The sequence below is a fragment of the Chelmon rostratus genome, chromosome 14, assembly GCF_017976325.1.
Source record: "Chelmon rostratus isolate fCheRos1 chromosome 14, fCheRos1.pri, whole genome shotgun sequence".
NCBI classification, from domain to species: domain Eukaryota; kingdom Metazoa; phylum Chordata; class Actinopteri; order Chaetodontiformes; family Chaetodontidae; genus Chelmon; species Chelmon rostratus.
Genome location: NC_055671.1, coordinates 6,947,194 through 7,019,282, shown reverse-complemented (window position 1 = coordinate 7,019,282; position 72,089 = coordinate 6,947,194). Strand labels below are relative to the sequence as shown.

Genomic DNA, 72,089 nt, shown 5'->3' with positions numbered 1-72,089 from the left:
CTTTTCCAATGCTCACAGCTTGTATAGGAGTGCCAAGAACACAAATCAGCACTTGCAGACACATAAAGTATAGTCCATTCCCATTGTAAGTATGAAAATGCATGTCAATATAAAAGGCAAAAATAAAGATACAAAGGAAAAAAATCCTTTTAAGTGTGAAAGAAAACAGTTATTCAACAAAGCAAATGCTTCTAGCTGACCCTGATCCCCACCAGCAACACCACCGCCTCCCCGTTCCCCCAGCCCCATATCCCTTCTGCTCCCACCCCAAGACCCCAGGTAGGTCATCACACATATGATCTGATCCTCACCAACAGAATTCAGTGTGTTTTTTTCAGCACCATGCATTTTTGCCACAGAACCTTCAAGCGACACCGTGTCCAATATTGAAAGCAGCCATTGGCTCGGATAATGTGCGCTGTGCTTTCCATCTGCAGGCTGTCATGTTTTCAGCTGCTGGAAGACCAGCGAGCCACAGTCGCTTCTGTGATGGGGATAAATCAAAATTGGTGCTAACATTTAATGTTTGTGCTGGATACAGCCTCACAGGTTCTGATAAACGCTGTGTTGTCACAACAGAGGTCTCCAGCTTAATGGAAATCCACCATTAATGCTGTAATATGTGACAGTTCTGTAAATTGTACCGTACATCTCTCTTCAATCCCTTCCTTCTCATGCCCACTTCTTCTCATTGTAAGCCAGTTTGGTTACCCCTCCTAATGGGCAAAGACTTTGTTCCAGCTGTAATCATAATCCACTGAGCACATGCAGAACTTGTCACAGTCTGAACTGAGATATTAATTTCCCCTCCATGTGGCCCTTGCTCTTGGCCCTAAAGCTTACAATGTATGGTAGCCCCAGAACCACAGCTAATAATGCTGTTGTTCCTTTTTCTGTTATTTAATGATGATGTTGAAACTGCATTAGCAGAGGATTACTTGAGCCCGATGCTGCTCTCCTCTCCTCATGATTTTTCTCCCATTCCCACACACGGTGTTTGCACTTGCAGCCCTCAGGTCCTCATAAACAAGAACTTATATTTCTTATTTTTATCGTTCATACTGTGTTGTGGCCTATTTACGTTGCTCTCATTATGTGAAATGCTATTTTCTGAAATGTAAACTAAATATAAACCAATATCAACTTTGTCACTGGCATGAATGTGAAGAGTCAACAGTCTGCTATCTGAATGGTGCAGGCATTAAGCTGCAAACAGTGTAACAAGGCCTGAGGTAATACATGAGCACAGGTGGTGAGTGCTAGAGAAGGTATTGCTCTTCACCAGGAATCCTTGATGAACCCTGACAGATTTCACCTACAAGGCAGACACCCTGTCCCTGGCCTAACAGCTGCTTTCCCCCTTTTTTTTTTGTTTGTTTTTTTAAATTATTATTGCAGATCTGCAGGAGTTTGATGTTCTGTGTCTCTAATTGCAAAAGTCACACTGATTTACATGATTATTCTATTTATCTGATCAGATCTCTTCCTCCCAGCAGTGTAATGAATCGCAGGGACAATTGCCTTATTACAGTACATTTATTATAATAATATGTGATTTCAGCATGGAAACATGTCCCAGGTATTTTCTCAGTTCCACTCCTCCAATTGGAATTAAATTAAGAAAACCTGATTGCGACCTCTAATGAAAAATATACTGTGAATAATGGTATGCGTGCTGTGAAATATGGTCTTTTTTAATCCGGAGGGTTATTGTGTCAACAGATTAGATTTGATAAATGGATATCCGATATTGTTGATGCAGCAGTATCTACTGAGAATTACCCAGCTGTGCTCTGTGTGTGCAAACATGCTCAACTAAGTAAGCATTATATATCTTACCTATTAGCAATCTGATAAGTGAGAACAGTTGATGGCTAAATCTGCTTTATTCAGACACAGAGGGGACTGTTGGATCCATCGAACGATCCAACCTCATGTTTACATGTGAAAATGGGGAAGGAGTAATGGGTTGAAACAGAAAATACAGGCCAGACAGCAGTCTTATATGAGGCAGTTCCCTTAGCAGGGGGCCAGCATGATTTTATGGAAGCCAAGGCAGCATGTCGGTGGGTTTGCACATCACACCACCTGCAAGCACTTACAGGAATTTGCACTCCTCTGCCGTTTCTGTTATTGTTTTTCCACTCGTCTCTGGTCGGCCGTTGCCGCCTTGACGAGAGCTTAAGCCCCTGAAAGCCTTGCCTTGTCAAGCATCAAGTCATATTCACTGTCACATGCGCTATATTGTCACCACCCAGACCTCGCTCTTGTGCTCGCAGTTTACATTTTATTTTCGCAAAAAGGTTTGAGCTCCTTCTGAACGTCAAATCACAAATGTTTAAGGGCTGTGACAGTGTTTTTACTTTTAACCACTTTGGCCTCATTTCGGGAAACCAGATTCCTGTTTTTCCCTCTCGACTGTCATGTAAATTTACTCACGCGGCATGAAAAGTCCAAATCTACGTGTAAAAATAACTCCATCTGGTATGTATTTTTTATTAATTTCTTTATGCTAATAAAGGACTCCTGTGTATTTTAATGTGTCGCTCAGTTTTCCACCTCTGTAAATGTGCAGTCAAAGGCAACTAAGCTTTTTTGAAGTAGATCCTGGCGAAACAAGCCAGTGAGAGACCTTATTCTTTCCAGATTCCTGCCAAGTTTAGCACTAATAGAAACATTTATCAAGTCACTTCACCTTAAATTCAGAGGAGATTAAATATATTTAGCTTTGATCAAACTGGACTATCCGAGCCGCTCGGGCTGTTTCATTCTGCAGTCTTACAGTTCCTTTCAGCACCTGTGAACAGTATACTTCCACTGAACATTAGTCAGCCGAAGCTTGGCACAGCAAGATGAAAACGACAGCACGGGATTTATCTTTCTTGAGCCCCAAAAAACAGCAGCGGAGCTTCATTGTCATGTGACGCTGTGTTCATAATGGGTCCACAGTATCTCATTACATGTCTGTGAGGAGCAAACCCAAATCTTGACAAATTATCGCTGGCGTAACATGATAGTGATGGGCCCCAGTGGAAACCGTTGTGCCTGGCAGCCCAATGCATTGATCATTTGGCAATGATGCGGCCTAATGAGCATGTTAACGCTCATGCCCACAGTCCCAAAACAAAGAAAAATTCTCCTCAGTCATTAGGTCCACCTGTGTTGTCTGTGCAAGACATCATCTACAACAGTGGTTCCCTGTCCGGTCAGATGAACTCCAGCCCCCCATCATCCACAACACAGTCCTTATTCAAAATGCGGTAACTGGAACTGATTTTAAACTGGACTTGATAAATAATGACACATCTACTTATTTCTTCTTCAACACGACACCAGTAAACCGGTTCTACTGAAGGCATGCTGGTGGCTGAGCTGCTGATGTCAATCTTTGAAAACAGTGGGTGAAATTCTTTTCACGTACGGGTTAAATTACACACCGCAAAGATCACTGGTAGATGCTCGGTGCATGGCCGTCACATCAAACCAAACGTGACAGGATTTAGGGCTATTTTTAGTTGAACAGCCACTCGGATTACATGGCTATAGAGCTGTGTCCTGAATTCAACAATTACTGCAGTCGACGGTGTTTATTGGCTGATGAGGTCCGGGTTTTTTTTTCGGACGTTAGCTGTTCCTCGACACCCTGTGCAGTAGCTGCAGCAGGGGGGGTTTATTTGCATAGAAAACACGCCATGAACTTTATAATGTTGCAGTTTGAATTTCAATGTCCTTTAGGTCATGGATGACAGCCAAACTATAAAAATAAATGAAAAACCAAATTGTCGCCAACTGATATCGTTCCAGGAGGAAACGAGGCCCTGCCGCCTCGTATCTGACCGCTTCTTATCTTCACCGTTCAACAGCTCGCTCCGTCCAGTCGCCCAGTCAGATTATTCACATTATTTACATCACAGGCATTTATAGCCTTTTAATTCCGTCAGATGTGATTACATTACTCATAGCATATGCTTTATTCCCTGGAAGAAAATAAACTGACAGTAGAATTGAAAACAAATGTTAGAAGACTGGGAAATGGAGAGCGCTTTAGCTCTACTGTCACCTTAGGCAAGCTATTTTTAATTTGCTAACAAAAGCACCATGTCTGTTTTCCCTCCCTTCATATTCTCTGTTTCAAGCACAATCTGAGCCCCAGGGACCGCTGAGCCCTTCATTTGCATGACAGGTATTGGTAAATCGGGTGGAGAACTGCAGACGGCGGCCGGCAGCCAGTCTTTTAATGCCTGTTCGTCTCATTCTTATAGGAAGGATTTGCTGACACTTGTAAGAGTGCTGTCTAGGAAGCTTTCTGGATGATTTTTCATTGCAGCTCTAATTGGTGTTGTGTTGAGGAGACATGAAGTGAACAAATAGAACAGAGATCCTATAGGAAACATTATAGATGACGGACTGACTTCTGGAATGACTAATGAGAATATTGATTGATGATAAATACTGACTAATGAGAATACCGTCTTTATCTTTACTGTTTTTGTTTACTGGGCACATTATTGGAGGCTCCTAATATCTGTGCTGTGTCTCTTTAATGAGAACTGAGCCTTCTTTTCAACTACTGCAAACTGTAATGAGTACAAGTGATGTACTCATCAGGTATGGCTGAACCTAAAGCCACAGAGGAATCAACTTATTTTCCAAAGATTTATTCACCCAGGACATTTAGAGCCTTAAAGATGACACATATGCAAAGATGATCCCCAACTGAGTGGAAGTGACTTGAATAGGTGGCAATATACGTCAGGAAATTAGCATTGCAATTTCCAGACAGACATTACAGGGCAAGGAAATCATACCTCTGGCTCCAGAGGGCATCCTGTCGTTTTTATGGGGAGCATAAAATCTTTACTGGATAACGATCCAGAATTAGTTTTAACATAAACTCCGCACAGAGAGAAAAGACGGGAAAAGAAAGAGGTCGAAAACGCCGACGTCTCACATTATGTGCGGCTGTCTGCAGTTTTCTGTTTACCAGCATTTGTTAAGCAACACAAGATCGATTTAATTTGACACAGTCTGGGAGCCGGTCTGCCCTGGAGCTTGACATTTGTTGAAAAGGAGATGAGGTCTGAAATTATGAAAAGTAACATTTCAACTCATTTGCAGTTTAATTGGCCACATTCACAGCGTTGTTTTTAAAGTGGCTACTCAACTGCCTCGGCGTTGGATGAATGCATGTGAAATAACCTGGATGCTCTCATGTGCAGGTTATAGTTAAGACTGCCTGGAAATTTACTCAATGGGGCCATCATGATTTCTGTCCATGTCACAGAAGCAACCCGCTGTAGTGTTTCTCAGCTGGAGGAGGACGGTTGATCGCGCAGAAAATGGATGGATGGAGGCTTTATTTATGGCAGGAGGAGCACTCAGTCACAGGTTCATAGCGATGACTGTAAATATCTTTACATCGATAACACCTCATGGCTCTTGTATGAATGTTAGTGTATATTGATTCTTGTCGCCCCCCCTTCAGTGCATTGATTGAAATTGTCAACATGTTTCATAGATGTTTTTTTTAAAAGCTAATAAAATAAATTATTGTTGAATTACATTTTCCGTAAGCTGGGGATGTGATGAACACATTTTATGAGCGTTTTTGTGACTGCATGCTGTCCCAGTAGCCATCTCCCCATTATGAGCAACAGAAACCGTTTTTCACTTCTTGATATCAGATTATTGTAAACGCAGTCGAGGCTCTCTGAGCTCTTATCAAACCATTGTTCACTGCGGTGTTACAGAGCATGCAGCAATCAGTAGTTTTATCTGGCCCACAACGAGAAAGCAAGACTTGTGTTGATCCTAAATGTCGCAAGCAGTGACATCAGAATTTTTACCACTGGCTCACCTCAAAATATCTCATGACACACTGTCAAGACACCAGCAGCTCACACACGGAAGACATTTTAAAATCATTGGCTGGTTTTTCACAGGCATCACTGCCAGTGTGAAGACTTATCAGACCCTGACTTAACTTGGTGCTCAGCTACAATCAATACAAAGAGGGCTCCTTTAAAGCGGCTTCACCTCGGAGCCATCGCAAGCTAGAAGGATGGCCACAGCTCTTAGCATTATTAGCGCAGCCTCCTCTTTCAGCGCTAACCTGAAGTGCATCTTTGCATCCATTCATTTGTTTTCTCCTCCTGTAATGATCACTGCTCTACGGTAACATGAAGAACACTGATTCCTCCCCTCAGGAAAGCGTTTGATCTTCTCTCTGTACGGTGGCAATAAGGGGGGGGGGGGGGGGCTGAATCTCACAAAAGCACAATGAAAGCCTTTTAAGTACGACGCAGCTGCCACACGAGTGTATGCTCGAGTGGCCGTGTAACTGCAGCACCTTGGCTTCCTTTCCCTCATCTTCCCGCTTATTTTTGGCATGTATTTTTAATGAGAGGTCAGTTAATCTTTCTGTAAACTGCCAGGCTGCAACCTCATTGTCATAATTACCTGTAATTATTGTTCCAGTAAAAGACAAAAACTGTGTACTGCTGTATTATTCCAATTATTCCAGGCTTTTATGTAATGTGTTATCCTGGTGGTGTTTAGTGTGCTATTCAAAGTCCAGGAGCTTGTAAACGACCTCATCTCTCATGATTAGGTGACAGACACCAGCGCTCACGATGAGTGTATGAATGAATGTAACAGTACTTACATGTACTCAGTTTAATTTGGTTCGGGGATATTTAGGTGGGTTATTCAATATTTCATGTATTCTGTTTGAAGTGGACTTAATTATTTAGGCCCACATCTGTGATGGTAATAGTCAGGTATAGATACATTAGGGACTGTGAAAAAATGATTGGTGTTAGGAAGGGGGGGTCTACCTTCTGCTTTACTTTTTAAAAAGGGCCAAGGCATGGCATAAAGAAAAAGTCCTATAAACAGATTGGGAGGTTGGATACCAATTCCAAAAAAGTTGTTCTGCTGTGTAAAACACAAAGGAAGATGTGATCATTTGATAATCCTTTTATACTCACAGTAAACCATTCCACAGGTAAATAGGTTGATTGGTAACAGGTGAAAGTATCATGATTGGTGTGAAAGGAGCATCCTGAAAAGGCTCAGTCGTTCACGAGCGAGGATGGAGCGAGGTTCACCACTTTGTGAACACATGATTGCATGAAGGATGTTACTACATGAGTCAAGGAACACTTTGTGAACCCGTTGCTGATAAACTCTGTTAATTTACAAATGATTGCATTCGACTGTTTTACGCAGCAACATTTGTGCAGTCAGGGATTTCACAAAATTCTTCATCAACATTCCAGATACAGATATCACCTCTGTTGCTGAGTGAGAACCAGTCACTGACACCAGCTCCCTGTCTGCTCACTTCAGCATCTTCATATTTTCACCCAATGCAGGACCCAAATGATGAAACTAAATATGAGAACCTGACAGTAACCAGGTGCGTTTTGGATCGGCAGCTACAGACTCAGAGGGCAACGTTTCCTCCAGACAGGCGATCCAAACAGCACAATATCATTACCCACCCTCATTACTGGTGGAAGAGCCCACTGCTCGCTGAGCTGCAGGAGAGAGGGAAACAGCCGTGTGCACCAACACTACACCACCTGTCGTTTGAGGCACAAGGTGATGGTTACATGTGAGAAGTGACACATAAACAAAGCTTTAAGTGTCGTGATTATGAAGTGAACTATGGAGGGACTGACGATGATGGTGTGTTCGTGGGCTGAAGACATCATGCAGTACACATCATATTAGTGACGCCCCACACTATACAGACACAGTCAACCTGTCCCTTCACTTGCTTTATAGTATAAACTACCTGCCCCCTCGCCCCCCTTTTCTGAGTCTCATAAAGTTTTTGATTTATGTCACTTTATAAAAAAGTCTCACTGTATGAGGTTGATTGTTTGTTAGGTATAAAAATGTCAGTGTATCAGTTTAAGACCAAAGTGAATCATCAATCAGCAGTCAGGGGCAGGAGGGTTGGGCAGGGCGGCGTGCTGCAACTGAGGCTTAAATGAATAATTACAAATCAATTTGTTGATCATTTGATGGCCATCACTTTTGCCTTTACCTAAGCTATAAACATGGCTTTCTCAAGTCACTCGTGAGCCACTGACATCATCTTCTCCCTCCTCTGCTGTTTCCACAGGAGTCGTCTGTTTAAACTGATATGGCTGCTGCACATTGGAAGCTTAAATCACTGGACTTGGGCTTGTGGACCTTCCTCCTGCTCCTCAACCTCCTTCCTGTCGCCAGGTACGACGACATGCCGGATCCCACCTCTCGCTCTACCTCTGTTTGAATGTACCGTCTTCCTTCCTCGCAACCCGTTTCCCTCCCTCCCGACTCTCCTGTCGACGTCTGGGTGATGTGTTTTGTATAATACTGTATTAATCAGGCTCACTGCCGCAGTAGACATTGTAATCCAACTGACTGCATTAGAAGCAGAAGTTCATCGAGATTATAAGCGGGGGAAAAGCAATGATTTGTTTTTTTGTTTTGTTTTGTTATTACACAGTGAGATGGCCTCAGCTGCGACTGTCAGTTTGGCAAATGAAATAACCAGACCTCTATCATGGCGCCGACACAGTAAACTGCAGGGCTGCCTTGGAAAACCTTTTACATTGAATCATCAAAGAAAGAATATTCTACGTTTTTTCCTACTGCACCGTCAGTACACACTTTGTGCAGTCAAGGACTTTCACTGTGACTTTCACATTTTTGGATGAGGATTAAAATAGACCCCACGCCACCTTGCCCTAAACTAGGCCGAAAAAAGAGTGATCAGAAAGTATCCCTCTCATCGTAGCTCGTGGTCTCCCTCTGCACCAGTGCAAATTCTACCGACTGCTGAACTAATTTGCATTGTGCAGCACACCACAACTATGATTGTCCATTCACAGCATTTTCACTCCTGCATCCTGAGCACATTTTTCAGTTTGTGTGTTAAGAGTCAGCAAAAAAAAAAAAGAGAGAGAGAGAGAGCTCCAGGATGTCTAGGAGTCATTCTAATCGCACTCCTTGTAATTTCAAACGAAAAGATTGCACAGGTTGCCATGTTAGCATTGTTGATAAGGTAGGATGCTATGGCAGGGAGACGCGGTGGAGTGTAAATCACTTTAAGATTTTGCACGCCTGGAAAGGCTCACCGAACCTGGAAGAAAGCAGGCTGGGGAAAGAAATCAGAACAGTGTGACAGGGATTAGCCCAGTTTGCTTTGTCATTGTGCCACTTGGCTCTCCTTGCTTATTAGGAGCACACAGTGCTTGTAATTACATATATTCAATAGAAATGTGTGGCCAGGCGAATGCGGTGGCCAAACCTGGCAAGGTATTTTTAAAAGAATAGGTGCTTTGACCTGACTGTACCTTTCATGCTCAAGTACACCGTGTATGTGCCTCAGCTAAACAGCGTGAGGACAAACCTGCTGTCCTGACATCCATGTATACATACAGTTAGGGTTGCAGCTGTGTATACCGCTGCATGCTTACTGTATGCATGAAAACTGAAGGTTATCACATCATGTACATTTGCATATCTACTGTTTTGTGTTGTTTGATTCTGAGACAGTTGCAACCCTACATTCAATAATCTTGTGTAACATTGGTACATCTGGGGCTGTTTTTCATAGTTTGTGCTATGCCCCTTATTTCCAATGTAGGTAAATGTCAATGCTACACTATACAGTGATGTTTTAGCCACATAGTTTGAGTCCAGCTTTGTAGCAACAGTTTGTGGAGGACCCTTCCCTGTTTCATCATGTCATTCATTGTCCCCATGCACCAAGTCCGTGAAGAATTGCTTTCCCTGCTTGTTGTGGAAGAAATTGACAGCCCTGACCTCAACCCGACACCTTTAGGATGACCCGAAACGCTGACGCCGAGTCAGGCCTTATCACCCCTCATCAGCGGCCGACCTCACTAACGCTCTCGGGGCTGAATGGGAGCGAGTCCCTGCAGTCGCCTCCCAACATTTTGTGGGAGGCTTTCTCAGAAGAGCGGAGGGAGAAACGTCGAGACGCAGTTTGCTTCAAAATTACTCCTCCCACCTGCACTCATAACTCAGTCATATCTAAACACACAGATATATATATATTCTTAGATTCAGTGTGACTTGTACTTTCTCAGGATATCATTATCTCCACTAAATCTGTTTAGAAATCCTAGAAAAAAGATGCTCCTTATAACTCCAGGAGATCATCACATTTTTAAGTTTTCTTCAGTATCAAAGTAACCCAGTGATAGCCGTCTGCACACCCATGGGTGCACTGCAGACGGGAGCTGCTAATAGGTAATTCATGCTTTTAATGGTGTCACATTGCCAAAATGCATGGGTGTGGTGCTGGCTGTCATAGGAGGTGAAAACTGTTCGTTCAAACGTTCTTTCTCTCATCACAGGTGACAAACTCTTGTCCGATCCCTCACTTTCACCTCGTTAACTTAAACAAAAATGAGTGAATACATAATTAATACACTCATAACTATAATATTGCAAAAGCAATGGAAGCCTGACCTTGGTTTGATTATGCAGGGCGAGGCCAGAAAAGAAGATCGAAGACAGAATTACTGGCATTACTATTCAGGATGTTAATAAATAAAAATCTGGAAAATCGTTAGCTGTGATGGGCGCGGTAGGTTAATAATGGAAATGTTCTGAAGGATGGACGCCGGAACAAAATTGTCATCACACCAAGCAGTCAGTGCAGTTCATTATGCACGGACACAGCGCATGACCAGGGTTTTCACAAATGTTAATCTTTCTGCAATTACTTGAGACATCATGTACCGCACATACGCACAGCCCCTGCACTCATTTTATTCAGTTTAGCTAAATGGGGCTTTACCTTAGTTCATTTGAGGGAAAATATTATTGTACGTTGCCTCTCGAGAAATCCAAACATGAGTGAAAAAAAGCAGCTTCTCTTAAAATATGTATCTGAGAGTGAAAATATATATTAATTGTCCATCAAAGTTCAAGTTGCCGGAGTTTAGAAATAATCCCCAGAACATCAGCGCGCACATGCTCCCAGAATATCTGCGTATCAGCAGAGCCGTTTCTCTCGGAGAACTGCCACCTCCCTGATGCCCACTGATGCTATCGGCAGGCTCCAAATCGGCTTTACTACAGTTGAGGCAGGAGACTTTCCTAATGGATTAAGGTGTAACAGACAAATCCTCTCTATAAGGGTCTGTCATTCTGCACATCGCCAAATTTCCTCATTTCCCGCACACTGAAAGACGGGGCTGATTAAGCCGTTATTCCCAGGAATCCATGTATTACATATGAATGAGACGGCTGTGTTTATTTCCATTCGGCGAAGGTCTTTCAATCCATCAGCTCGCATCACTTCCAACTCCCTCACCTTCCCCTTCCACGATCAACACTTAACAAGTGTGGACACTCAGGCCGTCTTGTTGTCTATTTTGTTTGTAATCTATTGCCAAGCTGCCAGCTAACGTGGCACATAATCAATAGCTATAAGGACGAGAGTGCTATATGTTCACTTTGCCTATGGATTGGCCCTGAAGTTGCCCAGCTTCTACTCGCTTTCTCACCTCGTCCCGTATGAATTATTCACAGGATGGCAGAGAGGGGCATCACTTTGAGATGCGACCTGGTCAACAGATAACATTCTGTTTCGGTAGTGTTGTCAAGGTTAATGTGTCACAGGTCTGGACAAGGGTAATGTATTCATGGCCAAACCACTTCGCTGATTGAATGACCAGACAAATAGCTTCTATTTGGAGTCGAAAGAAAATAAAGTCAAAGGTCCACGGGGTGTAAGAAATGTTAAATCAGAAATTCAGTGAATAGATGTATCCAGCTTTAGTTTACTGACAACAAAACAGCCATTTTTTGTCAAGAAAAATCCTTTTCCTTTTTCGTTTTGTGTTTTACGGCTTTTATTAGTCTGCCTTTCACATATTGTATAATTTTACTGAGGGTCACAATGGACTCGAATTGTCTTTTCAATAGAGTCAGTGGGCATAGAGCAGCGACACAAGCCAAGTATCTGTTATATTAATCAATCTCATTGGAGAAGTGCTTGCACACACAATTAGTGCAAGTACAGAGGTACCAGAAAGTAGCTTTGTGAGATCTAATTGATGCTTAAAATGGATGGTCAGCGTAAGAAATTCAACCTCCACCTTGGTTTTCACTTAACCCTACCCGAAAAGGGTAAAAGTGGATTTGTTTAAGCTATCTGATTTCTCATGTTTGCCATGGTCTCAGCTGTTAAGCTTTTCAGTAAACTTTTCTTTAAGTCCCTTTTTTCCAGTGTGTTTATTTGTTTGTCTGTAATTACCTTGACTTCCTGGCAATATTCAATACATATAGTGAATGATGAGTCAGCAACTGACTTGGAAAAGCTTGATTTCCTATAGAAACTGAAGACTGTGCTATACTAATGCTTGTAGCAACAGCACTGTTGTGTGGAACCACTGTCGTTCCAACAGCCCAAATTCTTCAAAAATGTTATTGATCCGTGCTCTAATTACTTTTGAGTTTCAGTCAATTTTCTATTGATATAGTGAGCATCTGGCCAGTGATCTTCAAAGTGACCAATTAGCGGACAACCCCAGCAGGCATGAATCAAACTTAGGCTGGAATGGATTTCCCAGAGGTGCGTGCACAGCTGCACACTGAACGCAGACCACTCAGTCCTGGAAAGACACAAACGCTGAGCAAATGTCTGAGGCCTCTCAGAATGGTCAAGATATTAGCTATCCATGACACTGTCAGATTAAATTGTGGTTTTGCTGTTCTGTCACAGCTGAAGCAGCGGACTATCTTTTGCATGTTGTTTTTATGTTGTTGATTTCGGGGGTGGGGGGGTTGTTTGTTTTTTCCTCAAGGAAATGGCTCTTACTCACTTTCCATGGAGCACTGTCGATGAAACACAATCATTCCAGCACATCCCATATTCCTCGCCATCGGCAGCATCCACCCCCGGCTCCCTCTGAAGTTGAATCTGTGTCTGAGGTAACGCCATGGATAAATGGCCCCTTCAATGCAGATTCAAATCTTTACACCTCGCCGTGGTGCCTTTGAAAATGTTGCACAGACTGACTGGTGAACAAAGCGTTTGTCATGACTTTATATGTAAAGTGTAGGTACAGTTAAACAAGGAAAAAAGTCTACATATATATATACAGTATATACTCACCGGCGACTTTATTACGTACACCTTGCTAGTACCAGGTTGGACCCCCTTTTGCCTTCAGAACTGCCTTAATCCTTCGTGGCATAGATTCAACAAGGTACTGGAAACATTCCTCAGGGAGTTTGGTCCATATTGACATGAGAGCATCACGCAATTGCTGCAGATTTGTCGGCTGCACATCCATGATGCGAATCTCCCGTTCCACCACATCCCAAAGGTGCTCTATTGGATTGAAATCTGGTGACTGTGGAGGCCGTTTGAGTACAGTGAACTCATTGTCATGTTCAAGAAACCAATCTGAGATGATTCAAGCTTTATGACATGGTGGGTTATCCTGCTGGAAGTGGCACACTGTGGTCATAAAGGGATGGACATGGTCAGCAACAATACTTAGGTAGGCTGTGGCATTGAAAAAATGCTCAGTTGGTACTAAGGGGCCCAAAGTGTGCCAAGAAAATATCCCCCACACCATTACACCACCAGCAGCAGCCTGAACCATTGATACAAGGCAGGATGGATCCATGCTTTCAAGTTGTTGACGCCAAATTCTGACCCGACCAACTGACTGTCGCAGCAGAAATCGAGACTCATCAGACCAGGCAACATTTTTCCAATCTTCTATTGTCCAATTTTGGTGAGCCTGTGCGAATTGTAGCCTCAGTTTCCTGTTCTTAGCTGACAGGAGTGGCACGCGGTGTGTTGTTTGAGTTATCTTTGCCTTTTTATCAGCTCCAACCAGTCTGGCCATTCTCCTCTGACCTCTGGCATCAACAAGGCATTTTCACCCACAGAACTGCCGCTCACTAGATATTTTCTCTTTTTCGGACCATTCTCTGTAAACCCTGGAGATGGTTGTGCGTGAAAATCCCAGTAGATCAGCAGTTTCTGAAATACTCAGACCAGCCCGTCTGGCACCAATAACCACGCCACGTTCAAAGTCACTTAAGTCACCTTTCTTCCCCATCCTGATGCTCTGTTTGAACTGCAGCAGATCGTCTTAACCATGTCTACATGCCTAAATGCATTGACTTGCTGCCATGTGATTGGCTGATTAGAAATTAGTGTTAATGAGCAGTTGGACAGGTGTACCTAATAAAGTGGCCGGTGAGATATACGCACATATATATACTGAAAATATGTGTATATGTATGTGTGTGTATATATATATGTGTATATAGTATATATACTTCTGTGTTTAAGTAATTGCATATTCCAAGGGCCTTTACTATTATTTTCACTGCTGGAAACTCTACACAGGTGAGCAGTTTCTTCTCACACTGCCTGCACGGACATTTTCTGCTGTTCAAGGCTACATGGCTTGTTTGGTTTTTTTTTTTTTTTTTTTTTTTGGTGTTTTCTTATGAAAAACCTGCTAGAAGATAGAGGTCAAACAGTTGCCAAAAGTTCAATCATAAAATGTAGAGACACAGAAGCTGTGCAGTAACAAAGAATACAGTATCACACAGAGCAACAACTCAGAAAGACGCATCAGACTTCTTTGGCAGTTTATCAAATAGCTTTTTGGGGAACAGAATAATCATTCCTGTAGGGTGGATGGTTATGATTCTCCAGCCTGTCCTTTTTCAATTTAAATGTTTGGCAGAGTCAAGATAGACTCTCCAGGAAACTAAATCACAGAATCAAGATAACCGCAATAGCTGTGCACTTCAATGAATTAGTACTAGTTAAGCTGATAATCATTTTATCTGCAAATGTTTATCAGCTGCTTTATCCTTTTAATATTGTGATTGTTTAATAGATCATAGCTGTGGATCTGCTAACGGATCAAGAACTTGCAGTGTTAATGATGTTAAACTGGTAGTAGGTGACTAATAATTACCCTTTGTTCAATCATTTGTGTCATTCTAAATACTGCACAGTTTGTCCCACTCACAAATGTTTGGTTTGGGGCTCTTGATCCAAAGTGTGAATGCAGCTGCACTTGCAGTCTGTTCTAACAGAGGATACTGAAGTAAAAGCAGAACAAAGTCTGGGACAAGATGAAAGCAAGGTGAGCAGCAGGCCAGAGCGGCTTCATGACGTGGCCTCTTAATAATGCCAAATTTTATCTCAGAGTGTGGGCTTTGGAATAAACAGGAAGAATTGGTTCAAACAGTCAGATGGCATCTGAGGCTTACATTATGCTAACCAATCTGTCTTTGGACGACTTGGTCTGTGTTTTTGGCAGATGGTTGGATTTAATATACACATGTATGCAATTTCTTACAGCTGTGATAACACATGCACAAACCTTGGTCAAGGAACCTGTATTTTGATTTCAACACATTAGTTTGTGGTCGGTGTGTTGAATGTTGGCCTACAATCCAGAAATATCAGTGAATTATCTAGTAGAAACTGTTCATTGCATTTGATTGTTCTGAGAAATAACTTGGCGCATTATTAACAATGTTGCTTCCTCTCTGGTGCACTTCAGTGTAAAAACAAAGCATTACTGAAAGGCAAAATATCACGTATCTGCCATTACTTCTCTTTTTTTAATCACTATTACATCCATTCCTCAGCACACCGGGAGAGTTTAAGAGGAAAAAGAAAAATCTCGAGGTATTTATTTGTTCTCCCCCTCAACAGAGAGGCCTGCACGAAAAAATACTCCTAAAAAAGAAGGTGTTTCAGCTGATCATATTATGTTTATCTTTATCCAAATACCATTTCATTTCAAACCTGAATGAATGTTCAATTTTCCAAACTTAAATGTTTTCGTGTCCGGTCTGATAAACCAGTAGCAGTAACATTTTTCCATGTCATAATTATAATGGCAGAAGACGCGCAGGAAAAGATTTATTACACTGTTGTTGGGACAGTTCGACTGTCAACCAAGGACAAAAAATGACGCAGCAGACATAAAATCTGGGAGCTTGTGTCAGTTCTGTTCTAGTGTTGGGTGAAGTCCAGTAATTAGCTACTTGTCTTTATGGATTACTTTTATGATTTACAACTATATGCATTGGCAAGATAAACAGATTTGTGTGCACTTTATAAGCTCGACATTTTTCATAATGTGTGTTTACATACATTTAACTGCTGAAGCTGTACAATAGGAAGCCGTCGTCAGGCCTAGACCTGCTGCTGACTGCTGGGGACCAGCAGAGCCACCGGGTTGTCATATAGATGTCTTTCCTAAAGTGGAAAAGCAGTGATTACAGTGTTCCCTGGAAGCTTTTCACAGTGTCCCAGGTGTGAGTTAATAGTCCAGTTTATCCTGGTTTACAGGCCACTTAATCTCTATAAACAGATGACTGTGTATGAATGCAGAACCTGTCGGCAAGGGACGAGATTTTGTTATGGGCAGTGTTCTGGTTTGCTTAATGTGTTGTATTGAGTCTCAGACTGAGTTTCTCAGTGTCCCTCCTGGGATCTTGGTTGTTTTTTAAAGTGCTTTACAAATAAAGTTGGATTGGATTGGATAGGATCTTGAAGACTTTTTAGTTGAGATAAGGACTCATTCACTTGCAGCTGACCTGTGGGTTTAGTATGGAGCATTGAGGTCTTTTCTGGTTCAGTATCTAGTTATCATTTTGGATTTTCCACGTTCTTTCATAAAAATAACACACTTTTTAAGAAAGTGAAATCATGAAACAATAATGGGATAATTGGGCCTAAATAATTTCGGCCGGCCCCCACAGAAAAATTCTGAACAGGCTAAAATATGTAGTGCAACGTTTTCTATTTTGAAATCAGTTTACTATTAATCAATGAATTGTTAGTGACGGTGAATATGCAGTGCAGCAGGAGATCATTCACAGTGATCCTGTCCCCAGGTGAATGTGGTTTTAATGTGGCTTATTTCCCTCCGTTGACATCGTTGTCATGGTGACACTAGCCTCTGGAGAGAGTGTTGTTGCTGCTGAGTTTATTAATGGTACGCCAGATAATTTTCTATCAGCTCCTAAATTGCAGATACAGAATGTGTCTTGTTTTCTCTAGGACACAATAACTAGTGTAAATGTAGCCGTAAGAATCTGTCTGAGTCAGAAATAAACATGGACCAACTGTCTGAGCCTCGTCTGCCTCGGTTTCATGCTGGCCCAATCACAAGAGATGTGACGTTAATTAACTGATTAGATATTATTTTCTTATCGCCAGTCGTTCCAGACCCCTGACCTTGGATAAAAAACATGATATGACCCTTGACAGATTTCCTCAAGTTGTGTCATTTGAGTCAATGTCAGCCCAAGAATACCAGTCAAAAGATCTAATAGATCATGTTGCAGCCCTATTCTCCAAACTGTCCATTCTACCACACGAGGCGGTCAGTCCAGCATCAAGTGCTAATCACTTTCCCCACCAAATATAACTGCTATCTCATTACACATTTTTAGCAAACCTTATAGACCACCACTCATTTACCAAAGACTCCATTCTGTCATTATGTTTAATCTATTCCCTAACTTGGTCTGAGTCCTGTAGTGGCGTGGCTGTGTGTCTGGAAGGTCATCTGAATGTCCTTAACGTCGCAGTGTGGTCGGCATGCTGAACGGCTGTGACTGACACCGGTTGAAGAGCGCAGGCTTTCACTGCAGAGGCTGGCAACACCTCGCAATGAATGAAGCAGAAATTGAATGTAAACTAGAAAATGTAACTATGAAAGGCTGCCTTTATACACTGAGAAACCCACTTTACTACACATTGATGTAAAGCTATATTCCAATTCACTGTATCTTACCTGCAAGTAATATGCACCTAGTTCAATAGAATGAGTAACTTTTTGATCAGTCATTTTCTGCTGGTGTCAGCAAAAAAATACATTAAAAAAAATGGAGGGAGAAAAATCAAGTTGAAAGGAGTATGGCGATCAGAGATGAGGAGAGAGAACATGTGTTAGTGAGATGGGAAACAATGAAAGGAGAACACTGCTGTCAAAGATGCGAGTAATGAGAAAGAGCTCCAATATTTTCAGCCTCTTGTTCCACGGAGGCGAACACTATGACATGGCGTGCCGGGCCAGATGGGGATGCATATGTTGGCTGTAAAACCTGCGAGACGCTGTTGTATGTGTCCTTTACCTGTGGCTTCAGGATCACTAAATCAAGGCAATTCAGGCAATATAAAAAGAAATATACGCACTGTCCCTCGTTGGGAATTACATGGAGTGTAGTATAGGCAGTGTAGCCAGGATTTATGTGTAGGACTGTTACAATAAACACGGCCCTATTTGATGTATTGGATTCTGTTTGCCCCCCCTCCTCTGGCTGTACTGACGCTGTGTTCCTTGGAAATTGTAATGAGATTTTGAATTAAAAAAGGGGAAATGTCAAACCCAAGATCATCAGCTCTTGAGTTGTTTTTTATCTAGCTTTCCTGGGCTTTTATAAGAAATTATTTACCGTATGAACTTGTCTGCTGGTCCTGCCCTCTTCCGTGAAAAATAACCACATCTTTTAAGGAGTCAGGTTTTACAGCACTGCTATGGAGCCATGCAGCATGCTTACAGTTATAAATGATCTCTTCATTGCTGCTGATGCAGGTGATTTGCGCTTTTCTAATCCCTGTAGATATCAGCGCTGCATGTGACACCGAGGGCCCCGGCTTTCTTCTATAAACCGCCTCGGAAAGTAGGTTGGTGTCACAAACGTTGATATCACACGTTTCAGATCATATCTATGGTTAGATAATTTCCTGCTGCTGTAGGGAAGGTCTTGTCCTATCCAGCATACTTCATTTGTGGCGCTGTATTTCTGTTTCCCCTCGCTAAATGTATGCCTGTCACCATGGTTACAAGATTTTTTAAGTAGATTTGTTATTTTAAATGAAATGTTAAATGAGTTAATTGCAGTAACACCTTGCTGTGGAGCTCCACGTTGAGCCTGGGCTGCACTGTTTCCAATGTTCGGATGGGAATACTGAAAGTAGAAAACCCAGCTCTCATTATTTTTAAAATAACGTTGCACCAGTTTCTCTTTCTGTATGTACCCTAAACCTTTCAGGCGATGGTTCAGCTTTCGTTCCGCGGCCGGAACAGACACCGGAAAGACATTTGCCTGCCCTCTCTCTGACCTTGGCTGTCATGGCAGTGAATTAAAGCTAGTTAAAGATCAAGCACAACAAGAGAGGCAAAAACTGTTAAAATCCGAGATCAAGTAAGGCAGAGGCTTTTACAGCGATGGACTGGGGAATTGAGGCTGTGTGTGGGAGGAGCGTGGATGTGTATTGAATGGAAAGAGGAGCACAGTGCTAGAAAGGATGGACCAGTGTTGTTTGACTAAAGGCAAGAATATGAACCAAATGATACTGTACATTTAAAAACAGCTTGAGCAGATCTGAGCTTACCTGAGTCATAATGGAATACTTGTAAATATGTGGGATTTCTCGGTGGGTGACAGAAATGTCATAAACATGCACACTGTAAGTTTACACACATTTCTGTAGCCTGACCAAACAAAGCATCTATGCAGAGCTGAGGCTGCAAAGTGCTACAAGAAAATACTGTGCCAACTTCCACAAACTGTCACAGCGAGCATCTTTTTTCTCAGCGAGTAGAGGGTAGAGAACAGCAGAGATGGACAATTTGTTGGTAGTACCAGCTGGAAATTAACATTTTCCAATTGATTTTGCTTTCCTCCTCTCGTTCCACCGTCTGAGCACACTGTTCTTGATAAACACAGTCTCCAACTTTTGGCTTCTAATGGTGATCAATGGGCCAAGAAGGCCCCAAATTGTCCTCCGCGTCTTGCTTAAACTGGAAGTGTTAAACAGATGCTGGGGAGGAAGCGCTGGCCATGGCCGTCACTATTGCTGAACAATTATTGAAAACCTTTTCCCAAGTTGAAATAGTTTGAGCAGTCCTGGGCTCTGAGCAAGAAAGCCGATGCAAATGTCCTGGCACCGTCTGAAATGTGTAGCAGTTTGTTCTCTCAAGTCAATACATTGGGTAAAAGTAGTCGTTGTTTAGAAGAAATGTCCCCAGTGGTCACAAAACCTAACTTGGCATCCACTCCAAACACACATTACCAAGTGTGTTCAGCGGAGCTTGTTTGGGCATTTGTTAAAAATGTCCCTCAGGTGCCTGCCTCAAGAAGTGTGCCAGCCACGGCCAACTGGGAAAAGGCCCGAGGGCCGACCCAGAACGTGCTGGAGGGACTCCAGCCCAGCCGACAGGGGAGCTGCTGGGGATCCCGCAGGAAGAGCGGGCGGATGTTGCTGGGGATGAATGGGTGGATGGATGGACGGACATTGTACAGCTATAGCCCTGTAATGCATCTATTGTGTAGAGTTCAACAAGGCTGAGTCTACAGCCTGTAACAGCTTTGTGAATCTACATTTATGTACAGCAGTGGTTTGAGCTTAATGCTATTATCCACATGCTAATGTGCGTACAGTGACAATGCTAACATGCTAATGACGAGCAAGCATGTTTACCATGTTCACCATCTTAGTGTAGCATGCTCACATTTGCTAATTAGTATAACTGAGGCCAATGGGAATGTCATTAATTTTAAAGATATTTTGTCATAAACCGACCGATTGGACAGATTAGTTTGTTTAAACTGATGATGGCGCTGCATGAAAAGGAATTATCAAAGTGATTCCAATTCAATCTGAGGGGAACATCTGTGAACACATTTCAGTCAACGCCCAAGTAAGGCAACCACATGGTGGCGCCAGAGGAAAAAAATAGGATCACCAAAATCACCATAAATCATCTTCTGGGCACCAGGAATTATATACGAAATTTCATGGTAATCCGTGCTGTAGCTGTTGAGATATTTCAGTCTGGACTGACCGACACTAGCTAAAAATGTTAAAACCACTCTATAAATGTGAAAATTTAAACAAACTTAACATTTCATTTCACAAGTTCCAGTTCCCACAAAATCTAGAACAAATTCTTAGTCCAGCTCTGCTCAAACATGAGAAATTTTGTCCTAGATGAACAACTATATATGTGTCAGTGGTCCCTGGAGCCAACCAAAGCTACTGTATGTTAGCAGCTATTATACATTCCCTCTTCACTTCCCTCCTGTGTGTATTATCTGCACAAAACAGGCAAGAGAAAGACAGAAGAAAGAAGCAGACAAAGAAAAATCAGTCGTATTGTAAAGGCTTTGAATGATACAAGGCATCCGTCGGTAAGAGACAATACGCTGCATAAAGCGCCGCTGCATAAAGCGCCGCTGCATAACATTATCAATACATTGTTAGTAGACATGGAGAGAACGTGAGTGGGAGGATCTGGTGAGGAAGATTAGTGATGGCGTAAAGGTTAACTCATGCATGAATTCAAGCTTGGAATTGACTATTTATTAATCAAGAATGTGCTAATTAGATATCCTTGCCCCTGACCCCCCATTTGGATGACAGGAAGATGGAATTAAATATTTGGTGCCATATACATGTATAATAAACATGTATAAATAAACTAGAGCCCCCATAACCACAGTCAAGAAAAGTCATCAGCTTCCTCTGTATCTTCTCCACAAAGCTCAGAGCAGTCTCACTAATCCCCTCCGCTCGATTTCGCTCGCCCCCGGCGCTCAGCGGCAGCACGGTTCAGTGAGTGCGTCGTCTGGGCACTTTGGTGGTGGGTGAATATCGAGAATCTTATCGTTCAGTCGAGGCCCACACTTCACTCCGGCGGAGGTGACGCACCTCAGAGACAGGTAGTTGGGTGAGGACGTCGGGGCATTTACTGAAGTGCCCACTTCGCATTCGAGATGCACAAGTAGCAGCCGCGGTCAGATGTCTGCTGGGATGGGAGCGAGTCAGAGAGACTGTTTGATTGTTGTTCGACAATGTTTACCTTTCCAAGCTACTTTACTCCACTGATTTAGCATTGCCCTCCTATAAACACTGTCGTCATATCAAAATTGATGCAGAACCAGAGATATCATCTTTTTTATTACACGCGTTTTTCTTCCTGGCGCCTGTATTTGACCCTTCTATTAAAGAAAACTGCCTAAGCCCCTTATCTTAGATTTAAGATTGATCCCTCACTGTCTAATGTCGCTCCACCATCCTTGCTTTAAATGGAAATTCATCACATTAAGGAAGTAATATAATTCCACAGGACCCTTAAATCTGTTGTAGCGGCAGTGTGCCGGCGACAGAGCACATTCACCAGCTTAAACACAGTTTGTCACTCAGGTCTTAATTGGTCGACTTTTCCACCGGCCCCTCTTGGTGCGCCCTCAGACGTTTTTTCCTTAGCTCATAATGAAATGTGTGCCCTGCCGTATGTACGGAGAGGATTTAATCACATTGTTTCAAACTGCCTCAAATATTCAACATCCAGGAGGATGTGGGATAACATGCCTGCCTCATGAAACTAGTCAGATCAGTCACTGAGCAGAACACATGGTCGCACACTTGAACTGCAACTTGCACAATTACTCCTCCTCAGTCAGTTCACATGAAGCACCTTCATCTCACACTGCCACCCAAACAGCTCTCATTACTGTTTACTTCCCTCCAGCTTCCCCACTCACTCCTCCCCCTCCTCCACCTCCTCCACCTCCTGGCTGGCAGCAGGCACCAGCGTGCCCTGAGAGACCAACCACTACATCTCTTCTCTGGCCAAGCCTGCAATCCTTCACCTGTCAGACTGGTTCATTGCACGAACCTTGGATCAGATCCAGTCCACTCACTCAGTAAATGCCCGTTCCACTAACTCAGACTGCTGGGCCCACACATGTTTGTTCCCACCAGCCTAAAACGTCTGTCTTTCATTGCCAGTCACCCACCCTGCAGGGCTCTACTGCCACTGAAACTGGTCACTTTATGATGTGCAACATTCATGAACATTAATAAAATCAATCGCGGTAAAAATGGGCAACAGTCACATGAAAGCATGAAAAGCAGAGGCAGTATTCATCAGAGGCTTGTGTGTGTACATGCAGTGCCCTGTAAACTTGCGTGCACTAATAAATTGTGCATATTTGCACGCAAGTTTAACATTTTCCAATCTTCAGAACATGTTCTGCCTCTCATCCCCCTCACTTCAGCTGAAGAACGTTCATCCGGTGCAGAAATGGGACTGAGCAATAATTAAAGAGATGACTTCGACAGAGGATGGCCAATTAAGAAACTTCATTTTTGCAGGGTAACGTTTCAGTCCAGAACGTCTCTACTTCTGAGGGAATACATTTCCAGTCAAGTTAAAAGTGTGTTTGCACACACAGTATCAAGTTGTTTAATTGCCCATATGCTCCAGGACGTGTAATATCCTTGACCTTGCTGTTGTGTTTTAACTGCATTCTGCTTTCTGCTGCTACTCAACATAACAGAGTTTTACTTAAGAGTTTAGGGTTTAAGACCTATGCCAACTAAAATCCATTTTTGTTTGTCTTCCAGTCAAACCTGCCCCAGGTTAACATTGTGCACTGCTCACTGCTCCATTAAGTCTGAGGTGTTGTTGGATGTGGCAGCGATTTTCTCGTCACAAATAGTGAAGCATGAGTTGTCAGCTTCGGTACTGTAAAATGTCAGACTTCAGTTTCTGAGACAGAGTGTACTTGCTGCAAATAAACCGAAAGATAAAACATGTGGAAAAGTCAAGTACAAGTTTGTTTCCTGCCTGTAGCAACCAGCCAATCAGCAGTCACTTTAGTACGGTTGTTTGGCAAAAAAAAGTATAAACTATTAAACAACTGCATGACACAGTGGCACAGAATATCTTGATATGTTTCTGGTGTCTGATGACATTATTTAGTCAGTGTGAGGACTGACTAGTTCACAAATGAGTCCAACTGACCCTGCTAGAGGCTGTGGCTTAGCAACAGATCACCCACAATGTCAAGGATACTGGCAATTAATTCCAAAAGTCAAATGAATATGGAAACTGAGCAGCTAATTATCTTTCCTTTCCAATCACTGCCTAATCAGGCAAACATGTTCAAATTGCTACTAGTAGCCAGCTTCTGCCTCCCCAGTCCCAACTCTAGTCGAAATTACAGTAACACGATGTCCCCATATTTTTGGTTTGGTGCTGTTTCTCAGGGATGGCTACATCATGTATACATGTAAACCCATCAGTGGAAAGTACATAGGATTATTCTTCATTAGCAACTTAAAGCGCCTGCACACCCACTCAAGTGTCTTTACTTAAACTCTCCAATTAAACCTTTGCTCGGGTTGAAGTTGGGTAGAGCCAAACTCCACACGCTAATAGACCTTTTTATGGCAGACGCTTGGACTGGCCATAGCAAGAAAAAAAAAGCATTATTGATTAACTTTCCATTGACAGTAAGTGTCTCAATAAGCCATTCAGTAGCAGCGAGCCAACAGGCTCATTAGCCAGTCCCTGGAACATCTGATTAACAGTTTTTTTTCATTATTTCTTTAACGAACCACAGAATAATATGCCTCCCAGCATAAATACGCACCATCAAATGGAGTGGACACAGATATTTTAAATGACGTAACTTAATCTGTGCAAGTCAATGAGGTACAAAACAGGCTGATATTTTTGTCTGCATGGATCAATTCACTAAACAAGAAACATGCGTCTCCCCACAGATTATGGTGCATTTAGGGAGCCCTTCAATAAGCTTAAGTATTTGCCACATTTTCTAATATTTACAACCCTGATTCCAAAAAAGTTGGATTTAAAATGTAATAAAAATATAATGCAATTATTTGTAAATGAACTGTGTTTACTGACAACGAGCGCAGCAATCGCATGTGTTCACAAAGTGCTGAACCTCGCTCCATCCTCGCTTGTGAAGGACTGAGCCTTTCCAGGAAGCTCCTTTCATACCCAATCATGATACTATCACCTGTTACCAATCAGCCTGTTTACCTGTGGAATGATCCAAACAGGTGTTTTTGGAGCGTTCCACAACTTTCCCAGTCTTTTGTTGCTCCTGTCACAACTTGTTTGAAACATGTTGCTGCATCAGACTCAGAATAAGCTGATATTTACAAAAACCAATGAAGCTGATGAGGTCAAACAATAAATATATTGTCTTCAACTGTATAATTGGGTTTATGTGAAAAACGATTAGAAAATTCTGACATACTGCTTTATATATGGTTCACATGGTTGGAATTGGGATTGTACATCCAATCCTCCTCACTGTTTATGGGACATCTTGGCACATCTGTATTATTAATGTTATTAGCTATTACCTATGCATAAACGTCTGATGTGAAAACAGTTGCTCCCCCCAACTGATGTGTTTCAGTTTTCCAGCCTCGCCTCATACAGCATTAATAAATATCACTCATTGCATGATCAAATACTCACAATTCACTTTTAACCACTAAACTTCAACTTCACAGCAGCCACACAGAAAAATGCAATCTGACAGCATGGCAGTTATTAAAAATAAATATCATTTCTATGCTAAAGCCATGACCAATATAAATATTTCATAAATGCAGGATATGTTCACACCTACGTACAGGACTTTTACCTTTTCAGCTCATGATGCAACTTGTTCTCCTCCAGGCAAAATTCAGAAAAACATTCAATCCAGCGTCTATTGTGACGCAGAGTTTGTTCTCTCCAAATGTTTTTTCTTCATGTGTGAATAGTTCAGGAACATAATGACTGTTCTGTCCTTTTTCTTTTCTTATTAGGTATTCATATGCGTGCGCTGAGACAGTGTGAATAATGAAGGGGACTGAGGAAGTCAAACAAGTGGCTGGCGTGATTATAAAACCTGTGTGTTTTAACAAAAACGATGTCAAACTCAGATGGACTGTCCCACTTCTTTGTCCTCATCAGGGAATTTAAACAGCTGGCTAATACTGGAAGACGCTAGCATGTGAGTGTGTCTGTGTGTGCGCATATGTGTGTCGGAGAGAGAGAGTGTGTGTGCTTCAGTAAAGCACACAGATGCGACACGCCGCACAAGTACTTTGTTTTTCTGTAGTGGATATTTTAGTGTGGAGCAGACATTGTTGGAACGGTTTCTCTGGGACTAAAGGTTTCTCATTAATTTTTGAGTTTCCACTGGTGCTGTCGGAGAGGCCACAGAGGCTTTTTGTTTGATATATGATTCATGTTAAGTGAGATATTACCTATTGCAGTTAAACTCGTCCCAGACATTTCTAAAGCTTTTTGTATTTGGTGTTTTCGGAGCGTCTGAGCTGCCTCAAACACGCATGCCTGTCATTTTTTGATAAGGTGCGTGAATGAAAAGCCAGAAATGTGCATTTCTTTCAAATATTTGAGTACACTGTGACACTGTCGTATTTTAACTTATTTTTTGGCGGAGCTTAATTATACAGTTAGGTACCCATTTGACAACTAGAATATATCAAACTGTGCCCCACTCAATGAGGTGCAAATCGTGAGCTTAGTGTTAAAAGGCTCAGTCTCACTGGAGTGCACTTTGAGGATACTAAGCCTCAAATATCTGACATCATCTGGCTAATCATTAGTACTTTCTTCTTAAAGTTGTAATTCTCAAGATTTCAGTCCTGGTTGATTTGGTGACACCCATGGTTACCATGGTGACAGCAAGTGTGGTTCAATAGCAAACACTCCTCCAGCAGCTGCTTTTGTCAGAAATACAACAGAAGAGCATCTGTTGTGTCCGCTCACAGTCAATTCAAAATGACTGCAAATCATGATGTGATTTCATGCTGCACACTGCACCGCTAGTCCTCCACACAGAGACCACAGTAAACCCGGTTACCTTGCTCAGAAGTCATCTGCAGCTCTTTGTAACTGTTCATTCAGCTGAGCTCGTTTATGCGACAGCAAAGCATGCACAGCTCAAAGCACCAATCAAAGGTAAGCTTGTTAGACTCACAGTTTTGGGAAGCTAGTTAGCTGCTGCTAACTTGTTTGTATAATGTCGTCAACTCACTACTACAACTGCTAGCAAGCCAGCGTCCATCCATTCAGCTGAAAGTCACAAGTGAACACGGTCACTCATTTAACTGAAACACTGGCAGCGCAGCAGAGCCCTCGCCTCATGAAAGTCACACAAAAAAATTTAAGTTAGGCCGACTGCTTACTACCTGCTTATTTCTCACCTCACACTTGTTCAGAAACAGATTTCAGTGGACTGCTACAGTGAAATAAAATAAGTGAAGATGCTAGCCTACTTCAAACAACTGAACGCAACTACAGCTCCAAAAAGACAGAAAGTCACTATAAATAAATATATATACATAAATATATAATATAAAGTCATCATAAAGTCATCTTATCAAACCTGCCACTTATTACATTCACAGTTATGATTGGCCCCCACAGACAGTTGAAGTGCCTTAAATTTTAGTCTTTATAATGGCCAGCAGGGGGCGACTTCACTGGTATTAAAAAACAAGTCAGATTGTATGTAAGCTTATGAGAAAATGACCCTACCTCTCACTTGGTTTATTACCTCAGTAAACACTTTCCCAATTAGTGTATTGTCTCAATCGCTTCTTTAAAGTCTTCTTTAATGCATCAGTTTTGTAGATTACGCTCTCATTTAGTGTAAAATAGACGATAAAGTCGGGAAGCTTTAGGATGTGGCTCCCTCCTGATTGACAAGTCTCTACCACGGCGTGTCCTCTGGTTCTCAATCGGATCCAATCATGACAGAGGCATAGCAATGCATATCCTCCCCAGCCCCAAAATCTTGGCTTCAAATAGCCAAGATGGTGACAGCGATGGTGCCAAACTCAAGGCTTGAAATCCTTTCTCCCCACAATAAAAACATACCCTTTCTCTTCTTTCTGGGGGCGTCATAAATTTTGACGTCCTGGATTATTACGCTGCCCACAGCTGGAACATGAGGGCCATGATGCTCAGTTGATATATATTCATTGCCCACAAATGCAGACCTAATAGCCACTTAGCTAGGAAGTAATTTGCCCAAATGCCTCAAAATGATGATGTGTTTGCTGTTAAGAGCATGCCGGAATGTCATTTTGAACTCCCAAACACCACAAACTGATAGTAATTATAATTGCATACATTTTAAGTAGTGACCTTCACCCAGTTAGTGTGTTTAATGGATGGGGCCGTAGCTCAGATGGACTCTTCTGTTGAGTTGTTATTATAAGACAGATTAAGCCACAGAAAGCCCCTCTAAGAGGCCGTGCACAGATAGATATGCTGTTGAGAGTGCCGGCTTCCCTTTAAGCAACACTGAGGGAAGGTTCTGGTAACTCTTCAAACATTAAAGTGAGCAGCACAATGCTGTGTCTGTGATAGTGCATCAGGACATGGTCTGGTTGTTGATGGGGATTACTTGGATATTATAGGTCAGCTCCTCGGGGGATTTAAGTTTAATTAAAGACGGTACTCATTAACTCATCAGTGTTCCACCTACAGTATAGTGGCCTTTTCATCTCACCACAATATTGTTCTGCAGGGGATTGTGGGCCATGTAAATTAATAACCAGTGGCTGATAGCATATGATGAATTCTCTAACAAAACGCTGCAGAGTATTTCCTTCTTGGCAAAGAATTCATTATCATAAATTCACTGTTTGTTTTGGTTTTGGTATTTTTTGTAAATGTGGACGTTCCATCCTGTAAAGATGACTAAAACAAAACAAACAGAACCAAACGTTATTATCCAAATATTGATTGAAGCCTGAGGCTGATTACCAACCTGAGATTGCGTGAGAGAAATATTAAACAGGCCTGTGAAATTAGACCTAATGTCTTCACAGAAACGGGTCACATGCTTGGGATTGAATTATACTGAATATGTGATGTATCAAAATGTGTTTAAATTTAAAAATAAAATTACCTTTTGAGATGTCAAATAATTAATTCTTATATGATTCATTTACATTTAAAGCTGGTATTTGTGATGCTTTTATTAATAAATCATCAATATATCATTTAATCACTTAAACCTGTACATGTATGTTTACTATAAGAATACAGACTGACCCGCCGGTCTCCAATGCTTCAGTGGAACAATACATCAGCGTTTTACTACATTTATGTGCTCTCTGGCTTTTGACTCCAGCTCTCTCTCTCTGTTTCTTCCTGCAGGGCAGTAGTTGGACACAGAGAGCCGTTGCCTGATGATAGTAAAGACAATATCACCATTTTCACCCGAATCCTAGACAGGCTGTTGGATGGATATGACAACAGGCTACGTCCTGGGCTGGGAGGTAAGCAACACTATTTGTTAGATAAATCACAGAAGAAGATTCCAGACTCTCTAACCATGGACCATGTCAGTGTTTTAGCTCTTCATGCATACTTATGTCTTTTTACACATGCTGCTGTAAACAGCATATACCTGAGCTTCCTGGACCACAACAGTTGAAGTGCTGTAACGATGTCCAGCAATCTTTGAGTCTACATTTGAGGGAATGGCAAACCCTACTGGTCCAGCATTATGTATTAAAACTGACACGGTTTATATAAATGCTGCTGTGAATAACATAAACATGTAGATCATTAACGTAGTAGTACATGTCTGAGGAGTGCAGGCTTTTATTGACCAAACTAATCACTTGCTATTTCCCCTGCTGATTGAATGGATAGAATTAATTATTCCTAATTAACATGGCTCAATTAATTGTTTTAGTAAATAAAAAAAAATGGTTATTAAAAGAAAGAACAACTGACTTGTATCTACAACCAATAGTTAATTCTCTAGATGGACTGGCAGATGTAAAAACGGGATTATTATATTCCACTGATATTAACCTTTTTTTTTTTTTGCTCATGCTGTGATAATTACTGTACTGGTTTTGTTTGAGGTAAATTGTTCATTTTAGAACTCATAAAGTCACTGTGAACCTACCTACTGCTTGAGGACAATAGGAGACATGGTTACTCATACAGATGGCACACTGACACCAGAATCACACTGAAGTAAGATCACTTTGCACGGAAAATCTGCTTTCCCTCGGGTGGAAGACTGTGTTCAATCATGCCCAAATGGCAAATAAGCACGTATGTCAGTGGAAGTCCCTCTAATTGATGCCATTTTGTCCAAATATTCGTCCCTCCCCCAAGGACAACAAGCTGCATTACAGCAAGCCCACATGCTCAAGCAGCTTTGCCATTTCTCAGCCAGCAGCCATCTCAAATGGTCATTTCTGCTCTGCTGATTGCTGCTGAAGCCACGAGCGTTGCTACCAGGCTGCAGACCCACCAGGCTGGATGACCTGGACTCCGTGGCAGCAACCAGAGAGAGGAAGCAGGCACAAGACGTTAATGTCATATTCTGTCTCTGTGTGGAGGCTCACATCTCCAAGGGCAAGGAGATGGTGAGGCCTGCACCACTCAGGCCTTACAGGCACGATGGCTTCCTTTTGTAGAGCAGTGACTGAATGTGCAGACCTGTGTGGTGCAGTGAAACGCAGCAGGCTTTTCCACCAGGCCCCAGAGGTTTATACAGGCAGACAGGCCAGTGGAAAAAACACACAAGCAACCGCATACAAAAACAGCATGGCCTGCACCTTGTGTTTTCTAGTATTTAGGAAATTTGCACTGAGCCACTAGCACTGGTGCAATTAGAACTAAAATCATTCTGACTGGTTGACAGGAGCTTGATTTAAAAACTGAATATATGGCTAGGCATGCACTTTGTAGTGTGTGTTACTCTGAATTTATGTAGTTACATGCACTATATGATAGATTTAACATTTTAATAAAAGCAATTTGATTTTTCAAATCTCTAAAAGTGCGTTTGTTATTTTCACAAAGATGGGCTCATTTTGAATTATGTATTTCTTCCTCCTGATGTTTCTATGCATCAAAAAATATGATAAATTGTCATATTTTGACTATATTTATATTTATAGAATAATAGTGTTGTCTAGTGTTTTCAAAATACTAAAGTATTGCAAAACGCAGATACTTTCCACATGATCTGCAATGTAGAGTTCAACAAACTGAGGGACTCTTGTCTCTTTACAATGCAAGCAAAGCTCAAAACACTATGGATCATTCTAGTGTAAATCTAATTGTTCCCTGGAATAGCAGGACAACTTGGAATAGCAGTCATTTTGTGTTGCAGGTCGATCTACATTCATTTTAATGATCAAAATATGTTGTGAAATTACAAAATTAATGGTTATTAATGTAAATTGTATTTTTCTGAGAGGATTGAAGGGCCCCTGCTAAGATTTAGATTTTGGACCTCAACAGTCCAACTATCTACCTGCAAAGAGATGGTTGGACGATTGGGGGCAGTGTTAATATCAACAAAAAAATTAGTGTTAGTCTTAGTCGCTTATTGAAAATTGTGGTTGGTTTCATGTCTTTTTTTTAGTTAGAATTTAGCCTTTTTGTTTTGTTTTGTTTTGTTTTAGTCCAGATTTAGCCAGTGGAACCTAGTTTTAGTTTAGTTTTATCTTTAATCAAAGCTTTTTCAGGCAGTTTCAGGACATTGTAATGGATTTTGCTTATTAATGTTTCTGCTGGCTGTGAAACTTCCAGTGACAAATTAACATCATCTAGGCTTACAATGTGTTACTGATATACTGTACTTTCACATTTAAAAAAAAAATCTCAAGTTTGAAGAAATAGTGCATAGACTGTATCTACAACACAACAATCCTTTATGGCCTCTGCATGTTTGGTAGCACAAAACAGTCTCATCCAACATAATTGATGTTACAGGACATGTTATAGTAATCAAATTATTGCCTGTGAAGGGCCCCTCTGTCACTGCGCTGTGTGATGAATTATAGTAAAGGTTTCAGCCTGCTTCAGTTTAATGTTAAATACCTGACAATACAGACTTTTTTATTTATTACTTTTTCATATACTATAGATATTTTCTCATACTACAATATAACTTATGCTGAATTTTGCATCGTGTTTAACTCAGTGGAACTCCAGTTTAATGAATCAAAGTTATAAAAAATGTGTTAAGGCAAACAAGCATTATGTGGGAAACATCACAATTAATCACTTCCATTGAGCTAAAATGAGTACTGAATTATGGTATTGTAAATGTTATGTAATTATGTTCACCAAATGCAATTCGTTACGATTTATCGTTACAGCAAGCTAATTGCCAACACACCCTGAATCTACATAAAACTTGGAGATATATATATACACACACACACACACACATACATATACATATACAGACCTGATACAGTATATACATATCTATACATACATATATTATCAATCCACATATATAATTGATACCTTGACAGATACTGCAGGATGGTGTGCCTTCAGGTGTCTTATCTTTGGCTGTGTTTTTTCCGCCCATAATACATTCATGATATGCACCGAGCAGGAAAAATAAATAAATAAATACAATGAGAAAGATGCATGCATGCAGTGAGAATTTGTACTTGCAGATTGGTTAAAAAGGAAAACAACCAGTGCTTTGAGATACTGTGATTCACTTGAACAGAGCTGGTGGCAAGTGATAGGTTTGGTTATTAGAAAATATCAGAGACAGTGATTGATATCAACAAAATTATTAATAGGAATTAGTTATTACGGGGCACTGCCTTGGGATTAGGGACTATAAACACTTAAAATATTAATACTTGAGGACTATTTTACATCAGAAGAACAGTGACAGTTTGAATTGGAGCACTGACTGTCACAACCAGCTGTTATCACATCACATATGCACGAATAATCTCAGACATCAACAATCAGTAATACTTCAGTCAATAAACTTCCACTGTCCAACTATATAACAAGCAGCTACAAGCACAACAAACTACAATAACAAGCATTAAACAGCACACAAGCGGGTGTGTGCGTGTGTGTGGGAAGGAGGAAGGAGGACAGGAAGAGAGAATTCTAGATGGCAGGCGGGACAACAAGACAACTAAGATCCAAGACAGGGGGCATGATAAAATGTGTCTCTGACAACAAGATGGTGGGGAGCCATGCTGAGTTATGCTACCACGCTACCTGTGCCTTTAAGGCTGGTGTGTGTGAACGCGTGTAACGGTGCATGGATGTGCACATGTGTGGGTTCATAAAAGAGAGAGAGGGAAAGGTACTCAAAGCAAAGCAGAGAAGGAAAATTAAACATGTTGAGAGCCTTTCTCAGGATCTGAACTTGTTCAGTGTACAAACACAGTCTGCTAGTGAGTTGGGACTGTTGCCTAGGCTACTTAAACTATAAGCAGTTAATTAGGAAGGATACTTCTCCTATAGCAACTTCACATTGCAGTGGAAAGGCGTGTTGATTCTTATAACCCCGGTGACGTCATGGCCATGAGTTCCCGGGGGTCTCGTCCAATGGGGACCAGGATTTGGATTCAAACCGAATCTTGCATCCAGGTGTGATTCGCAAGGCCTGACAGGGTTTTGGCACAGTTACATTGCTCAGGCTCTCTTTGTTCACCCTCACCGGGGTTGTCAAAAAACATATTGCCAAAATGAAAAATGGTTGGAGGCCCTCCTCAGAGAAGTCAAGGGCTTCCACATGTACATGAGCAATACTTCTAATCTTCCTCCTGTTGGCCACCCCCATGCCCCACCACCCACAATTCTGCTGAGAAACAGTCAAGTGGGACCATCTCCGACAAATGTGATAGAAACCAGAGGACGCCATTTCATTTCATTTTCAGCGACATCTATTAGCTCTGCCCCATGCTCTGGTGCACTGTTGTAAACAGAAACGGGGCGACTCATTCTGTTCCCCTGCCTATGCCCGCCATGCAAACTGCTGACTCGGTGTTGTGATAATCACGTATTTGTGAGAGCTATTTGTGTCACAGGAATGATTAATGTGGAGCGTGGATCTCCTCTCTCAAGGGGGCCCTTTGCCAAAGGATTGGAGACTTCACCTGTGGGTGGTCACTTAGATCTGGGACACAGTTAGAGCCAAGGATCCATTCACTTTTGGAGAAAAGGCTCATCACTCTCTAGTTGTTACACCACTGGGAGCAGCTATTTGTCTCACCAATGGCCCAAAAGCCTGCTTTACACATTTTGCCCAGAGGAGCTGATTCATCCCACATTGTAGAGGGCAAATTTTGATCTGTCATGACTTTCACATCATGCCCCACTTATACTTATACTGTACTCAAATAATTTGTGAAGCTTTTTTTTTTCAACAATCGTTCCACAGCTTGTAATTAAAATAACAATTAAAAGTGCTGACTAACTTATTATATAATGATCAATCAGATCATTGCTACAGTATCAAGAGTAATTCATAAATCTTTGTGACAGAACAAAAGCAATAATAGAGCTTGTAATGTAACGTAATGTGTAATGATACATGTCATTATAATTAAAGAACTACAGTGGCCCAGGAATATACGGAGCAGAAAGGCCTTGCAACAGTAATGCCAGATTCATACAACAATAAACTACATCACGTCTAATGTGATTATAATGTGTGCACAGAATTGTGTAATGGCAGGGAAGTGTGCCCATTATTTGAATAAGAAATACACAGACCTGCATCCTTAATGCTGAGCTGCTGCATTTTATTCCTGAGCCAGTAGTCCCTTAGGAGCTGTTAAATGTTTTTGGGGCAGGCTAACTAAAATTATTTTGGGTCAAAAGGGATGTCTTCTCTCCAAAGATACAGACTTGGGCCTGGCCCAAAGCAGATTTTATGCTGTAGTGGACAAAACTAGCTTGAGCCAAACAAATGGTAGTTTTACTGAACTAAAGACTTTCAAAAGCGTCTGTGAAGTTGCTCACAGCAACATTTTTGCCCCTAAATTGAGGTTGGAAAAAAAAAAAAAAACCCTCCTGGGCCAAATATTATGAGTGCTATAAACACTGCTGTCCAGCAATGCTTGAGACTACATTTTAGGAAATGGTCCAGCATTATGGTCTTACACCTGGAATGATGCAGTTATAATGCACATATTAAGCCGTCCACAGGGACACAAATTCTCCACGGAGCGTGAATAAATCTACAGTTTTTCCTCAGTTTGAAGTGTTTCTCTAACCCTTGATTAGAATTTGTGTGTGAAGCGGCTTAGTTAAATGCCAACAGGCAGACTTCACCGTCATGTACCCAAACAATCGGCTTAACAAAGACAGAGCTGCAGCAAAGCTTTCTGTATTTCAGGCTACGCCGTAATGCTTTCTGGTCCTTGTTGCCTCTTCCCTCAGAGAGTGTGACAGAAGTGAGGACGAACATCTACGTGACAAGTTTTGGGCCGGTGTCAGATACAGACATGGTGAGTATTTTTCTCTTCTCCTTCCTCCTCACTTCAATCACCACATCCAGGCAGGTCATCAGGCTGTATTCACTTTGCTCATAAGTGTTTTACTTTGACAAAAGTGCTTGGAGAAGATTTGAAAGTTTGGATTTTGCAATGAGTAACAGAATTTTTTTTCAGCTACGATTCCACACACTCTTTAAGTTAACTATGATTACAGTGTCTAATAGCGGCGTTTCTCCACCTCATTTGGAGTCTGATGAGTTTCTAGAGATGTTATAGCTTGTCCAGTCCAGCAAAATCTCTTTCACAGTATTTTCAACTGATATGTTTGGTATTTTAACATCCTATCACTCAAGACTTCTCATTTTTCAGCTGGATTTACTGAGGGATATCAATAAGAATATGAACTTATTGTACGGCAACATCTTTTGTCAGGCATAGATAACTAGTTCGAGCTGATTATGAAAACAAACAAAAATTCAACAATATCCCAGATGCAAAAGATCAAGTTGTGTGCATCATAAAGCGCTTTGATTCAGCCGGAAAATGAGTAAAGGGTGTGGCTGGCAACCAACTGACCAAAGCGAACACTTGGTTGATTTTCCTCTCATGTTTTTACTGTGTGTGTGTTTTACTGTGGCCACAGTCTGACACACTGCAGCTATTTTAAACCAATATTCCTGTTATACTCAATGGAAGATGCTTTCTGCGTGAGGTGTTCCACCAGTCCACTTGATGTTGCTCCTACAAACGTCCTTCATGACGATTTTGACATTGTACATCCAAGTAATTTATGTTCTACACATAGTTCTCTACTGCCATATTTTCCTCCACTGTCATGCATGCAACACTTCAACAATTTGTTCAGTTCATCAGTTTGACAATTAGTGTTTATCATTACTAATGTGATTTGCAGCAGATTGTCATGCAGGTATTAGCCATTGGGTTGTACATTGTCAATTTCACTACTCAGCTACAAGAGTCAAATAACTTTAGGAAGAAAAAATCAACTGTAGTGCAGTCTTTACTGGCAGGAAGAGATGACATTTATTTCAAGACATTCTGTTACACAACCAAAATCTCCAAAAGCATTTTGGACAAACTTCTCAGTCAAAGTGCTCCTTTTAAACAGTAATATTCTGGAGAAATTCCATTGCGAGCCCTGGATGACCTCCTTTAAACAGCAGATGCTGGAGATGGTTCACGCTTTGTCTTGGGACCTCATGCAGCATTTGACATATTTGATCATGCAGCTCTAATTGACCGCCTTGAGCACTGGGCTGTTTCTTCGGCTCAGCACTGAGCTGGCTCAACAGCCTGTATGACGTAGCATGATTAGTGGGTTTTGGAGAACTTGAGTTTTTTGGTCTCACAAGGCTGCTTCATTTTGCAATAAGTCTCTACACATACAGTTCTCTGCCGTAGTTTATGTTCAGGCTGTCAGACTCAAACATTACATGAGTCGATTAGGACTTTGTGGTCTTATGTTAAGATAATTACTGTGGGTGGGAAAAGGTTATACTGCACCATTAGCTCTATTTCCATCCATCATCTCCAACTGTCAAGCTAATTTAAAGCAAACTTTTGAAATGCAGCAAGAAAGAAAATGTGAATGGGGAACATTTCCATCAACTGGAAGAGATCACGAACTGGAAAAAAAACAGTTGTTTGCCAACCACCAATAAGCTTCACAAAAGAAGAAGAAACAAAACCTGCCGCTTTGGATATCTATGAGAGAAAAATGGAGAGAACTCTTGCCAACAGAAACAGATTCACAAGAACTGTTTTTCAAAAAAGCCAAATTAATTTTATATTATTCAAGTGCATTACCACCAGCTATAGAACCACGCAGATGTGACGGTCTCCCTAAAGAGAATAGGCTTGGTTTGTAATGTGATTGATGATTCCAAGTCCATTTCATGTTTTTCTGCTCAGTATATGATGACTTCTGGGTGAAATATCTTATGTGACAACAAAGGTCGGTGTTTGCATTGTGTAAGAAGTTATGTAATTGTCTGACAAATGTGTCACACCCGGTGGTGTGTTCTGTCCATGTGGGCCCTTGTATATTTCACAATAATTAACATAATTAGCTGATTATGTGCAAATCAAAAGGCCACAATGACTGCACCAAACTTCAAGAGCCTTGTGTCAAGTAGCACCACTTGTCAGTGTCAGGTCATAGCTGTTGCAGAGACCATAATAAGCATTTTGTCAATGCAAACTTATTTCTATACTTTTGTGATCAATGAGCTTATACCATTTCCCACCAATTCCCACACTCACAGGGTAGACAGCTTACATTATTTAGCAACAGTAATCAATAAATTATGACATTTACCTTTGCATATTAACTGCACTGAAATTCTTGAGAGTGATTAACTGTGAAGCCTACAAACATTTTTCAGTCAGCACAGCTCTGGGTGACATGTGGCTAACTGTGGGTGGAAAATATTTTCTCAGACTCAAGGTGCAAGAACTGATGGGTGCTCATACTGCTGATTTACTGTAGCCTGCATGTAGCTCATCTGTACTGTACATCACTACCAGGGACACATTCAACCAAAGAGCTCAATGAGAGCTCAGTTAACACTGTTTTGACCTCTTTTCCCCTCAGAGGCATAACTTGTAAATATGCTATTTCTTGTTTTAGAATCTTTTATATCTAGCCATTAATACAGTTGGTTTATCTTCAGAGAAATACTTGAATATGTCTGTCTGTGCTGCACGTGCTTCACTGTTTCTTACAAACACCGCCTATTAATATTCACCTAGCCCTACCAGATTCAAAAGGAGATAGGTAGCTGGCTTAGTGTCATGGATGGATTACTGAGCAGGCCCTTGTATGAAGTGACTGCAAACATTTGTTGGTGGAATATAAATAAATAAAAAAAACTACAACCAGATTCAAAACAAGTTGCAAATGGAAATGCAAAAGAAGATGTAAAACGAGTAAAGAGAGATGCAAAACGACTACAAGTGATGGTGTGGGAGTCTTGCACCTACTGTATGTAGAAGGGGTGGGGGGCCTGCCCATGACTGTGGGCTATTTGGAGTTACAAATAGCAGCTATGTATTGATATTATTTCATATATTTCATATTATTCAATATCTTACACTGAATAAATAATGTATATATAAATAATGTACAGTTTATTATTACCAAGAACCAGAACTTGAGTCTCAGTTTTACTCTTTTTACAAATGTTCCCACCTTCTTTAATCCTGTGCCCCAGTCCTTGTTAAATAAAGGGCCCCCCATTTAAAAGTTTCTAAACCCATTCCTGCCTTTTGAGTTTGAAGACACCGTATGTCAACCACAGTTTGTTAGAATTATGCGTAGTGAGAGAGTGAGTGAGAGGTCTCTCTCCTTATTAGAATAGACGGTGCTTTATCTTTTTCAGCAGATATCACCTCAGGGTCTCTCCGGGCTCAATTCTAGCCCCGATCTTTTATTCCTTTCACACGCTCAGCTTGGCGACATCATGAATCAGTGGTACTGTCAGTGGCGCACATGATGGCCACACGGGACATGGCAACTCACTCGTGGTAATGTTTTGATCAGAGCAAGTTAGAGTTTTCTGTCTGCTGTCGAAGGCAAAAGAGCCGTTGTCCATACGCACTCACACCTTCATTTTGTAATCATTGTAAGCACAGCACCTACCGAGGTTTTGAGTGTTCTCAGATGTGGAGGCATAGCATCAGTGTATCGATTTTTTTTTCTGCATTGCTGAGTTAGATTTTGATGATTTCGAGGATTTCACTGATCGTTACCGAGGCATGGCTCATGTTGGCCACGCTGCATTTTCTATCTAGATGACCATGAACACTGCATACAGGCTTCAAGCGTTTCCTTTCAAGATTCTCCACAGTCTGGCCTCAAAGGATGATCAGACATTAGCCCTCAGGAAGCATCACACTTTGGAACAGACAACTCAGTATCATCTTGCAAAGCACATTGCAAGTCAACATGTAGATTACATACTTGTCTTTATCTTTTCATCTGTGACGTATGCGGTGTATAAGGCAAAACCTGCTTTTTTCACCTTTACATCTTGTTTTTGCCTGCATCCCTTTATAGGTTGTTGGTTTCCAATGTTGTGGCAGTGGCACAGTGAAAACATCAACCCAAAAACGTTTTTTTCTGCAAATAAGCCTACATTTTGTGCATTTTGGTCCATTGCATAAGTAGGAAAATGTATTTGTGCACTTTCCAGAACAAACCCTCCAATAACTTCCTCCCACTGCAGTTATCATCAACTGGCAGCCTGTGGGACACATCTGACCCTCCAAAGCTTCCCATCCGGCCCACAGAATATTAATGAATTCACAAAATGTGTGCATCTAACGTTACTCACAAGTGAAAGGGTTCGTCCTGAGAGTGATCATTGATTAGCTTGCCAACGCCTGGCAACAAGCCAAAAAGTCCATTTCATTCATAATTCATAGTTCACCCGTCCTACAGATTCAGATTATTCTCAGACTCCATCCTCTCTACTGCGTGGACCCTCCACAAAACCGCTGAGCTCCCAGGCTGAACATTCACTGAAGTCGACAGCAGCACACTGACCGCACCACACGAAGCAACTCCAGAGTGGTCAGAGAATCACTAAGCTTGTCTATTCAGTGTTGTGCAATTTACTTTCAAAATGTAATCTATTAAGTATTACTAGAAACTTCCATTTGAAAGTTGTAAACTAATTAAGAGTATTACTGTCTTTGTGGTGCAATGTGTTACAGATTACACAACTTTTGCATTGCTTTCACCAAAATAGCCACAGAAGTGCAGCTAGCGTTATATTTGTTTATATATTACGGTTATACTATGGTTTGTAATAATATCAGTATTGCTATAACAGCCTCTCTATGGCAATGTTAGCCCACCTTATGATTGGTTTTGACAGGAATTTTGCTGACAAGCTCTATCAGATGCATTTTTCCTATGCGCGTGTCTCACCCAACAGAAACACTCTCATTTTAATCTATGCAGCTCTATCAGCACTGGCTCTGTGCAGGCTCACACCTCAGCTGTGCGACCTGAAGCGTTTATTTACACTTCAGGTCTATTTTCTTGACAATACACACATAAACATGAGGTTTCAGCCAAATAAGAAAGCACTGAATAGATATATTTATCTACATTTTGCAACTGAGGCAGAGTTCTCTGGACAGAGACAGCCACACACACACAGACACACACATGCACACACATATACACTCGTGTTTTGAACCAAGTTTGCTAAAATCTGAAGCTAAAATGACAGCCCACATTTCCCATCATGCAGTGCTGGACTTCACTAACAGCTCCTGAACACTTCATTTCAGATAGTAACACATTACTTGATGTAGTGATCGGAATAATATTACTGAACCCCTGTTTGTAATACATTATATTACTTTGTTACTGTTGCTGTAATGTTACCCTTAACACTCTGTCTATTGGCTGCAAGAGGTGTCACATGGGGTTCATTTTTATTGTCCAACTGTTGTATTGAGAGTCTCAAGTTGAGTATTTTTGTTTGCTTCCAGGGATGTCGAAGGGGAGTTTTTTTTTTCTCATAGGAAGAATTTGTTGCAGAGCTGTTCTGTGGGATTCTATGATGCAGAGCTGTAGTATAGGACTGTATGATGCAGAGCTGTAGTATAGGACTGTATGATGCAGTGCTGTAGTATAGGACTGTATGATGCAGAGTTGTTGTATGGGACTGTATAATGCAGAGCTGTTGTATGGGACTGTATGATGCAGAGCTGTTGTATGGGACTGTATGATGCAGAGCTGTTGTATGGGACTGTATGATGCAGAGCTGTAGTATAGGACTGTATGATGTAGAGCTGTTGTATGGGACTGTATGATGCAGAGCTGTAGTATAGGTCTGTATGATGCAGAGCTGCTGTATGGGACTGTATGATGCAGAGCTGCTGTATGATGCAGAGCTGTTGTATGGGACTGTATGATGCAGAGCTGCTGTATGGGACTGTATGATGCAGAGCTGCTGTATGATGCAGAGCTGTAGTATAGGTCTGTATGATGCAGAGCTGCTGTATGGGACTGTATGATGCAGAGCTGCTGTATGATGCAGAGCTGTTGTATGGGACTGTATGATGCAGAGCTGTAGTATAGGATTGTATGATGCAGAGCTGCTGTATGGGACTGTATGATGCAGAGCTGCTGTATGATGCAGAGCTGCTGTATGGGACTGTATGATGCAGAGCTGTTGTATGGGACTGTATGATGCAGAGCTGTAGTATAGGACTGTATCATGCAGAGCTGCTGTATGTGACTCATGATGCAGAGCTGTTGTATGGGACTGTATGATGCAGAGCTGTTGTATGGGACTGTATGATGCAGAGCTGCTGTATAGGACTGTATGATGCAGAGCTGTTGTATGGGACTGTATGATGCAGAGCTGCTGTATGGGATTGCATGTCACAGATCAGCACTGGAGGAATCAGAGGACAAGGACGACGTTTATACAGTACAGTGGGCGAATGTGGATAGTAGGCTGCACTAAATAAATAGGTCTTGACTCTGGACTTTAATAATGAGCAGTCTGAATTGCTGAAATGTGTGCCTGTTTCCAAAAGGGAGGGCACCCTCTGGGAGTGAGTGGGTGGGTGAGATGGTGGCTTGGATTTTCTTTTCAGGTTAGAGAATAACAAGGACTGTTGAGTTCAGCAAGTGGAGAGCTGCATCAGGTTTACAGATCAGCTAATTTGTAATATACTGAGGAGCAAGTCATTGTCATGATTTTTAGTAAGTATATTTGGGCTTTACAACAGTCTTGAGTTGTGGTACTCTTTCTACTCTCAAAATCAACAGTAGGTCAGGGTCATGCGATTGTGTTTTTTTGGTCCACGAGTTTCCAGGCTACTGAGTTCAGAATGAGTCGGATGTGTTGTGTGAGTGTGGAGGGGGACAGCCTCAGAGTACTGAGCATCGCTGTAAACAGATCTGGGAAACAAAAGGAAGGACCAGTTTTCTAGGTCAGTTAAAGGAGAGGAAATGACTAATCCTGGAGGTATTTCAGAGGTGGAGAGAAGCTTTTAAAAATATTTCCTTGATGTGTTCACCAAAGGAAAGGAACATATCCGAGACCATTCACCAGAGTTTAACAGATTAATTTAGGGCAGCTACTGTATCTGGTCATGAAAATAAAGTGAGGAAATGCTGTATGTGAAGCTGTAGGATCTTTTAACTTGTTTAACATGTTGGTACAGTGTCATTGTTTTGTCAAAGCTAGTCCATTTCCTTTCAGATTCCTTATTGAGTCATTTAATAAACCTTGTTAACTCTTTAATAAGCTTTAAATTTAAAGTGATTCCTCTCAATAAACTGATATACCACCCTATAAATGCTACCATTGCTTTTGATACGATTGAACCCAGATTCACCCCTGCTGGTTGAGTATCTGTGAGCATATACACTCAAATTAAAAACATCAGCTTTAATGTTTTTTGGTATTAATTAGTTACCCTGAAGCTGTAAAAAGAACATGAAGAAATGTATTTAAGGCTTGTGTTTTAGATGGAATGGGACAGCATTGAAGGATTAGAGGATGGAGATAAGCATACTGCTTTGTGGGAGGGTGTGGTGGGGGAAGGGGCACACTAAGATAGCACTGGATTGTGCTTGGCATTTAATACACCCAAGTCCCAGAGTGCTTCTGCACATTCTGCAAAGGCTCTTGTTACATACTAGTCTTTGAAAATGTGTCATTTTCTAAATTGCCTGGAACACATTCACCACATTAAATGCAGGTGACCCTGATAAAGCATTTAAGTTACCAATGAGACAAGGAGTCTAAAATTTCATATGAAGTATGAAGGAAACAAGACTAAGAGTCTACAGTCACCGCAGCGGTTCTTTGAGGCTGTACTGAGGCTGAGCTCTGCTTTGAGCTAAATGCTAATGTCAGCATGGTAGCATGTTCACAGTGGCAATGCTGACATGCTGATGTTCAGCAGGTATAATGTTTAACCCCTTGAATTTATTTAGAATTATATAAAAAAAATTAATTCTTTGTGTTTTTGCTTTCAAATTGATCCTAAATTAAGAAGATTTTGTTAATTTTTCTGTAGCACATACAATAGATATAAATTTAGGTATGATGCATCATGAAAGCCATTCAAGTTTCGTTTATTTCATCAAAACAGCCACAAAATTGGCTTACAACCATTACAATGTAACAAAAACACAACGGATGTAGTTTTCACTTTGATCGGTCCGACGAGAAACCAGTGCTTGCAAAGGTTCCTAGGTGTGTGTTGAATATGCACAAACCGGCATTAGAGGAATGCATGCACAATTCAGCTGCAATGTGGATTAAAGCAGTATGATGCGAATTCGCGACAATCGGCGTGAAGGGGTTAATACGGTCACCGTTTTAGTTTAGTGTGTTAGCATGCTAATATCTGCAATCAGCAATATACACAAAGTCCAGTTGAGGATGGTGGGAATGCCATTATTTGTGTCTGATTTTTAATCTATGCCTTGGTCAAGTCAGCGTTTCAATCAGTCCAACATGGCAGCAATCAACGATCATTCATCTTGTGGGGAATCAGAATGTGTATACCAACTTCCATGGCAATCCATCCAATTGGTTTTGAGATATTTCACACAAAACTGCAAATGTCAACCTGCTGGTGGCGCTACAGGAGAGTCAAGGGGACACAACAGTCCATAGGCTACATCGTCTGGGAACCATGAATAAGTCACCAACCCATCTTGTAGATGTACTGATATTTGACTGGATAAGTGAAAACCCTGACCTGCTTGTGTTGCAACATGAGAAGTCAGAGGATCACCAAAGTGAGGAGGATTTGTTCTCTGGGTTTCATGGCAATCCTTTCATCCTTCGTTAAAATATTTCAGTCTGGACCGGCGGACCGACTCACTGCAATTACCAACCCTGGGGCCACGCCGCTATCACGGCTAGAAGTATGCAGCATAAATGCTTGAGGAAACTGTGAAAACTGAGTTGTCCTCAGACAAAGCACACTCTATACCCTAGGCAACTCATACTTAATGTTGTGTACATCCAGTGGTCCAATTACCCACCTCTGTAACATCAAGTGTCCCAGAAATGTCTGCTTCTCCCTCACCCTGAGGGCTACTCGTTCGGCCTTCACTTGGACCCCAATACGCTACATCTGCCTTTGGTGTCCCACTATCGCCAGGCAAGGGAAGCTGACAACATAATCGGAGTGAAACTCGAATATTAGGCCAATAACAAGGCCCGTTGTTCAGAGTCGCATCTGACCACGGCAGATTTCTGCTGTGTGTCACACCACGGCCCAGAATGTGGGTTTACGATGTTGATGCTGATCTCTGGTAAGTAGGTGGGTGCGTTTCTCTACCTCAAGCCTCTCGTTTCTCATTTCCTTTTTCTGATTTTTCCTTTTTTTTTCTGCCTATGGAGTCACATCTCATTCACATGTATGCACATGTCACAGCACATTTACCTGTTTCATGGTTGGGTTTGACAGGTCTGCTCTGATGAAATGGAAAGCGATTGAGGCTGTCACAGGTACTGCGCTGATGCTCGCTCTGACAAAGATGTCAGTGATGGCCTGATCTCACCAGGGTTTCGCAATCTCTGGGAGTCAACATTTCAGGAATATCTGAGGCTTTTCAACACACAGACGCGCGCTTAAAATTCATGAAACTCAAACTCCAAAATGCCTGAGCAGCTCAAGGTCTTTTGAACAGAACAGATGGAGGTTTGGAGGTTTGTGTTACTAAAATTTGAGGCTGAACTCCTCCATTCTGCATCAATCATGTTGACCTTGTTCAAAGACTTGCAAGCTCGATTCAGACCTTTATCATGAGATTTTGAAAATTTGCCATAGATTCTCAGCACCTTTAAGAAAAAATAGCCATACTCTGACAATAGGGCTTAATAATTCTTCACTTGCCACACAGGTCATCATGTTCTCTGGCGTCACTCTGAGCAGACACAGTCTTTTCACACCCCAACACCTCAGTACCCTGCAATCAAGTGGTGGGAAGAGACTTCTTGCAATTACAAGCAAACCTATTGTACTGACCCTAGTTTCAACATGTTCACTTTCTGAGCACCGACAAGATTACCCAGCTGGACCGGAGCATATGGAGGCTGTAGGATGGGACTTCCGTCACTGTTGCGACCTGATGAATTGTGTGTTGTTTGGCTGGTAGGACACGTGTAAATCATAAAGAAACATCATAAAAATCTTCATATAAATCTGTTTTATGTAGTGAAAAACAGGTCTCCATCTGTCAGACATTATCGTCATCTGTTTTAATTATCTCACTGTTACTGCTCAGCCATTTCTATTATTTCTTTTTATCTGATTTCATCAATGTTTTAACTGTGATATGTTCCAACACATAAATACCATACTATTCAGTGTATTCATATACTGAATACTCCTCTACAGTGGTACAGTCTCTGTATGAAAGCTACCTTGTAAATAAATAGCAATCAAAGTATTTCTTTTTTGTTCATGTACAGACCTGATCAAAATCTTGAAAAATAGCAGTTGAAAAATAGCTAGAATTTACCTTTTGCACATTTGGATTTTAATGAGGCTTTAAGTAGAGCTACAATATGCAAAAGCAAGAAGGGGGAGTGTGACAAAAAGCACAAAAATAATTTATTGAAAACAACAAGTAAACTGAAATAGGCTGTTTATCAGCTGATCAAAAGTTTAAGACCTCAGGCTATAAAAGCCAAAATCTGCTCAAAATTCTCATTTTCTGTCAGGCATACATTTTAACATTTTACTAAAACCACAGTCTTTCCCTTACCAAACATCCCTTTCAGCCTAGAATGGTAAAAATACACCTCAGGTTGCGTTTACTTGTGTATAGCTGGGGAGAAGCCATTATGTGGCCCACGTGGACAGCTGGTTTGATTCAAATGGTGATACAGGTAACTGAAAAATGTGCCTGAAACAACTCCTACGTAGACACATCACAAGCTTAACCACACAGAGAGGACAGCACCCAGACCCTGGTCTCTGGTATCAAAGTCTAGTGTCTTTGTACGGCCATTATCCACCCCGATCACCTACCTACAACTACTAAAACCACGACTAAAGCAGATGAGGCAAAACCATTTAGTAGCATATAAACACATTTTATAGACATTATTTCTATACTATTTATAGATTTCTCATGATGGACATCATTCTTCTATACTTTGACCAAAATGTATCTTCATTCTCATCTCCTTCTTGAATGTGAGCCACTTACGCAGATTTCCCATTAAATCATTTAATAATGTGTTGTGGATTTAAAAAATGCATTATATTATTATTATTATTATTACTGGCATGAACATGTTCACTGCGACGTCTCCTTCATGTGTTTACCTCTTTCTGATTCTACGCTGATGATATTTGTAGAACTAACTGTTGGTGTTTGACGTTGGTGAGCGCTGGAGATAATTGGGAGCTGATGTGGGATTCACAGCTCATTGCAAGTCTTACACCGGTTTCACTCCCAGCAGGGAAAGGTGAACAGCACACAAAAAGCGAAGCGAGAGAGGATAATTGACAACCCGAGAGCAAGATGGACCAGTAATTAAGACATTAATCAAATCTTTGACTAATCATTACAATGCCCACAGTGTGAAGTTCAGAAGAACCAGGTTGAATGCCTCCAGGAAATAGCCTGTATCACCACACCAGCTTATCAAAAATTTATATCTGGTCTGCTCTGTACTGTCAAAAATACGACATCATAACATATATCAGACGTAACATTGCTGCGCATTGATTAGGGAAACAGCTCTCTAGCACAATATCATATCTAGTCAGGGGCTCTAAATCAAACCTGTCAAGCCAGTGAGCTAATGTAAATAAATAAAATGTGTACATCACACTGTAGCCAAGTAAGAACAGAAATGTGCAGAAATAATCAGAAATTTCAATTTCCAGGACTCAGCAGCTTGTTCAGGTTGCAGGTATGTGCTTTTATAGTACCATATATTTGGAAAAGAAAAAAAAAAACTTTAAATGGCAGCTACATCATTTGATTAAGCAGATAATTCACTGCAGTACAAAGAAAAAGCCTGAAATACACCGCAGACTAAAATGTCCAGATCTGGTGAGTAAAACCAAATTAAAACTAAAAATGTGATGACATTATTAAAATGTGATCTAATAACTAAATGTTTAGAATTTAATGAACTCATTAATTTCAGATAAAAGGCTGCATTAATATTCTATCAGATATTAGACACAACCTTCCTGCCATTATCAGAGAACCAGACACTGTCGTTTCTTAACGTCTAGACTCATTTAGCCCAGTCTGCTGTACATCCTACCTTAACTGCCACCTTATCAGCCATTCCTATCATTTCCCTCATTTTCCTTCAGCCCTGCTATTGGCTGCTTCGCTCCACCGCTCTTCTTCCTCTGAGACGCACACTCACACATGAGCAAAGGAGACATTTTGTGTGTGTGTGTGTGTGTGTGACATGCCCGTTCTTTCTCGTTTTTTAATCACTATTTGCATTCGTTTGTGTGTTCTTGTCCTGCGATGCACTGCTTTGACAGCCCTACAGTATTTACAGTGTTCGTTAATTAAGTTCGGCTTGGAAACATTAGAGACCCATTTAGTTATGGCATATAGGACGATGACAGTGATTTCTAAATCATTAAACACAGACTGTTTGACCTAATTCACTTCAGTTTATTACGCTCTGCGCTGCATGTGGCAGAAAAGACCATGTATATAAGAATCACATTATTCTCCATTAAATGTTACCTGATTTGCCTTCCCTCCATTAAGACTTCAGTGATACAGCAGTTGCAGACAAAGCCAGAAGCCTAACTTCTGACTTGTGTCTTGCATGTCATCACTGTCCGATAAAATTAAAGCAAGGCACTGTAATTGTTTTTAGTTAGTTAGTTAGTCTGAGAGTGTTGACGTGAAATATTTGAGGGTTAATTCATGGTTAAATTTGAAAGTGAGCCCAGTTGTGAGGGACATTTATTGTAAAGTGACACCAATGAAATTAAATCAAATCAACAGACGATTGTTTTTGTGTGTTTTTTGGCCACCTGGGGGCAGTGCAATGTTATTACATAATACATTTTGGAAGAGTTTTTTAGACAGACGCAGAGCAACATTAGCATTCAGTTGGAGCCGTACTTTTATTCACCTGATAAAGTCCAACATTCACTCTTCTTTAAGAAAAGGAATAACATTTATCTTTCATTGCTAAATTCTCCACTATGTTCACCAGCTAGTAGCTAACTTTGTCTGGCTGCCATGTGGTGCCATGCAGGAAGTGTACAGTGGGTTTATCTGAGCTTTGCAGCTGAAAAACGGAAATGATGCTGATGAGAGCGGCGACGCTGACCCAAAACAGTGAAGCTTCGAGCCAGAACACAAAAACAATGAGCTGAAAGACGCTGAAATGAACAGAGAGTAACTGCAGAGTCCGGTGATGATCCTCTGTGGTTTTAACATGAAGAGGGTCCCCTTTGATAATACGAACAGTTGTTTGATCCATTGCATCTTTAAGTCATTTATCACGGAAGTAACTGACTGTGCTGTTGTTCGGACAAACAAAACATTTGAAGACGTCACCTTGTGTTCTGTGACGGGCATTTTTTATTATTAATAGATTAATTCATAATGGAAATAATCCTTAACGCAGCCCTAGACAACTAGACTGAATTGCTATTAGTATAATTTTTATCCAGTTTCATTGTGTTCATGTCATTTGTCAATTGAATCAATATGAATACAAATAATACATTTTGGATAAATATAATTGTTTTAACAGTTGTAGAAAGTAGGGCGTGCTGCATGTAAGGGTGTGTTGGTGCTAACAGAGATATACAACTTATCTCCAGTTCCTCCAGAGACGTTGCCATTCTCTCTCTCCCCACATATGCTGAGTCTCTACTGTGCTTTCTAATAAAGGCAGGATGCCAAAAATATGTGTACGGGCATAAAAAAGGGATCCGTATAGTATTCGTGAAGAGCGATTCTGTATTCATGAATCCGTTTGTAACACTGTCATTCAGGTGCCATGAATGTGTTTTAAAGTGTCATTTAAATTACAGTTGTTTGCTACGGTAAATCCATTCATGATCCTCGCTGCAGTAAAAAAAGACATTTGAAAAGCACTGTGCAGTAGAAGCTCCGCTCTGTCTCCTCTGTCAAGGAGAAATCAATCACTCAGTCCCTGGAGGAACACCAGCTGGCATTTGAACTGATTGTGCCATTTGGCCGTGTGTGGAGATTGACTATGCTTTTCCTCATTCCACTGTTTCAATCTTCAAATTATTCCCCGTGTTTACAGGAGATTTCTGTCCAAAGGAAACAAACAAATGATGGCTTTGCCCAGCTGGGCCAAGCACACTTTTGTACTTTTGTCTCTTTATTCGTCACTAGATGTTTTACATTGACTGGGATGAGATTTGGCAATGTCGCCGGAGCTCATAAAGAAAAGGCCTAAAAGTCCATAACGTAGTGTTTAACTGTGGTAATGGAGATTTAAATGATCCAGGGTCTTTCTGTGCCAGGATAGACCAAACTTTCTTGTAGTGTTGCTGGAAAGTTTTGGTTGAGGATACACAAGACACTGAACAATAAATCACCATATAGTGTGTGTCCTAGTGTCAGCGTGTGTTCATCAGTCTTTCTTGTGACCTGCAGAGTCCTTTGTTGCCTGCACTGGGCAACTAATTCAGGACCACACTTCAAGGGGGGGTCATTAGCATAAGAAAGTAGACACATTAGGTTTTTAGCTCTGATTTTCATTAGATGCAAGGCAGCAATTAAATGAGGAACATAGCTCAATAGGTGGACAAAAGAAGACAGTGGTTGAGGGAAGCATGGGTCTGTCACACTGTCACAGCTTTTATCCGTCTCCGACGCTCTCTGCAGGCGTCGTTAACAGCACTGTTGTGAGCACAGATGCAGCGTAATGTTTTGTCATGCTACTGTAGGTATGAAAGCCGCCAGGAGGTCAATCACATCAATTAACAAAAGTCCATCCAGCGTCGTTTAGACGTGTTGAGTGGAAGCTGTACACCTGTCCTGCTGAGCGTGATGGCCTCCTGCCGTTAAAAGCCACTGAGAAATAACTTCATGAGTTTTTCGCTCAGGGAGAAGCCAGTTACAGCTCACTGGTGAGCGGTGCGGCACGCAAGCCCTTTCGCCGCACGAGCAAAAGAACAAAGAGGATTGAAGGGAAACACATGCGGCGTGCTTTTATTGATTACCAATAATGTGCACTGTTGCATGAGATGCAGACAGCTTACTTCCATCTCACTCTGTTAAAGACGGCGGCATCCAGTCTGCACGGCCGCTGTACGCGGCCGATGAGGGGAGTCTGTTGCTAGGACACCAAGTCCTATTGAATGAATAATGTGCAATAAATTCCTTTTGACTGGCTACTTCCTGCGTTCACTTTATTTACTTTTTGTGTGTTGGTGACAACACAGAAAGACTTTGTTGCATATTAATAAAACATGAAACAGATGTATTACAAGGTTCCTCGCTGAGGCTCATTTGTGTCTCAGTCCATGCTTAGGCTTTGAAAATGAACACTGCATCGTTAACAAAGTAGTAAATATATGATGCAGGAATACATCATTTTAAAAAATTGCAGCTGAATTGTAAAGAACTGGGGTGACATTTAAATTTGTCTCCTGTTGGACAGAGGACACGTGTGCTGGCCGATTTGTGTTTTTCTGTAAAGGCTGTTGGCTGTTGACAGATGGTGAAGCATGGCACACACCCCTGGATCTGTTAAAACAATGAGTGGCTGAAGCAGTTTCACTTACATTTGCCGCAAGTGATGACTCCATTTGTTGTTTGTTATCAATCATTTATTATTTAATGATTTGTGGCTGAGTTTCTCTTTTTCCTTTTATCCCTTCAGACATGGGGTCTTTTTTGAAACCAACTACAATGAACAAAAAGATGTCAGTCTGTCGATACACATGTTGCGTAGTCATATTCAGGTACCTGTCCACAGTGCTAGCAGCCTGTAAAAGCTTTACGTAACATCAGTATTGAGTGGGCAGAATAGACCCCTTCCACAGCAGACATTTTGACTAGTAGCAGGAAAAGCACAGGTGTAAATCATAGCATTAACATTGACCGCTATTTACCACTATGTAACCAGCGCCATGGCCCAACTCCATGCAAACTGCTACCTTGCCAACCAATCTTTTGCCCTCTCTGCCCTCAGGAGTACACCATCGATGTCTTCTTCCGTCAGAGTTGGAGGGACGAGAGGCTGAAGTTTGACGGGCCCATGCAAGTTTTACCCCTCAACAACCTCCTGGCCAGTAAGATCTGGACTCCTGATACCTTCTTCCACAACGGAAAGAAATCTGTGGCCCACAACATGACGACTCCTAACAAGCTGCTACGACTAGTCGACAACGGCACGCTTCTCTACACGATGAGGTGAGCCACTTATGCTCAATATTTGGACTTTAACAAGGCTAAGAGTCTACAGCCGTGCTAGCGGCTCTGTGAGGCTGCACTTAAGCACAGTGGTTTTGAGCTCACAGTGATAATGCTAACCTTCTGATGTTCAGCAGGTACAATGTTAGCCATCGTGTGCACCATCTTAGTTTAGTGTGCTAGCATGCTAACATTTGCCAGTGAGGACTAAACACAAAGTACGGCTGAGGCTGGAAGGCATGAGTGTTCAGGACATGTACAAATGAATCTTTAACACAGACTCTTCAAACTGATCTGACTGTACTGACCGGCCGAATCAGTGGCTTTGAGCAGTGGAGCTCTTCACTGGTGACTGAGAGCACTGCTGTCAGCTCAGCTGTGATTCACAGTACGTTTCTGCCTGGTTAAAATCTCAGTGAAAGACTGCGAAGCACACAGAAACAGTCATGATGTCATAGTTCCTTTGCAAATAGTTGGCCAGCGAGCCATTAACCTTGCAAAACATGCTTGCATAAGCTGAGGTTTGTACTGAAATGAATATACTACTGAACTGAAGAGAGTCAAAAGTAGAGCAAAACGTTACTGTGTAATACTCAGTGATGTGTTGAACAGTGATGTGATCAGTTAGCTCACAAACAAAGTAAACTATACAGTATGTGATGAATCTCTCAACTGAAATAAATGAAATTCACCAAATTCAGAATGCTACTTTAATGTTTAGTTGTGGTCGCAGTGTTATTTGGTCACAACCAAAATCTGGGATTCAAATTAAAAATTTGCTGAATGAAAAGTCGGGGGATCACCAAAGTGAGACATGATGCAGCCAGTGTGTGTATGTCGCACCTAAATACACCATAAATATCAGTCAGTTTTTCTACAGGATGGAGCAAAACTAATTCACTGGTTTTCAATCCATCTAATCATTGAATCTGTCACTCATTCAGTCCCCCCTGCACCTTTGCATCAGAGCCTTGAAAAGAAGCATCTTTATGATGCTCCTCCTCAAGGTCAGCATTGATTTTCAAGGGCGAAAGTGAAACAGTGAAATAATTTTATCATGTAGTCCCACATGGCTAGATCTGATGCGGCTGCAGTTCTGCCAAGGCCATGAAAGACATCTGTGCTCCAAAGCAGGATTACAAGGACTGTTGTGTTTACATTATCGAGTAAATGTGCGGTGAAGATGATGAAGATGCATGGTGAAGCAAAGTGTGATAATCCTCAGACAAAGCAAAAAGCCTTTTTGGAAGCAGCATGTTGATCATCACATGTGTTGAGAAGCGACTGCAAGTATTTTGAGGGCTACCTTACTTTCATAATGGAGTGCTGGCTGATTAGTTGAAGGAGGTCTAAATGAAAATTTGGCTGTATTGTTAGAAGCACTGGATAACGCTCCAAACGGAGAGACCGATAACACCTTTGCCTGAGCACACTTGACAGGTATTAGGCTTTAGAATATAAACCAATCTATTTTTATATGAGAAGTTTAGTCTGAAGTATTTCACCGTTGTACCTTGTGTTGATTTACACTTCTCACAAACCCCAAGCCTAAATCCCTTTAATGAGCACCTCTACAGCATCTGAACTCTGCAGGACTGCGTCATTATTTTTGAATCGAGGGAGCTGTATTGTCTGCCGGCGCTGCTGCAGTCTCGGTTTTTGTGTAAGAGCATTTTTCATTCACTCTCAGTTCACCTCAATTTAACTCAACCTCGATGTGGTTACTAAAGCAACTCTGTTTGATAGAGAATATTAATTTGCGGAAAGTTTCAAAAGCACTCATCAAAGGCGGTGCTGTATGTTTTTGATTAAAACTTTTTGCCAGAATTTATTTATTCTTAAATCCCCAAATTGGACTTCGCAGCTTATGAGCTACCAGAAACACATACAACCGTGCAGCCATTTTTGGGGATATCCAGTTCAGCGTGATGAAAGTATTTTAAATAAAACCAGGATCCACTGGACCAGTGATGCAGGACTAAACACTCACTCACTGCTGTGCAACTGTAGTTGGTGCAATGCTGCCTTAAAGCACAGACTTAATAGATATTTTTGGATATTGGATTTGGATTTTGAACATGTTCTATTCAGTATGCAGAAAACAAAATATATTCCCTAAGTAATCTACATTGTTTTTGCCAATATCAGTCGCTTCACCACCTTGGTCCACGCTCAAGTATATCAGCACCTACTGGATGGATTGTCATGGTAATTTGGGACCATCAAGTTGACACTTTTGGTTTTCAGTGAAATGTTTTGAAAGCTGTACATCACATTTTGTGCCAATAAGCAAATGCTAACATGCTAACATGCTAAACAAAGACAAGAAACAATGTAAACATTATACCTGCTAAACATTAGTATGCTAGCATTGCCATTGTGAGCATGTTAGCATGCTGCTTTAAGCATTTAACTTATAGCGCTGATTTACCCGAGTACAGCCTCACGAGCTGTTAGCATGGTTGTAGACTCTCAGTCTTGCTTCCTTTATACTTAATATGAGGTTTTGCTATTGCACAAAGACAACATGCTTTGTTGTCTTTGATCAAAGTATGTCTAAGTCTGTTATCAGTAATCTTTTATTTCATTATTTATTTATATTTTTGCTTTTGCTTCTGTCAGAATGTCAGTACAGCTTAGGAGTGAGATGAATTTTGTCTATTAGTTGGTGGTTTAAGTGCTGTGTGATATGCAGCGGTGCGTTGCTCGCATTTGATTTATGTTGTATTGCATTAATTTGCGTAGTTACTGAGCCACTTATCAGTAATGAGGCAGCACCAGAGAGCATCCAAGAGGGTGTAATAAAAGGATGACAGGGTTGTTGCAAGTGCAACACAAGGATCTAATTAGAAACAATAAGTTTGTCTGAAGAAGCGTCCCATAATAGTAGTTTTAATACTGTGGCTGCAGCAAACTTCCTAAGTGGAGCATTCTGCAACATGAAAGCATGTTTACAATGGGGAGACCAATTGAATCTACTCATGAAATAGCTTTTTTCATTATACTCTTTACAGAGTATTCAGCTCTGTGTTCCATGTAAAAATTTACACACACTACCAAGACATACATTCAACAGCTAAAACAAGCTTAAAACTATAGAAGTGTTCAAGCTATATTCATTATAGCTGACATCTTACAAATGAGAATTATACATAAATCACTTGCTCAGATATTCTGTTCCTGTCCTGGTTGCTCAAATAACCCAGTTTTGCATGGACTATAAATGTTGTAAGTGATCGCTCAGATAACCCAGTTTGTGGTCCATTTTATGAGTAAGTCAGTCCACCGTAGGATGGTTTTATGGGTTCTGTTGTGTTTGAACTCAGCAAATGTAATCCCCATGTTGATTAAACATGTATGCGTGAGATAATATGCTACATTGCTCTATTTACTTACAGAGTGCGTTTTGTGGCTCAGCCATCTGACCAAATGAAATAAACTCTGCTGCTCTCGGGAGATTTTTTCTTGTTGTCAGTCAGTCGAGCGCTCATTGCCACTGGTGGCTACAGGAGGAAAGAGCTGTGGCTTTTTTTACTGGCGTACTCTGATATTCAATCCGGTACTGTGCCATGTAAAAAACAACAGAAACATTGAAGATGCACTGTGTTTGTGTCTGGTGACAGACTGTATGTCATGAAGTGTTTGTAACGGCCGCCTCAACCATACTGCAGCCTGACCGGTGGAGTCTTGTCGCTCCCCGTCCCTCCCTCTGCCCTCCTCAGGTTGACCATTCACGCTGAGTGCCCCATGCACCTGGAGGATTTCCCGATGGATGCACACGCCTGTCCTCTGAAATTTGGAAGTTGTAAGTCACTCCAGACGGTCACAACAAAACAGAGTTCAGTGTGAAATTGCACTGCAGAAACAGTAGTGATTGTTCTCAGCAGGTGTTAGGTGCCTTTCCTGTCCTGGAAAAACTTCAGAGGACTCAAACTGCACTCACCACTATAAATATGATACGATGGGATAACTGTTATAAGAAGTGTTTCTTTTCAAAGCCAAACGCCGGCTTGAAGTGAGAGTGAGACAGTCCCATGATAAATTCTCACCCAAGAGTCTGCAGCCACGCTAGCGGCTCTGTGAGGCTCTACTTAGCTACTGTGGTGCTTTGAGCTAAATGCTAACAACATGAAAACACACAACTCAAACACACACAAAGTCACAAAGACAGTAGTGTAATATACATGTAATGTTTACCATGCTGAATATTCTAATGCTACATGTAAGCATACTAACATTTGCTAATTAGTCGTAGTCAACACAGAGTACAACTGACGCTGATGGGAATGTAATTAGCTTTGCAGCTGGTAGCTGTTCATAAACCAAAGTATTGGATGAATTTTGACCTGATGATGGCACTAAAGGAAAAGTCAGGATCACCAAAGTCATAATGGTACATCATCTGAAACCATGAATGTTTGTTCTGCAGCATGGACAGATGAGAGAATTAAAAAAAAAGATGTTGATTTTCATGTTTTCTACCGTTTGTTGCCCAGATGCCTACACCAACAACGAGGTGATCTACCTGTGGACCCAGGGAGATGAGAGGTCTGTTGCTGTGGCAGAGGATGGCTCCAGGCTGAACCAGTATGACTTACTTGGACACGTTATTGGCAAAGAAACCATCAGCTCCAGCACAGGTACAGCCCAGGCCAGACGGCAGTATACAGTATACTCTAAATTCAATAAAATTTAATGTGTCTGAACAGGTAGAGGGTAAGGTCCTAAGACAAACAAGACACCACATCCAGCTAGTACGCCTGCAGTGTGCACAGGCCGGTCAGCCAAGCATAATTTCACAGCAGTTTGACAGCTTTTGCAGACACACCAAATTCTATTCAGATGGAGGATACTGCAAGCAGTGAAACAAATTTAGCACCTTTGAAACATAAACTCTTATTAGTTTTTCTGCATAAGCTCTGTAGTCAATTAAATTGCCTTCCTTCTTTTATGTCGATACACAGTATACTGACACTCTTTTGTGTGTTTTCTTAAAGGAAAACATGAATAAAAACAGTGTGCACTTTTCTCCACTTTCTGTCAGTTTGGATTCAACTTGGATTATTTGGGTCCATGAGAAAATGAGTTGTCAGCTTTTGGGAAGTTATTTAGCATATTTACAAAGATAATATGAAGAGGTGGGCCAGAGGTGAAAGTCTTATTTCCATTCTGTTTTGGGCTATAGCCCAGAAAATCTTGAATAAGCACAACATTAAAAGAAAGCCTAGCAGCCCAAAGTGTTGATTACATATTCATTTGATCTTAAATTTTTATCGTCAAAACTGTCGCAGAAGCCTTTTATCTGTCACACACAATCAACTCACTTTGTCTCTCTTTTCCCTCTGGGAGACTTATGGTCACACTTTAACACAGAGGGGTGAAATACCAAGGCCTGGGGACTGATGTACACAAGTAACCAGAAGACAATTCACAGTTATCTGGGAATATATATTAGAGTTCGACCAGCTCAGACAAAGCGCTGCTATAATATTTATATTTATTAGCTACTAGAAAAAAAAAGGTGCCGGTCCACGTGTCCTGGAAGATTCAGTTTCCCAGACAAATGGCAGAAATTCCGGTTAAATATTCAAATGTTTTTGTGTCCAAGTGACAAACAGGGACAACAGTTTTTGAAACTGGTCCACTATTAGTGTTGGGCAATAGTTTCTATTTTTTTATCATCCAAGTCGTTTTTACTCAAGATTGCCAAGCGGTGATCCAATCACCAGGGGGGTCGCAGGAGTACGAGGGGATGGGGGTCACAGCACACCATGAAATGTCAGCATTTGTTGTCCGACTTGCACCGCCATGTTTCTACAATAGCCCAGACAGAATATTCTCCATCTACACGCTGGCAATTTGGCTGCTTGGCAATTTGGCTGCTTGGCAATTTTTCAAGTTGCCAAGCAGTGTTGATAGAGATCTGTCAGGCAAAAAGGATCATACAACATTTTCAACCTAAATCAATCAGGTAACAGTGTAAGAAGACTGGATAAAGTGCTGAAGTGCTGATTACTGCAAAGCTACAGATAAAAGGTTACTTCAGCGGGGCAGTTGGTAATTACTGAAAGAGCAAATAGCTTAAAACTGAGGCACACTGGCTCTCCATTTTGAGAGATTTAATCTGCGGTGATGCTGTTTGCTCGTGCAGTTCTCAGGAGGTGAGCTACCGAGTCACAGAGATCTGTCAGAGTTTGGAGACGAAAACCATCATGGAGCCTCTTTGTTGGATGGCACTCAGCCAGTTTTCCTAGGAAGCATAAGAGTGTTCAAATAATATCACTCGTATGACTCTAGAGAGGACACTTCCGCTGAGCCCGTCTTTATTGTTGTGCTTTTCAGTGGTTTAACCTAAAGTCAAGCGAATTGCCGAGGTATTTTGCAGAAGCAAGACCAACTAAAGTCTGGCTAGAAATACCAAAACGCTTTCATAAACTGGTTTCGGCTTGTGGACGTGAAAAAATCTAATTTCTTTAAAGTTTAAACTGAATGGACTACAGTGAGCTGAGGGATGGGAGGATTTGAGCCAGTTCAGCTCTGTTTAGAATCTGCTCAGGGAGAGAGAAACACCTCAGGGAATGAGAGGCTGCTTTTCTCATATCTTTTCAACACAGATTAAGACATGGCAATGGGAGCTGGTGCTCAGGGGGACTGTGAAGTTGTCCATTTGCTGCCCTCAGTGACAAAATCTGAGCTGAAGGAAAATGTTCAATATCGAGGGTTGAAATGACGCAGGAAGATGTTTTGCACATCTCCAGCAAAGAGAATAGGAAAATTTTACTATTTATTTAAAAGAAAACTCTGGTGCCAGTCTTTATTTGGAGAATCAGAGTCTTGCCATGCTGTATACTGCTCCTTTATAAAGGACGAGGCGACAAACGTCTCAGAGCCAGCTTTCCAGCCTTGAGTTTTGGTGTATACCTTTAAGGCCAGCATAATAATCAGTGGATTGAAGTGAGGAGGGAAGTTTGCTCCACTTAAATGAAAATGTATTCCGACCAACACATTTTTCAACGCACTTGTTGATTTTATGTAACCTTATTTTCCAGACCTCCGGTGCCTTTTTCTATTAACATTTGTACCTCAACTCAAGGCTTCCTCTGACACATATTTGACCTCACTTTTCTAGTAGCAGTTGACAAAGAGTGCAGGTGCTGCTTTTCCATGACCCTCTAACTCCTTTCACAGAGAGGACAATTGTATCATCAAATCTGCACCAAAACAGTCCCCACTCTCCTTTCTTTGCTTTTCTAAACACTGAAGCGAAACTGAGGTCAGCTATGCGACTTTTGCCACTTTGGAATATTTCTAAGCACATGACCTCTTTTAACCAACATTTTCCATGTTCATATGGTTTAATGGCTCATCTAAGGGACTGAAGACAATCCTACGAGGTACTCTGATGATGCAACTGTACATGTTAACTTTAATAAATCTTACTTTGAATATTTCAGCTTATGTTGCTCCCCACTGGGCATGGCTGTATTAATAATCATGTCCCTGTGTATCTCTCTCCATCTCTTTCTATGTTTCTCTCCTTTCTCTCAGGAGAATATGTAGTGATGACAACATATTTCCATTTGAAAAGGAAAATTGGCTATTTTGTGATTCAAACCTACCTCCCGTGCATCATGACTGTCATTCTTTCTCAAGTCTCCTTCTGGCTAAACAGAGAATCAGTTCCTGCTCGCACTGTATTTGGTGAGTGCCATCTTGTGTTTTTAATCCATCAAAAGAAAAAAAAAATGGAGTAAATGATTAATTGAACAGATTAGATAATTTGGTGGATCTTTTTGAGGTATGAGGTAAGAGCAAAACAAATGTGCAGAGCTGCATTTGTTCACATCGTCAGATGATTCAGCAAACTGCAGAACCAGTGGAGGGTTTAAAGAAAGGTTCCCCTTGAAAAGTTCTAATCAACATAACGATGTACAAAACATAGCTGGGTGCATTTAAGTGCATGTGGGCATGAATGAGTAATTTATTTTTTCCAAAGCTGTTATCACAGTATTGACTTTGCCCCAATTCTGTGAATGCAAACACTAATTAATCAAAGATAAGTCGAAGCAAAGTTGGAAAGTATAAAATTGGAAGTGTGGCAGGTGATGGACGAGCTGTTGCAGCTCTTGAAGAGGATGTTCGGCCGCTTTGTCAACTTTATAAACAGCCGGCCCGGTTTGAAGTGTGATTACTCACTGAGCTCCAGGTAATTTAGAAACAAACACTCACATCAGTTTTGAAAACAGAGATAATCCCACCAAAGCCATGGACTTTTAATAAGGGTCGGATCACACCTTTGTAGTTGTGGAAGAAAATAAATCAGAAGATCAAATCCTCACTGTTTAGTGTCAGAAAACAGTCACTGTTAATAAAAAGGACATTTAACCAACCCAGGCTTTTACAAGAGTCTCTTATATTATACAAACAACATTATTTAAAAAGATGTGACCTGAATACAATTGGCGGTGTTATCCTCCCTTTGTACTGTGAATAACAATAGATTCAATTTGTCCTTCTTGCACTATCCACGTTAAGAACATTTTGTCTGCTTAAATCACCCCATACTCCATCAAAACTGAGAGGTAATTTTCCCTTCCCCTTATTCTTTCAATTGTTGTTGTGCTGCATAATCTCTGAATGTGCCCCTTAACCTGTGTTTGTTGAATAAAAAGCATTTTGATTTGGAGATGAAGCACACATGAAGTAGCACACATTGTACAATAGATGCTGAATAGCATGCTAAGCAAGGGGCCGTTTTCATCATGTGTTACAGCTACCCATTCCCATGCATCCCTCCGAATAATCACAGCTCCTTCAGTTCTCCGCATGCACACCGACAAGGGCATTTTACCTTGGGCGGACATCTGAAAATCATTTCAGTCACACATGAAATTCAATTTTTCTAGAGAACAATTTCCTTCACGTGAGTAGAAGAGCTATAATCAGTGTCATTTTCCAGATTGAGACATCTGCAGTGAAAGACACAGTTCCCAGCAGTGCTCACATCTTTGTATTTTTTGTTCACACAGTCACATCGATCATTGGAAATAAGGATATTTCTGTAATGTGCTGTAACTGCCATGAGCAACTAAACTGACTTATCATTTCTGTTGCCTGGTAGGCTCTCAAGACGTATTTTGTAGGCATGATTTAATACTATGTGGTGGGTTATCAGGATTTTCAGTGTCATATCAAGATTTGCCGACCAGCCTCTCACTGAAGGACGTCCTCATTGATATTATAAGCACCTTCATGTCCCCAAATTCTCCAACAGCAATTTATCAGCTACCTTCTTTTGAACACTAATAAAGACTACTTCCCCAAGTAAAGAGTAATAAACTAATTAAACAGAAACACAGCACACAGTTTAAATGTTGGAAAATAGTCAAGTTGTGCAAAATGAAAGTACCAGAAAGCAAACCAATTTCCCTTTTTAAAGAAAGTGAATAGTTACCTATCAATCTCTTTGTCATAAATTCTAATTTCTCAGCCATGCCTCTCTGAAATGAGTTGACCCCCCCGTTCTGCGACACAATGCTTATTTTTAGAGCCCACTGTGTATCTATTTTTCATCAGATCAGATAGGTTGGAACAGATGAGGCGATTGCTTTTATGTGGTTGGATGGGCAGCTATTGTCCGGCCCACATTTCATTCCCAGCAGCGCTGAAAAAGTTTCAAAGTTTTTATGACAAAGGATTCACTTCCAGATGAAATAACTGTTGTAGATGGAGGTCTGTTTTCACTTTCAAGTCTCATTGTAGCTGACCTTTGCACATAATCGTGCACTTGCTTGTGCTAAATATACACAGGACAATGGCATGTCTGTATTGACGTGGCTTTTTTATTTTGGAACTTGCAACCCCACTAAACACAGCTTTACAAAGGCATCTACTGATGCCAGGAAACACATGGATCAGACTGGTTTGAACTAAAATACAGCGTGATTATGTAATGATTCATTGCATTGAGAAAGTGGTTCTGTGTAGTTTGAACCTGCAGGACTGACCCAGTGTACTTACAATACATTTTGTTAATGTATGTGTCTCTACTTTCTGATTTCACACAGTTTAAGTAAAGTTGAAGCTCTGCAGTGCTGTGGGACCATCAGTTTTTAAGCTTATGTCTTTTAACTTTAATTTTACTTTTTAAGCCCCAAAAGTCATTTAGATAATTGACCTAAATTGGACAAATTAAACCTGTCTGAAGCTTCTCATTACGTGGCCCTGGTAGACACTGTTTGAAAGCTGCACACGGCCTCCAAGTTTCCAACGAAAGAAGTAAAATGTTTTCAGAAGTGATCAAAAAAACCTGTGCACGGTTTGACGCAGGTTGTAAAAGTGTTTGCTCAAAAAAAGAATCTATTTACTGACATGTTCGTTTCATCCCCAGGAGTCACCACTGTCCTAACCATGACCACCTTGAGCATCAGTGCTAGAAACTCCCTTCCTAAGGTGGCCTATGCCACTGCCATGGACTGGTTCATGGCTGTGTGCTATGCCTTTGTCTTCTCTGCCTTGATTGAGTTTGCCACAGTCAACTACTTCACCAAGCGCAGCTGGGCATGGGATGGGAAAAAAGAGGGCATGGAAATAAGGGTGAGTGACTCTTATTTACATATATAATTTTTTTTAATAAATGGATGTGACACACGTGCACCAACATTAACAATTACAAACACGTCATCCAAATAAACAGAATGCAACACAGTTGTTCAGAAAGGAGTCCCCCTTTTGACTTTTTTCTTCTTATTAAACTCCAGATTCATTGTTCCCCATCTTTTGATTTGATAACCTTGTTAAAAAAAAAATGCTCCAAGTTGCCCCCAAGTCCTCATTTTACACTGGAGGAGCCGATGAGGGCAAATTGCACTTTGGAAACACTGATAGAAAGTTCCCTCCTTAAAGCAGCCTGGAGTGCTCTGTAAAGACTATAAAGAGAGATTTTATTTATTCATTAACAGCCAAATGGAACAGGGACAGCGGGGCGGAACAGTGAGAGCAGAAGCTGAGGTAAACTCCCAGAGACACTGGCCCTGATTTATGATGGCAGCATATGTTCAAGTCTCATCCTAAAGTCAGTGTAGGCTCATTCCCCCCACAAAAGATGCCATCCTTACATCTAGTCTGCGCGTTATGGACACTGATTAAAAGGAGAGTGTGCATTATTTAAAATTAATCACCTGAGGCTGACTTTTTTATTTTAAGCATGAAACGTAATAAATCACATCTTACAGATTTTTAACTTGTCAATGGTCTGGGCTGTTTATGAGGATACTACAGGACGGTGGGGATTTGTATCAAGGTAGTAAAGTAGAACTACAGATTACTGAATGGCTTTGGCATAAAGTCGTTTTTTGTGCCTGACTCAATTTAAGGCCTGTGGTTTTATTTGGAGGATGAGGGGCCTTAACAAGATGCTTGCCTCTGAAGCTACGATGAAGTCGCATAAATAAAACCTCACAAGTTCCTCATGATAACCTCAGCGCTTAAATTTACCAGGATTTCTATGATGTTTTATAACTGATCACATCAAATGAAATGGATATCAGAGCAGGAAAAGAGAAGCAATGGGGAGAATTAAAGCGCTTGCTCCACTTGTGCTGCTCATGTTTCTCTTGTATTAATGTAGCCTATAGCCTCAAAGAGGCTCATTTGTTCCAGGAATGACAGGAGCATTACTCTCCTATTTCTCATATGGATCACATGATTGAGAGAATCAGGTGTCGATAGCCTGCTGTGGTTTGATTGACAGTGCTGAGAAGGACACTATGAAATATGTTGTCCTCCTGTCAGAAAACATGCTTATATTCACATCAGTTAATTAATAATGTATGGTTTTCTCAGAGATCGGTTAACTCAGCAGACCTTCACATGAGAAGATGTCAAAGAACAGCATAAAATCTGATTCTGTGCACAATTTGCTGAACCACATGCAGGGCTTACAAAGTCACACTGATTACTGACAGCAAGAGAGCTGGCAGACACCACCGTACAGTGTATTTGCATTTCTGATGTTCGAAACAGAGGGGCAAGAAAATGTAAGCCTTTAATACTTTGCTTTATATGAAATAATTCCTTTTAACCGCATAAAACTCTTCCTGAGTTTAAGAGCAAATTTTTAGGCGAAACCTGGTTAAGATGGCATCACAAAACAAATAAAAATAAACAGTACAGACAGCATAAGCAGGCTGAGGGCAATCACTGCTTATACTGCTAAACTAAGTATAACAGATCGATTGCTGAGGCATTTCTATATTCTAAATGAATCAGCACATAGAAACTTATGGGTGCTATGCTTGTGAAAATGTGAAACTTACACTTCAAAGAATAGAGTCCTTGTGGTAAATTGTTGCAATCAGACCCCCCTGTTTTTCCCAGCATCCTCCCAAAATTGACCCCTTTCTCTCACTGTCCTCCCGTTCAGATATTTTCCCATAAATCTCCCGTGTTTTTAACCTTAAAAAAAAAATGGCTGTAAGGTTGACGGGAGGCATAACTGCCTATCTGACGTGTTTGCTACATTCTCCTCCGGTACTGGACGTCATTCACTCAGCACAAATCAAACTAAAAGAAGAAGAAGCATAGAGTAAATGCTAAACGTTTATGCAAGTATGTCACCAAATGTGAGGAGGGTTACCCAAACTCACTGAAGAGCAACGTCAGTCAGAATCATGCTTTTTGTAGAATGTGCTACACGGATTTTAGTGTGTCACTCAGAGGTAAAAGCAAGAAATCTGCAAAGCATAAACGCGCCCAGGAGGTGCAGAAACATGCTCCACCAATGACTATTTACACTATTTCCGCCATTCATTTTCCTAATCGGCCTCTCCAAACAACTGTCTCACTTGCCAGTAGCATCTCTCAAAATCCCAACTGAAGCATAATGTGTGAGTACATGTCCTTCAAGTAGTACATAAATAAATTAAGTGATGAATTCATCTGGCCTTTTGTGGTATCTGATTCTGACCACCTGACTGCAGTCACCTAATGTAGGAACGAGTTAACCCGATCCTTGTTGCCCTGGTATTTTAAAGCAAGTGGCTGCCTTGTGGTGATTTTTGGATTCACTGTGTGTACCCTCGTCAAATGTAAGGTGTATGTGGACAGCGGTAGGGGTGGTGGGACGGTCCAGGGACGGGCGCCGGAAAATGTCCCTTATTTTCAAATCCCAGTGTTGACAGGTGTGGTGGCGATAGGTAAAAGCTGCGTGTTGCTGCTGGCACATAAATAGCTGGAATACTTCTATCAGCCGCAGACACAACATAGAACAGAGCATATTTCTTCTGCTGCGACAGGCAGCGCCACACATCTATTTTCGGCTACTAATGTACAAACTGTTTGACACAATCAGTACAGCCGCTCCAGTTTTTTATAGCTTGACATTTGGTCCTCTGAGTGATTGGCAGAAATGCATAGTGCTGCCACAGAACTTTTTAGTCGGTGGGGATAATTTGCAGCGTTACATTGCGGCAGACTGAAGGGGTTTTACTTTTTTCTTTTTTTTTTGGTCTTTTGATGCCTCGTCTTAATGGCAACAGCCTGGGCTGCCGTCTCGGGGGCTGTGCTGAGGATGCAGTTGTCATGATAGATAAAAAAGAATGGGGTCACGGAGGGAGACAATGCACTCCTATCATCACACTCCCTGCTAGAATGAGCTACTGGAAAGCAAAGAGATCGGACTACACGTGCTTTTTTTTCCCCTTTTTAACATATGTACAGTGAATTAAAAAGGGAACCTATAGGAAGGGAACCTATAAGGACAGAGTGTCTTTAAGGAGAGAAGTTTTAGCTCAGTGAGTCCTTTTGAAAATACCTTCAGAGGCAGGGTCTCAGCCACCACTTTTACTGGAACGAAACCATGACTTCATCGCCCCCAGGCCCCTTCTTTTTTAGGACTGAAATGGTGAGCTGGAGACGAGTCAATGTGCACTAATTTACCTTGCTGGTTATAGAGCCATTTTCTTCCTCTTTTTTTGCCTAACATTCTGTTTGACAAGTGATCTACCTAATTAGCTCTCCCCTCACTGGCTGAAGGTGTGCTTATTACAGAAATTAGCCGATGGGGAGTTTGGTTGGGATGAAAGCCTGCGTACTCTAGGCACTCCATGACACATGATTGGACACTACTGTGTTAGATATTATGTGCTGGATTTATCAGCAGAGGCGGCAGCCCTGGCTCATCGTGCAGTGGCTTCAGTGCTGGAGCACAAGTCAAGATATCTGAGACATTTTGAACATCTAGTGTGAATGATTTATGGGATCTATTGACAGAAATTGAATAAAGTATTCATAATTACATTTTCATTAGTGTATAATCACCTGATATTAAGAAACCATCATAGGTTCTCCTAAATGCTTGGAAGGGAGAAGTGAGGAGTATTCAGTTGGTTGCAATGTGCAACATCACCGCTAGATGCCCCTAAATCCTACACACTGGACCTTTAACACAATAGTTTATTGGGAAATGGTGGAGATGGTCACATTTATGAATTATGAATGGAAATTCTGTGTACTCCAATTAAAAAAACACACACAACCTGAACTGCCGTTTCTAGAGGCATCGTGTTATTACGCTTTTTGATGAGAAGTTTTCCACACCTTGGTTGTTTGAGCTGAAGGTGCGGTGATGCACAGATATTTGCATCTTTGCACGCTTCTTCTCACTGTTGTGACATGAAAAACCTTTTAATACAGCAAGATTTAGTGGTTATATCTTAACCTTCTGGGGTTCTGCTTCATTTTTTCTGAATTCTGTGTCTTACAATTTAAACCTATTTTGTCATCAGAAACAGTGTCTAATCATGTGGTGGATAGTTAAAATTCCAACAAATATTCCAAATTGGATTAATATCAAATAATTTCATGTAACAAAACATTGCACTATTTTTATCAAACGGATCCTCTGCAGGACAGCCTCCACATGCAGCTCAAACACACTGGGTAAGTGGTCTGATGGAGGCTCCTCTCCTGTTCGGCACCGCTCCTGCCTGATTCAGTGTTTGACAGAAAGGGACGTAGCTTTTGTCCATCCATCCATCCATCTTCTTCCGCTTATCCGGAGCCGGGCCGCGGGGGCAGCAGTCTGAGCAGGGATGCCCAGATACCCTTTTTCATTGTTTCCAACAGAAATCTGACTCATACAGCCACAAATTCTTCAACAAACTTGCATCTTGCATCTGCCAATATGGTTGCACTTCTGAGACTTTGTTGTGAAGTGATGAGCTCTTGTTAGCTCGCTGCCTCTGCGTGTGTGTGTGTGAGAGAGAGAGACGCCAGAACAAACAGAGTTTTCCTCTGTTCATTTGGCTTAGTTGCTGTAGAAAAAGTTTTATAGTGGTAGGGAGAACCCTGTATAAATTGCATCCGCATTTTGGCAATTTATGCAATTTTTTTTTTACATTTTAGAGTTGATCTTGTTTCTATTATCAAATTGTGCACTTCTGTCTGTGTTTTTTGCATTGCGGAAACCAGAGGGCCCTGCATCAACCCCGGATGCAGAGGTGTTGCGGGATAAGGAATGGGGGTTTTTGACTGGTGAGAAGCATATACATGTTTGCTGCTGTTTTAGGAAGTAAGTCTGAACGGGACAAAGAGGAAATGAAAAAGATAGACACAGGAACGAGTAAACAAGGAGGTTGGAGTAAATAAGGAGTGTTTGGAGGAACCAGCATTTCCTTTGATTCTGCATTATAAAGAGTGTTTAATTAACACTAACTGCAGATGACCTGCAACACAACCTGCAGTGACGAGCTCAAGCCTGGGCCACCTCTACAACTACCAGGTTTAGAGAAAACTTGGTAGTGCAAGCACCACTAAAACACACACACACACAAATGGGGACACTGTGGCTCCCTAAACGCAGTCGGCATGCTCGTACAGCCACGTGCTCACATACTTCAGGCTATTAAATATGCCAACACCTCATCTTCAATCTTAGACAGGGACAGACTGTCACAAGGTTCAGTTATACGCACACATGCACGCACTAAGCTCCGAACAGCAGGACACAGCGAGACACAATTGCCCACAGGATACTTAATCACACTCATAAAGAAATTCTGATGCAACAATTTGCAAAAGTTACAAAGGCAAGGTCAATAGATGCATTGTATTGGGGGGTATTTGTGCCTGCAGCTAGCCAAATGACTTTGAATAGTGCGCAAAAATCTATGGCCGGAAGTAAATTCTGTGCTGTGTCACATTAGGTTTATAAAAACATGCACACAGCCCACCGCCACATGTGGTTTCTCAAATAATTAGACCATATAAATTACTGCACAGGCCAGCCAAGCTAGTGACAGAAAATTACTTTGCTTGGCTCGCTTGTCAGGTTACGGGGCAAAGAACATCCGTAAAGCCAAGGACTGAGGAGTTTAGGGTGCTATGATTAAGGTCATATGACAGTTATAGTAGTCATTGGCTTTTCCTGCTGATGTAAGCTATCGCTGTGATAGAGGGGGCACATGGTGGTGTTAGACGTTTAGAAATCGATATCCTGGGAAAGGATCTGGTTATCCAGGGGCTATCAGTGCGACTGTTTCTCTCCCTGTACTAATTGACTTGAGATAGAACCCTTCAGGCAGCAGCTCACCATTTCTTAATGCAGTCAACTGTCTGCAAGGTTTGTTAGCTCTCTACAACCCTTGCTGCCTTTGCAGTGGAGCTTGAATCGCCCTCCTCCTTTTGCTCTGCTCGCTTGAGAAGGAAACACTGATCACATTGAACATGTTTCCTCCTCCACCCCGCTGCCTCCATCACCTCTAACAGGTAGTCCGAGCACATCAACCATGTAGTAACATCACTGTGATACCTACCACTAATATTATTCTACTGAATTTGACATTACAAAAATGGCCTCACTGTCAGGATTTCCATTGCCCATCCACAGGTCCTGGAATATTTCACTGTCCAAGACAAATGGGCAAGCTTTCCATCAAATTATGTGTTTATGGACCTGTTTTTGTGCAGCATTAATTTACATACACTATGAGTGTTTGTTTTTACCACTGACGGGCTCAGATTATTATTCTCTGACAACATTATGGAAAGGATCCCTACAAATATAGACCGTTTTGTAAGCTCATTTTTGTTAAACGAAATAACCGTTATATCGTTCTCGCCAAAGCCACCAGACCCCATTTACAGAAACAGTCATTTTATCATCGCAAAACACACTTCATTCAAGCTTGGCAGAAACAAAATAAAACTCTCCAAAATCTTCTTGGTTCATATTTCGCTGTTCCAACAACCACCACCAACCCTGGATTGGTCAAAATGAGCCCTAAATTCACCAAGTTAGATGTGAAAATATCAATTAACTCTAGAATTATTTTCCCAAAGAGAGAGACTTTAATATGTTGGCGAAAAAAAGCAGTATTTAACGGATAACGGAAACCTGTGCACCAGTTGTGAGCCAGTGGTCTAGTTCAGACAGTACCATGTAGCATAGCATGTCTTGTCACATGTAAAAGCAGTTTTCTCCCTCAAATTGAGAGTGTATGTGAATATTGAGGATAAAGACCAAACAAAACATTTGGTGATGAGCTGTGTGGGGAAGGAGATCCACCGTGAAGCATTTTGGAGGGAGGGGGGAAGAGGGGACATTAGTTATGCTAATTAAAAAGATGGAGTCAAAGGAAAAGGAAGGAAAATTAAATGAAGCTGAAAAAGTAGAGCAGAAATTAAAGCTGGGCTCAAAGCAAAAGTGAAAAGTGGGAACACTGAAAGTGAAACACCATTACATGACACGCACACAGCTTTAGTTTTGCTGCAGATCTTAAAGTGGTCACAGTGGGGATGAACGGCGTGAAGAAAATGACCCCAGCCCAAAGGCTCACACGCTGCACGCCACACAGGAAACTACAACCCTGCCCGGTGATCAATCTCGGTGCCCTACTTGTTCTCTCACGTTTACCGTGTGCGCCGCACTGCACTCTTCTGGGCCGACAGGATCCTCTGGTGACGCAAGTTTAGCTATCTGAGTGCACCAGTTTAGCAAATAAAATCCTGTCTCCCCGCGCAATTTCAATATGAAAGACGGTCTAATGATTTCTCTCTAGTAGTCGGAAGAAGGCAGTCTCTCCAGCCAGCTTTATCACACGCAGCCTTTGTCGTGTTTGTTTTATCGCAAGCTGTTTGCCTGAAGAGGCCTGGCTGCTCTCATTGATACAGTCTGTCAGACGTGTTCTCGGGCACCGCTCTTTTTGCTTTGTTTCTAATCCTGCTCTGTGCTGCTACTGCTGCTGTTAGCAGTATCAGACGCCAGTCCAGCCTGGTTCTGCAATGGTGCAAAATACAAAAATATAACTGTTCCTATTTCTGCACTCTTAATTTTACCAGCCTGATCATTTCGTCATGACTTTTTATCATGACCCTTTTTTTTTCTGCAATTCAGATTTGTATGATGCAGATTTGAATTGACAATATTAATAGTGTAAAATGTTCAAAAGTACTTCCAGCTAGATACTGATGAATAGAGTATGTAAGTTGGGTAATTTTAATATAATTGGTAAACTTTTTTTCTTTTCTACTTTTCTTTTCAGGAACCGTTTCAGGCTAACATGGCCAGGATTAAAGATATGGTTAGGCTTTTGTTTTGTTCTTGTGTGTGTCGTGTCTCGTGGTGTTGCTTCTATTTCCTCTTTATGAGTTCAAATGGAAGTATTGTTGAGTCTGGTGCTTCGCCCCTGACGACCTTTACTGCCTTCTTCCTTTTCAGAGAAGAGAATCCGCGACTTTGTCCAAAAAGGCAAACAACACCTTCAACATTGTCGGAACCACCTACGCCATCAACGTAGCTAAAGACCAAGGTTTAACGACCATTTCCAAGAGTGCCGGCGGAGCGTCAGCCAAACACCCCTATCTCCATAAAATGGATGACCCCTACACGGAGGCAAAGAAGTCCTACAACCGTGTCAGCAAAGTGGACAAGATATCGCGCATCATTTTCCCAGTTCTGTTCTTCATCTTCAACTTAGGCTACTGGGCCACGTATGTCAACAGAAAGCCCGCTATCATGAAGGCAAACAACCTAAACTGAATTTGACCAAACGTTAGGCTTGATCTGGTTTGTTTTGGGGGGTAGAAAGGTTTGCAGGAGGCCAAGTCCATTACATCTTATTGTGCGCGTGTGCGTGTGTGTGTGTGTGCGCGTTTCATGTGTTTTTTCTTGAGGGTTTGTGATTTTGCACGTCTCTATAGATGGAAGGCAAATTTTAACATACAGTAGATTCACATATAATAGCGGACCTTGGAGGGAGCACATTCTCACGTCAGACTGTGTTTGTGTAGCGTTTCTTTTCTCCCCTCCACACTTAGCTCTGGCCCTGTTCCCTGTTGTGAGTAACCAAGTGTTCCTTCGCTGTATCTTGATTGCTTGCTGTTTTGTAGAGTAGTCAAATTGTGTTTTCATTATGTTTTGACATGTTTGCGCTTCGCTTATAATAAGTTAGAGCAAGCATGCCTTTGAAGTTTTCATTGTAGCTCATTATCAATGATAAGGTTTTGACACATCCATCAAGTTAACCACATGCATGCATGCACGCACACAGACACACAGCGATGCATCAGAAAATGCCAGAGGAGCCGTTCGTCGGTTGCTTTACTGTGCTCCATTAGCTGGGGGCAGCCTGTACAGTTCCATAGGAACATCATTAATAATCGTCAGTGTCTGGCCTTCAGCTCGCGCTGAATCTCAACAGACCCAATGCAGCATCATCTGGAATTGCTTTCGCGTCCCATGGGGCTGCCTGTACATTTTCTAGTCCAGTGGCTCTTATTGTTTTAACTGGCTGAGTATGTTCAATGACGGAGAAGCTACGTGCCTTGGTGAATACACACACGATAAACAAAAAAAGGCTTTGACACACTCACATTTTCATCTACCGCACACATATGCACAGAGGTCTTTGTGTATAGTACATGCAGACTGGTGTCCACAGGCTCGGTGCACTGCAGTACAGTATGTGGCTGTGCCCCATCCACCCACAGCCCATGGGCATGAGCACCCAGTGTAAAATTGCTCATTAGTGTGGAAGGTTAACAGACCTCTGCCTGTGAAAAGATGCAGCAAAGAGATTAAAGGATCCAGAGTAGTCCAGAACAATTATCATGTGCATTTATGTTTTGGCTCATGGCACGGCGGCGTCTCCATGAGCCAAGCAGTCAAAACAAACTACCACCATTACCTCAGACTGAAGTCAAATATCTGAATCGCAGTTTATTCCGCGTTTTCCATGGAAATGCAAGTAACACCAGATGTTTTATACATTCAATCATACCAGACACTCCTTTTCTTTAAATATATTGTATTTCTTTGTTTTCACTGCAGCTATTTTTTGGCTCAATTATGGTTTTTCTGCATTTCTGCCTTGTTTTAAGCAAGATTCTGATTCATGTTGTTCTTGTGCCCTTTTATACTTGATTGTGTAAAGTATATTGGTGTTGATTTGACTGTCTACATATGCTGTACTGTTTTTGTGTTTTGAAATAGACGATATGTCACAGCCATTCAGCATCTCT

The 72,089-nt window shown here is 41.4% G+C and overlaps 1 protein-coding gene across 1 annotated transcript; it reads left to right on the top strand.

The window, feature by feature from the left end:
* Window positions 1-21,315: 21,315 nt before the first annotated feature.
* On the top strand, window positions 21,316-70,608 carry gabra3 (gamma-aminobutyric acid type A receptor subunit alpha3). Its single transcript, XM_041952718.1, has 10 exons — window positions 21,316-21,326; window positions 29,061-29,182; window positions 35,094-35,161; window positions 51,349-51,569; window positions 55,292-55,374; window positions 56,066-56,209; window positions 59,118-59,270; window positions 61,960-62,165; window positions 70,112-70,150; window positions 70,288-70,608. Exons 1-10 carry the CDS (start codon window positions 21,316-21,318, stop codon window positions 70,606-70,608), a joined length of 1,368 nt encoding a protein of 455 aa, XP_041808652.1.
* Window positions 70,609-72,089: the final 1,481 nt, after the last annotated feature.

What these genes read in the sequence shown, in the direction of transcription:
- gabra3 (XM_041952718.1), top strand. An exon ending in ACGCTTCTCTACACGATGAG is followed by an intron (nt 51,570 to 55,291) that starts GTGAGCCACTTA and finishes TGCCCTCCTCAG; the next exon opens with GTTGACCATTCACGCTGAGT. An exon ending in TCCTCTGAAATTTGGAAGTT is followed by an intron (nt 55,375 to 56,065) that starts GTAAGTCACTCC and finishes TTTGTTGCCCAG; the next exon opens with ATGCCTACACCAACAACGAG.